The sequence below is a fragment of the Rutidosis leptorrhynchoides genome, chromosome 2 (assembly GCF_046630445.1).
Source record: "Rutidosis leptorrhynchoides isolate AG116_Rl617_1_P2 chromosome 2, CSIRO_AGI_Rlap_v1, whole genome shotgun sequence".
Lineage (NCBI taxonomy): Eukaryota > Viridiplantae > Streptophyta > Magnoliopsida > Asterales > Asteraceae > Rutidosis > Rutidosis leptorrhynchoides.
Genome location: NC_092334.1, coordinates 617,243,610 through 617,315,698, shown reverse-complemented (window position 1 = coordinate 617,315,698; position 72,089 = coordinate 617,243,610).

The following is a 72,089-nucleotide window of genomic DNA, read 5'->3' as shown; positions in this document are numbered from 1 at the left end:
AGGTTAAGCAGCCCGGCGTAACGGACATGTTAAATAACTGGTACGCTATGATGGGAGACAACGTTAAACGGACGTTTGAGGTTTCGGCAACGTCAGAGAAGTTTACTCGGGAGATAGCCACCCATCCGTTGCCTGCGGTCCTCACTACTCCCCTCACGCTAGGGATGTATGACGGCAGCACGGATCCGGAAGATTTCCTGCAACAATTTGAACATGCTGTCAAGACGCAGCACTGGGATAACCCACAGCGTGCCACATGTTCCCGGGACAGCTCCAAGCAGTCGCGAGGGAATGGTTCGCCAAGTTACCTGCTTTGAGCATAACCAGCTTCACGGACCTCAGAACTAAGTTTGTGCAGCGTTTTCAGAACTTTAAGCGCAAAGAACTGACCCACTTGGATGCACATAGCATCAAGATGAGGCCGCGTGAATCCCTGATGAATTTTACGTCCCGCTTCACAGCGGAGTGCCAAAAGATCCCTGATTTGCCCGAATCGCAACAAATATCCGCGTACATCATGGGAATCTGTCAAACTCGTCATTTGTCACTGGTTAAAGCGATGCGGCGTAAGCTGCCGAAAACGTACGTCGAAGCGGTAAAAATGGTAAAGGACTACGTACGTTCCGAGGAGTTCACTGACGCTGCCGTTGGGGATCACGGCACAACGGATAAGAACGATAAAGAAGACAAGGGTAACAGCAAAGGTCATACAGGTAATAAGTATAAAGGAAGCGGCAGCAAAGAGGTTGTCACCATCGTAACAGCTGCCGTGTAACAACCCAACCCGTTATCCAACCGACAGCGCTTAATTATTTTTTTTTTATCAAATCTGGCCAGTTCAGCATTCGGCGCGGCGCGCCCCACTCTGGAGCGGCGCTCCAAAGTGGTCTGTCCACTATTTCTTTTATTGACAAAAAGATCGTCCACTTCCGGGCACTTTTAGACGAAACGGTTTTCACAACACGATGAAGTAAGTAAAACTAACACGTTTTCATAATAAAACAAGTTTTACAACACCGGGCCCGCATCGACCCAATTTACAACAAGTGACCATTTCGACCCATTTTAGTTTAATACAAAACTTAGACCGAGCATGGCGATTGGGGATACGCTACCCAATCCTAATCAATCCAAAGCACGTCCGCTAAAGCAACCTACACAATCCAATAGTTTTCACGCTTACCCGAGCCATCACCTCCACGCAAATCTATAAAAATGTAAACAACGAGAGGGTAAGCTAACGCTTAGTGAATGCAATAATTATACACATACATATATAATATACCTACTTGCAAACACTTACTCACATACCGCATACATGCTAGCAACACAAATAGCTTATCATCACAAATACAAAGCTATAAACCTCCAATACCACAAGCTAGCACAATAATAGCATATATATAACCCGAACAATATAATATGCTACACTACAACACAATAACCATGGTTAACCAATGACACAAGGGAATGGTACTTCGAATTTCCCATCGGTGTTCGTAACAACCGTTAGTGTACAACGAAATATATCACTAACCCCTAGGCGACACGGACAACGAAATATCAGTTCAAGCAATCGTTAGTGTACAACGAAATATATGACTAACTCTTGGGCAATTTGGACAACGAAATATCCAACGTTAGTGTACAACGAAATATATCACTAACTCTTGGGCAATTTGGACAACGAAATATCCATCGTTAGTGTACAATGAAATATATCACTAACTCTCGGTGGTATAGACACGTATACCCGGCCCCATCCCCCGCCCTACAAATAGATACATTATATACACACATGTATAATCATTCCACCCACCTCGTGAACTCGAGCATTACAAACCATGCGCGAAATCCCCACCACACGCGACCGAGCAAGATTTTACCTATAATACGCATATAGGTATGCACATAATCAACATACAACCTCATTTGGACTCTCGACCCGCCCGAATGAACAATAAGTGCAAAATATACCCTTTTGCACTTTTAACGCTACCCGAAGGTCCAAAACTAACGAGACTAGTTCCCGCGTTCTCGAAATATCCAAATATGTCAACTTTAACCTTTAAACGCATTCTAGCTCGTATTTTACACAAAACCCATTCCATGGTTGACCAAGTTTGACTTTATTGCTAAAACACCAAATTTTAACCTAAAATCACTTCTCACGAGTAATTACATTAAAAGCATCATTTAACACTTAACAAAAGCGTTTAACATCCGATTAATCCAAATTAGTGTCATCCTCAATTTTGAACCAATTCAAATTGCTCATTTTGACCAAAGTCATAAAACGCCCCAAAATCACTAATGACTAGTGATTATATTTCCAAGACAACCACTAACACTTAAATCAAGTATTTACCTACTTGATTTACCAAAACTTGACTTAAAACTTAATTTGACACCGAATCAAGCTTACTTGTTCCGAAATACCCATTTGACCCGTTTTGACCTAAATTAGGGTTTACACCCAAAACTAAGTCAACACAAGTGTTCTAACGTTTAACCAACACACGCAAGACCCAAACTCATAATTTCATCACTCGAAACCCTAAGTCACCCATTTAGGCTTACCTACTTGAATCTTACCCAAAACCCTCAAATTTCACAATAAAATGGGTTTATAACACTAACTAACACAAACCCTAACTCAAACAATAATCTTAACAATGAAATTCGGATTAGGGTTTACCTCAAGCACCAAAACGAGCTCTAGTAGCTAGAAACACCAAGGAGAACCAAAACCCGCTTCCAATTTGGGCGAAAATCACCATCTTCATCATCCATTCAAGCTTCCTCTCTCTAGAACTCACTCTCACTCTCTAAGATAAGATGGGAGTGTTGTGTGGATGTCAAAATGATCCAAAAGTGGATCTAAAACTGATATTAAAGCTACAAATCTGTCCATAAGTGAAAGGACCAAAGTACCCCTCATTTACCCTTTAAAAAAGGCTGAAAATCGCATCAGACGGGATCAGAGCGCCGCGCCAAAGAGTGGAGCGCCGCTCCAACCTTCAGGTCAGTTTTCAGTAACTTGTTTTGGCCATAACTTTTTGACCGTAGCTCCGTTTTCGATGAATCAAATATTGTTGGAAACGTAATAAGATTTTCTTTCCAATGGTAAGACTTTGAAACATCAACTCAAACTTTATTTGGGGTCGAAAAGGTACGTACACACCTTGTGACTCAAACAACGTCCAGTTTTCTTCGACGTTCGAGCAAGCAACACGTACATGTCTCGTACACTTCATACACGCATCGTACACCATAAATACATTATGTACAATAAATATTTGGGTCTTACAACTCTCTCCCACTTAAACTCGATCACGTCCTCGTGATCTTCGTCACTTAACCCATCCGGACCTATATCCTATGGTCCTTCGACGTACTTTCGAAGTAAATATATAACTATTTCGTAAAATTGTATCGTATTTAATAGTATTCCGAAGTAAATATATAACTATTTCGTACCCCTCTGCTTTAACATCAAGTATTTTTGGCGCCGCTGCCGGGGACCCGAAAGCGAAACGCTATATAAAAAAAAGATTTTTATTAAGTCGTAATCTATTTCTGTAAAAATATACGTTTTAAATATTAAAAATACAAGAAAAAGAAAAATATATCTATATTTTTAAGTTTAGTTAAATTAAAAATTTTATATTTTTTATTTATTGTGAAAAAGTTATAAAAAAGTAATAAGTTATATTTATATTTTATATATATTAAAAACAGAAAAATTAAAAAGTAAAAAAAAAAAACAACTGAACCTGCACAAATTCGACCTGCACCTCAGCTGAGTCTGTATCCTCCGCACTCGAGGAGCTTTTAGCCAGCTGGGATCCGCACTCGCGGAGATCTCTGACAGGTCAAACATTGGACAGCATTAATTACGAAATTAGGGTTAAAATTAATTATTATTAATTAAAATTAGGGTTTTAATTTAATATAATTAGTATAAGATTAGTTTTAATTAATTTTAAGCTTTAATTAGTTTTATTAATATATAAAATTAATACTTTTATAAAATACTTAATATAAAAATAATATTTTTATAAAAATTGTATTTTTACAACTTTAAGTTTTATTTTTAAAATTTCGTACCTTTTTAATCGTTTATTCGTAATTGTATAGTTATCGTTCGTAATTAGTTTTAAGACTTAATATTTTGCTGTAGTTATTTTTATTTCTAGATTTTTAGAATTTTCCGTAAAATCCCTTAAGTGCTTTTTCTTTAGACTAAGATTTAGGTGCTTTAGAATTTTACGACGTTGTTTATCGCTTTAGTTTTTAATATATTTTAGTACCTTTTTAAGTTATTGCCGTTTTGGATATAGAATTTCTCTAAGCTTTAATACCTTTAGACGCAACTTTTAATTTTTAATTTTTAGAATTTTAAGTTTCGACGCGCTACTTTTATTTTTTTATTTTTCAGCCTTTTATTTTTCGACGTTTTTCGACGTGCTTCTTTTTCTTTCTTATTTCTCGCCGATCTAGTTTTTAGGACATAGAATTTTCTTTATTTTCTTTAAATTTCAAAACGAAAAATTATTTTAAGTGGTTAAATTGATAGACATCCAAAATTTTCTGGTTCGTAGTAATAGTTATATTTGTTAGTGGCGAGTTGTGGGCTTCCGATTTAAAGGGTCCTGGCTACCTGCTGCATCTATTGGCTATTCGAAACGTGGGCAAAATCAGAAAAGTCTATTAATTTGATAACTTATATAATTTTTATCTTTTATAACTAATAGGATATTCAGTGAATGCACCGAGCAAAACGTTCACCACCTTTCATACGTTCACCACCTGTAACTCGATCAAGACATCTAGCCAATATTGTCGCCGTTGATTTTTCTTTAGAATCGTCATCTAGTCGACCAAGTACTCCAATTCAAATTTCCGATAATCCATTTTTTGAACCCGACCTCACAATTGAGAATCTGGAGGATATTCAGGGACAATTCAGAGATCCTGAACCACTAATCATTCCTTCTGAACCACAAATCACTCATCCAGAGATTGTCGAGGAAGAAACCATTAAGTCAGAATCCTCTAGCGATTCAGATTCAACAAATTCAATCATGGAAAATCTGGAACCTCTAAGTATGGAAGACCGAATGAGAGCTAAACGCACTGGCCAAGGTCACGCAATTACTCAACCAGACATTAATGCGCCAGATTATGAAATCAAAGGACAAATCCTACACATGGTAACTAATCAATGCCAATTTAGTGGTGCACCAAAGGAAGATCCAAACGAACATCTTCGTACCTTTAATAGGATTTGTACTCTATTTAAAATCAGAGAAGTAGAAGATGAACAGATCTATCTCATGTTATTTTCCTGGACTTTAAAGGGAGAAGCCATAGATTGGTTAGAATCGTTACCTGAAGGGGCGATTGATACATGGGATGTTTTAGTTGAAAATTTTCTTAAACAATTCTTTCCGGCATCTAAAGCCGTAAGACTTCAAGGAGAAATTGTTACGTTCATGCAAAAGCCAAATGAAACTCTATATGAAGCGTGGACAAGATTTGGAAAGTTGTTGAGAGGATGTCCGCAACATGGTTTAGACACTTATCACATAGTACAAATATTCTATCAAGGATGCGACATCACTACACGAAAAGACATCGATATAGCAGCTGGTGGTTCTATTATGAAGAAAACCGCAACTGAAGCTTACAAAATTATTGATAACACTGCTTCCCACTCTCATGAGTGGCACCAAGAGAAAGATATCGTTAGATCATCTAAAGCAGCTAGAGCCGATTCTAGCCATGACTTTGATTCCATTTCCACAAAGATAGATGCTGTCGAGAGACGAATGGAAAAGATGATTAAAGATATTCACTCAATAAGAATTAGTTGTGAGCAGTGTGGAGGACCACATTTGACAAAAGATTGTCTCAGTATTGAACAAACAATGGAACAAAGAGAGAATGTTTCATATATAAACCAAAGGCCTGGAAATAATTATCAAAATAATTATCAACCGCCAAGACCAATCTACAATCAAAATCAGAATTATAACCGAAATGTTCCATAAACAACCAACAAGGTCCTAGCAATCAACAAGCATCCAACAATACTTACAATCAGCAAAGACCTATTTTTCAAAATAAACCACCACAAACCAATGATAAAAATCCAAATTTAGAAGATATGATGTCAAAGCTAGTTGAAGCTCAAACTCAGTTTTTCACATCTCAGAAACAAACCAATGAACAAAATGCTCAAGCATTTAGAAATCAACAAGCTTCTATTCAAAATTTGGAACAAGAAGTAAGCAACCTAGCAAGGTTGATAGGTGAAAGAAAACCGGGAAGTCTACCTAGCGATAGAAATGCTAACCCCCGGAATGAAACAGCTAAAGCCATTACCACAAGAAGTGGTATTACACTTAAACCACCTGAAATACCTGTAATTTCTGATGACTCTATTCCTACTACACAGGCACCACAACCTGAGCAAGATAAGGAAACAGAACCGGTAGTTGAAAAGGTTAATGAAGATAACACAGTTAAGGCTAAACCTTATGTTAAACCATACCAACCACCACTTCCTTACCCGAGTAAAATGAGAAAAGAAAAACTTGAAGCCGAGCAATCCAAATTTTTGGATATGTTTAAACAAATAAATGTAAATCTTCCTTTCATTGATGTAATTTCAGGAATGCCAAGATATGCTAAATTTCTGAAAGATCTAATCACAAATAGAAAGAAAATGAAAGAACTTTCGACTGTTACAATGAATGCTAATTGTTATGCAGTGCTGTTGAATAAGATACCAGAAAAATTATCAGATCCAGGAAGTTTCACAATTCCATGTTTTCCGGGTAGTCTAAGTTCAATAGAAGCATTGGCAGACTTAGGTGCTAGTATAAATTTAATGCCGTATTCACTATACACTAAACTAGACCTTGGAGAATTGAAACCAACAAGAATAAGCATACAACTAGCCGATCGATCAGTAAAATATCCTAGAGGGATAATGGAGAACATGCTAGTTAAAGTTAGTACTTTAGTATTTCCAGTAGATTTTGTTATTCTGGACATGGAAGAAGATTCTCGAGTTCCTCTCATATTAGGAAGACCATTCTTAAACATGACTAAAGCAATAATAGACGTGTTTGGTAAGAAACTGACCCTAAATATAGAGGACGAGAGTGTTACCTTTTCTGTGGATAGAGCCATGCAACAACCGCAATCTGCAGATGATACATGTTATTATATTCAAACTATAGATTCACATGCAGAATTGTTAGAAGAATTTCCAGAATTACAAGGAACAGGAGAATGTTCTTTAGGAGAAGGAACTGAACCAATTGATGAAGCTGAAATATTAGCTGCACTTATAGCTAATGGATATGAACCAACAACAGAAGAAATTCAAATGCTAAAAGAAGTAGACTGTGATGACCCGAAAATTTCTGACCAAATTTAAACTTAATCTTTGTATGATTAACGTTTCTGACACGATAAGCAAAGTCTGTAATGTTGAGTCATGAAAGTTTTGGAACTATATTCATATAATCAATTATTCTTTGACTGTTCTCGATGATTCACGAACAATATATATATATATATATATATATATATATATATATATATATATATATATATATATATATATATATATATATATATATATATATATATATATATATATATATATATGATTACAAGTTATTTAGTAAACGATAGTAACATTCGTTTGTTAATTCGATTGATATTTAGATAAGTGAACTAAAACGTTTAAGATGAACAAATAAAACACTAATTTGCTACATTATTTTCGAAAATCACTATTTGCTACAGTAAAATGCTATTTCAAAATGAAAATGTATATATATTTTACAAGGTGATAAAATAAAATATTAACTTAATCTTAAAAACGATTTGATATTAAATATATATTAACAAATAGCGAGACGATGATTTAAAGAAGTAAATGACCAAAACACTCAAATGTATAAATTATATTTCGAGTGATATAATTTAGGGATAATTTAAGGCTATATTTTGACAAAGGTACGTGTCTCAAAATGTAAATTACAAGTTTTCACAGCATACGAAGGGACACTCGAAAAACCAAAACCGGGACATAAGTCGCGTGATGACGTACGACTTATCGGAACAAAAATTACAAATCAACTATGCACGTGAATTTAATATAATATATAACTAATTATATAAATTAAATATATTATATTATATATATATATATATATATATATATATATATATATATATATATATATATATATTATGAAAACATGTCGACAAGCAAAATGTTAAAACAATGTGAGCTGGATCCCTTAGCCATGCGATCGCATGGCCAAAAAGGCTAAACCCCATGCCATCGCATGGGGTACTATTTCAGGCCATGTCTATAAATTTCGAAGTTTTCAGTTCGTTTATGGCACACTCTTTTCTCTGATATATATTACTCCGTAAGTATTTATTTATTTTATATTATTATTATTATTATTATTATTATTATTAAGATTAATATTATTATTAATCTTATTAATATTAGGATTATTAATTAGTATTATACATAAAATACTACGACGAGGTTATGAGCGTGTAACCTTCAAAATGGGTTTTTGAGCGGGATAGAGCTAAGGAAATTATGGGTTATAACTATGGAGGTTATGGGTAATATTCGTGGGTATTATTTGCAAGTCAAACCTAGTGTTATCATCTCTGTTGTGTCTACATACTTTCCTACAATATTGGATTACAATATTGATACGTAAGTATTTATATCTTATCTATTATATATTAATAGTGTATCCCTGTCTAGTGCTCAAGTATATATATTTATATATGTTTGTATGCTAAATTTCATCGCTAAACAGTTTATAACGAATCAAGAATTAAATATATATATTACTGGTAAAAGGTATATGATAGACATGTTTTTGGAAAGCTGGCGAAAAATCAATAACTTTTCATTTAGATATCGAATGGTTTCGATGAACGGATTAAAAGATATGATTAACTGAATTATGATTAACGTTAATTAAAATTGCTTTTGAATCTGTAATTAATATTAAAACAACCTGTTTACGAGATTGATAAATTGGGTTTTTGAATATTGCCAACCGAGTAAATGAATCCTTATATAAGGTATGTCTCGTTTTGTTAAACTATTGTCAAAATTGACTTTTTGAAACGACTTTGGATAAGTTTTGTATGTCGATCTCGAGCATTAGGATTGTGATATACTATGACCTGACCTAGCTTGATAGACATTTATTGACCAACATATGTTCTCTAGGTTGAGATCTACGGTTATTTGGTAATCCGAGTTTTGGTCACATTTTGGTGAACGACTTTATATGCTACTAAGGTGAGTTTCATTTGCTCCCTTTTTTATTGCTTTTCCAATCTATATTTTTGGGCTGAGAATACATGCATTTTATTTTAAACACAATGGATACAAGTAGATACTAAATTCTACACTGAGTTTGAACCAAAAATCCCTTAGCTTTGGTAACTAGTAACTGCCAGTTATAAGAACTGGTGGGCGCGAGTAGTAGTATATGGATCCATAGGGCTTGATATCCCCGTCCGAGCTAGAGCACTAGCCTTTTAACGGACGTATGTTATTTGAGAAGCATACACGTTGGTTTGCGTGTATTATTAAGATGATTATACAAAGGGTATAAATTATATATACGTTAAGTTTAGTTACCAGGGTGCTCAATTTCGTAGAATATTTTGATAAACGTTTCGGATGAAACAACTGAAATCTTGTGATCCACCTTTATATACAGATTATGCGCAACATTAAAACTATGATCTCACCAACCTTTGTATTGACACTTTTAAGCATGTTTATTCTCAGGTTTCTAGAAGTCTTCCGCTGTTTGCTTATATGTGATACAAGCTATGTGCATGGAGTCATACATGCTTTATTCAAGAAAACTTTGCATTCACAAAATCATCACCGTGTATCTTATTTTGACTTCATTGTCAACGGATGTATTATTGTAAACTATTATTTATGGTGATTGTCTATATGTAGAAATCATCAAACGTTGAAAACCTTAGAAATTGATATTCATTTATTGTGTACGTTTTGAAAAGAATACAATGTTTACAAAACGTATCATATAGAGGTCAAATACCTCGCAATGAAATCAATGAATGACGTGTTCGTCCAGATGGATTTGGACGGGTCGTCACAGTTGGTATCAGAGCGTTGGTCCTATCGAACCAGGTCTTGCATGAGTGTGTCTAACTGATAGTTGTTAGGATGTATTAGTAAGTCTGGACTTCAACTGTGTCTGCATGCCAAAAGTTTGCTTATTATTTTTGTCAGAAATTACCTGTCTATTATCTTAAGCCTAAACACGTTTTCCTGCATTTATTGCATAAATAGTGTATAGACAAAAATTCATATCTTAGCGTATCTGTTACTGTAAACTTTTCCTGACATCTTCCGAAAATTTCTTCGTAATTTATGGGATTTTGGTATTATATATACTTATGTAAATTATGTATTGAAGAATATCAATCTAAGTTCTATAATCTAATTCATATCAAAAATCAATTCCCTAATTATACAAGATGGATCCCGCATCTAGTTTAAATTCCTTAAACTCCGACAGCTATTCCGATATGGATATTCACCTTAATTCCGAAGACAGTGTAACCGGAATGGATCAACCAATCAGCCATCACCTATTCTGGATGAATTGGGGATGGGTTCGTAGCTTACTTAATCATTGGAGACAAGAAGAAGGCGATCCCTTCCATCCACCACATTCACCTCTTGGCGAAGAACCTGAAGCACTTACCGGCGAACCTGTTTGAAATACCATTTTCTCTCTCATTTTCAGAGTATCTCGTCATGATTATATACTATCCCATATTCTAAATCTTATTTATCCGATCGTCCGAACCACCGATCATCCCAGTATAATAGAAGAAGTCAACAAGCTTCGTGCTCGGGTACTGGCTTTGGAGAATATGGTGCAAGGGTTACGAACACCAGCAGCAGCACCAGCAGCATAACCAGTACCACCATCATTAACAACAACAGTACCATTACCATTACCAACAACATCCCCATCACACGCCTCAACATCATAATCTGTACCTCGGATATCAACATCATACGCACCATAGGTACCAAGGAATACCAACAACAACAAACGATGAAGTATTGATTCATAACTTCATCGAAGAAATATTTTGCAGAGAATATGTAGTTTCTAAAAGTTTTAGAGATTATATATTCTAGTCCTAGTCAAAAACCAGATGAGATTAATATTATGTTAACTCATTAAATCCATGATTACATCTAAAGAAAATATATATGTAGGTATATTCTCATAAAGATTGTAACTAAGAAAATTCTATTGTACAAACTGTTAATGGTGAGAATATTTTAACGGGTAGGTAATACCCGAGAGATATATAAATTCACAAATAATATGTTACATTCTTCGATTCTGATTCAACAAATCATCAACTATACTCACTACTTTCACATCAAGATATACTCTTTCATAGAAATCAAAACAACCATACTCATCAAATTCAATTACATATTCTGATTTTAACATATCAGAATCCAAGTCAAGATATAACTGATATCATCACTCTTAGATTCCTACACCTTTTAAATCTATACTTTGACTTCAAAACTGTAATAGAACATCATATGTATATATATAACATTCATCTCTTAGAATTATGAACTTTCATTCTGAAAATCTGAAAAACAACCAGTCTACGAATCAATACTCTGAATCTTGAAAAATCCTGATGAAGCAGCAAAAACTGTAAACGACCTTAACAGTTAAAAGTTTGATGATAAAGAGTAGTGTGTTGGAAAAGCACAGAAAAAGAGAAAGTTTGGTACTGAAAAACGGATTGAGCAAAGTATGAAGGAGGCTGTGGACAAATCACAAAGAATAAACCTGCCTTCAAAGAATCCAAATGATTCAGTATCTGCTGAAGCTATTAACGAATACCTTGCTTTCGAATCTAAACCCTTGCGAACAATATTCTTCATCATCATCTGATATTAGAAATTCTAAGATATCATCGTATCTTTCATTATAAATATCCTCCATATTTCTGGAGATAATTCCATAATCATTCTTATCGGAAATCAATTTTCTCCTTGCGATATCCGTGTAACATCATAAAAGAAACTATTTTAGTTTCTAAATTCTGAAACCTTCGAGTTTAAAATATGAATATTTTTGAAGTGGTGTTGGGAGCTGAAGCATGAGTTAGTATAATATAATGACACTTGATGAACGTGATTATATTACAGTAAGTCATGCTGAGTTTCTAATGAAACATGATGATTCACAGTCCATACCGTCATCATGTGCCATGTTACATGACTCTTACATTCTACCCAATCTTCAAACATATTAAGAACATATCTTCTTGATAGTTCTATCTTTCCAGATATTCTGGTAATTTGACAAATCAAGATCGTGCCATTATGATTACCTTCTCAGAACATTAACTATGTTCATCCAAAACTCCATACCTATGAATTCTGGACCATTATTCACTTGACTTGAAGTCGGGAAGGAAAAACTGTGATGACCCGAAAATTTCTGACCAAATTTAAACTTAATCTTTGTATGATTAACATTTCTGACACGATAAGCAAAGTCTGTAAAACTGAATCTCAAAATTTTTGAACTATTCAAATACCTTTCGGTTGTTCTCGACGATTCGCTAACAATTATATGTATATAGATACATATATATATATACTATAACTTGAAAACATAACAATGCATTAATTGTTTAATACCGTACATTAAACTTATTGGTTTAAATATTTATTTGAATATATATGATAAGTTGGAATATTAATTGTATGAATAACTTGCGACGTATATTTAAAACGTGTTTATGAATGTTGAAAATATATATTAACTTGGTCATAAAATGATTTGTTATTATATATATATCAACAAATAGCGAGACAATGATTTATAGAAGTAAATGACCAAAACACTCGAAAGTTTAAGATACACTTTGAATGATATAGTTTATTGATAATTTAAGACTATATTTTGACAAAAGTACGAGTCACAAAACGTAAATTGCGAGTTTTCTAAGCGTACGAAAATGCGTTCGAGAAACCGGAACTGGGACATAAGTCGAGTGACAACGTACGAGTCATCGGAATGAAAATTACAAGTCAACTATGCACATGAATTTAATATAATATATAATTAATTATTTAAATTATATATATTATATATATATTATATTTAATTATGTCGACAAACAAGAAAACAAAAAATATGTGAGCTGGATCTGACGGCCATGCGATCGCATGAGAAATAGGCATAAAACCCATACGATCGCATGGGCATCAGAATCAGGAATTATGGCTATAAATACCAGGTTTCTTGCGCATGTTTTTTTACACATATTACTCCTAAGTATTTATTTATTATTATTATTATTATTATTATTATTATTATTATTATTATTATTATTATTATTATTATTATTATTATTATTATTATTATTATTATTATTATATTATTAAGATTATTATTATTATTAATCTTAATATTTTTAGTAATATTATACATAAAATATTACGACGAGGTCATGAGCGTGTCACTTTCAAAACAAGCTTCAAACAGGATAGAACTAAGGAAATTATGGGTTATAGCTATGGAGGTTATGGGTAATGTTCATGGGTATTGTTCGCAAGTCAAACCTAGTATTTATCATCTCTGTTGCATCTACGTACTTTCCTGCAATATTGAATCTCAATATTGATACGTGAGCATTCATATCTTATCTTTTATATATTAATAGTGTATACATGTCTAGTGCTCGAGTATATATTTATACATGCCTGTATGCTAATTTTCATCGTTAAACAGTTTATAATGAATCACGAATTAAATACATAGATTACTGGTAAAAGGTATATGATATACATGTTTTCGGAAAGCTGGCGAAAAATCAATAACTTTTCATTTAGAAATCGCGTAATTTCGATGAACGAATCAAAAGATATGGTCAACTGAATTATAATTAACGTTAATTGGAATTGCTTTTGAATCTGTAATTAATATTTAAACAACCTGTTTATGAGATTGATAAAATATTACTAGCCAAGTAAATGAATCCTTATATAAGGCACGTCTCGTTTTGTTGAACAATTGTCAAAATTGACTTTTTGAAATGACTTTTGATAACTTTTGTATGTCGGTCTCGAGCATTAGGATTGTGATACACTATAACCCAACCTAGTTTATTAGACATGTATTGACCAACGTATGTTCTCTAGGTTGAGATCTACGGTTAATCTTGCATTCCGAGTTACGGTCACTTTTTGATGAATGACCTTATGTGCTGCTAAGATGAGTTTCATTTGCTCCCTTTTTAATTGCTTTTGAAATCTATATTTTTGGGCTGAGAATACATGCAATTTATTTTAAACGCAATGGATACAAGTACATACTAAATTCTACACTGAGTTTAAACCGAAAATCCCTTAGCTTTGGTAACTAGTAACTGCCCGTTATAAGAACTGGTGGGCGCGAGTAGTAGTATATGGATCCATAGGGCTTGATATCCCCGTTCGAGCTAGAGCAATAGCCTTTTAACGGACGTATGCTATTTGAGAAGCGTACACGTTGGTTTGCGTGTATTATTAAGATGATTATACAAAGGGTATAAAATATATATACGTTAAGTTTAGTTACCAGGGTGCTCAATTTCGTAGAATATTTTGATAAACGTTTCTGGTTGAAACAACTGAAAACTTGTGATTCACCTTTATATACATATTATGCGCAACATTAAAACTATGAACTCACCAACCTTTGTGTTGACACTTGTTAGCATGTTTATTCTCAGGTTTCTAGAAGTCTTCCGCTGTTTGCTTATATGTGATACAATCTATGTGCATGGAGTCATACATGCTTTATTCAAGAAAACTTTGCATTCACAAAATCATCACCGTGTATCTTATTTTGACTTCATTGTCAACGGATGTATTATGGTAAACTATTATTTATGGTGATTGTCTATATGTAGAAATCATCAAACGTTGAAAACGTTAGAAATTGATATTCATTTATTGTGTACCTTTTGAAAAGAATGCAATGTTTACAAAACGTATCATATAGAGGTCAAATACCTCGCAATGAAATCAATAAATGACGTGTTCGTCCATATGGATTTGGAACGATCGTCACAAAAACAAAAGAATGGAGCTCCTAAATATAAGGGAAAAATATAAAGCCTGACAACAACACATATATTACAAACCGTGTATATCAATGCGTATAGCAATATAAAGACACGGGAGAATGAAAAATACTATAACCTCAAGGTAGTGGTAGAAGAAAATAACATCCTCTGGTGGTAGATGAAAAAGAAGAATGACAGATATGAAAGTTAGGAGTATATCAAGAATCAAAACTGGATAAACCATTTTCACAATCTTTTGAAAGTATGAAATAAGGAAGAAGTTTATAGGAGTGGTGAAAACAAATGAAACGGAAGAGGTCAATTTATAGCGAAATAACAGACAAAGCAATTGAGGCAGATGACCGTATATAATTAAAGAAGATCTTAATCTCCTTAATTCCCAAAGAATCAAATCTTATTTAGATTACGAAGATTTTCTATTCCTTAAATTCCGGAAATCAATCGTTACTACGTCAAAAGTTAAGACGAATCTTTATTCTTCATTTCACTCTATTACGATAACTTCTCTCATACGCTTCGAATAATCAGATTGTTTTATCCATATTATCCAACGGTGATAAAACTCTATTTATCAACTCATATACGTCATGAAAACATTTTTATTGTTAGTCATGACGACCTCACTCAAATTTCGGGACGAAATTTCTTTAACGGGTAGGTACTATGATGACCCGAAAATTTCTGACCAAATTTAAACTTAATCTTTGTATGATTAACGTTTCCGTCACGATAAGCAAAGTCTGTAATGTTGAGTCACGAAAGTTTTGGAACTATATTCATATAATCAATTATTCTTTGACTGTTCTCGACGATTCACGAACAATATATATATATATAACTTAATGTGCATAAATATATAAATTAATGTGCATATATATATATATATATATATATATATATATATATATATATATATATATATATATATATATATATATATATATATATATATATATATATATATATATATATATATATATATATATATATATGATTGCAAGTTATTTAGTAAACGATAGTAACATTCGTTTGTTAATTCGATTGATATTTAGATAAGTGAACTAAAACGTTTAAGATGAAAAAATAAAACACTAATTTGCTACAGTATTTTCGAAAATCACTATTTGCCACAGTGAAACGCTATTTCAAAATGAAAATGTATATATATTTTACAAGGTGATAAAATAAAATATTAACTTAATCTTAAAAATGATTTGATATTAAATATATATTAACAAATAGGGAGACGATGATTTAAAGAAGTAAATGACCAAAACACTCAAATGTATAAATTATATTTCGAGTGATATAATTTAAGGATAATTTAAGGCTATATTTTTGACAAAGGAACGTGTCCCAAAATGTAAATTACAAGTTTTCACAACATACGAAGGGACACTCGAAAAACCGAAACCGGGACATAAGTCGCGTGATGACGTACGACTTATCGGAACAAAAATTACAAATCAACTATGCACGTGAATTTAATATAATATATAATTAATTATATAAATTAAATATATTATATTTATATATATATTATAAAAACATGTCGACAAGCAAAATGTTAAAACAATGTGAGCTGGATCCCTTAGCCATGCGATCGCATGGCCAAGAAGGCTAAACCCCATGCAATAGCATGGGGTACTATTTCAGGCCAGGTCTATAAATTTCGAAGTTTTCAGTTCGTTTATGGCACACTCTTTTCTCTGATATATATTACTCCGTAAGTATTTATTTATATTATTTATATTATTATTATTATTATTATTATTATTATTATTATTATTATTATTATTATTATTAAGATTAATATTATTATTAATCTTATTATTATTAGTATTATTAATTAGTATTATACATAAAATACTACGACGAGGTTATGAGCGTGTAACCTTCAAAATGGGTTTTTGAGCGGGATAGAGCTAAGGAAATTATGGGTTATAACTATGGAGGTTATGAGTAATATTCGTGGATATTATTTGCAAGTCAAACCTAGTGTTATCATCTCTGTTGCGTCTACGTACTTTCCTACAATATTGAATCACAATATTGATACGTAAGCATTTATATCTTATCTATTATATATTAATAGTGTAACCCTGTCTAGTGCTCGAGTATATATATTTATATATGCTTGTATGCTAAATTTCGTCGTTAAACAGTTTATAATGAATCACGAATTAAATACATATATTACTGGTAAAAGGTATATGATATACATGTTTTTGGAAAGCTGGCGAAAAATCAATAACTTTTCATTTAGATATCGAATAGTTTCGATGAACGGATTAAAAGATATGATCAACTGAATTTTGATTAACGTTAATTAAAATTGCTTTTGAATCTGCAATTAATATTAAAACAACCTATTTACGAGATTGATAAATTGGGTTTTTGAATATTACCAACCGAGTAAATGAATCCTTATATAATGTACGTCTCGTTTTGTTAAACTATTGTCAAAATTGACTTTTTGAAACGACTTTGGATAAGTTTTGTATGTCGATCTCGAGCATTAGGACTGTGATACACTATGACCTGACCTAGCTTGATAGACATTTATTGACCAACATATGTTCTCTAGGTTAAGATCTACGGTTATTTGGTAATCCGAGTTTTGGTCACATTTTGGTGAACGACTTTATATGCTGCTAAGGTGAGTTTCATTTGCTCCCTTTTTAATTGCTTTTGAAATCTATATTTTTGGGCTGAGAATACATGCATTTTATTTTAAACACAATGGATACAAGTACATACTAAATTCTACACTGAGTTTGAACCAAAAATCCCTTAGCTTTGGTAACTAGTAACTGCCAGTTATAAGAGCTGGTGGGCGCGAGTAGTAGTATATGGATCCATAGGGCTTGATATCCCCATCCGAGCTAGAGCACTAGCCTTTTAACGGACGTATGCTATTTGAGAAGCATACAAGTTGGTTTGCGTATATTATTAAGATGATTATACAAAGGGTATAAATTATATATACGTTAAGTTTAGTTACCAGGGTGCTCAATTTCGTAGAATATTTTGATAAACGTTTCGGATGAAACAACTGAAATCTTGTGATCCACCTTTATATACAGATTATGCGCAACATTAAAACTATGAACTCACCAACCTTTGTGTTGACACTTTTAAGCATGTTTATTCTCAGGTTTCTAGAAGTCTTCCGCTGTTTGCTTATATGTGATACAAGCTATGTGCATGGAGTCATACATGCTTTATTCAAGAAAACTTTGCATTCACAAAATCATCACCGTGTATCTTATTTTGACTTCATTGTCAACGGATGTATTATTGTAAACTTTTATTTATGGTGATTGTCTATATGTAGAAATCATCAAACATTGAAAACCTTAGAAATTAATATTTATTTATTGTGTACCTTTTGAAAAGAATGCAATGTTTACAAAACGTATCATATAGAGGTCAAATACCTCGTAATGAAATCAATGAATGACGTGTTCGCCCAGATGGATTTGGACGGGTCGTCACAAAGACAGATATCGATATAAAATCATCGATAGAAGAACCACCGACATTAGAGTTAAAGCCACTTCTAAACCATTTGGAATACGCTTATTTACATGGTGAATCTGAATTACCTGTAATAATATCGTCTTCTCTTACGGAAAATGAAAAATCTCAACTCATTTATGTGCTAAAAGCTCATAAACAGCTATTGCATAGAAGATTTATGACATTAAAGGCATAAGTCATTCGTATTGCACACATAAAATCCTTATAGAAGAAGGTCATAAAACCTATGTGCAACGCCAACGAAGACTAAATCCTAATATGCAAGATGTTGTTAAGAAATAAATTATTAAACTGCTAGATTCAGGTTTAATATATCCAATTTCTGATAGTCCATGGATAAGCCCAGTTCAATGCGTACCTAAGAAGGGTGGCATGACTGTCATCATAAATGAAAAAAATGAGCTTATTCCTACTAGGACTGTAACAGGATGGCGTGTTTGTATTGATTATAGAAAATTAAATGACGCCACCAGAAAAGATCACTTTCCCTTACCTTTTATTGATCAAATGTTGGAAAGATTAGCCGGAAATAGTTACTATTGTTTTCTTGACGTTTTTTCCGGATATTTTCAAATTCCAATAGCACCCGATGACCAATAGAAAACCACGTTCACGTGCCCTTATGGTACTTTTGCTTACATACGCATGCCATTTGGACTTTGCAACGCCCCTGCAACCTTTCAAAGGTGCATGAAGATGATTTTTCATGACATGATAGAAGAATGCATGAAAGTTTTCATGGATGACTTTTCAGTCTTCGATGATACTTTTGAAACATGTCTAGTTAATCTTGAACGAATGCTTATTAGATGCGAACAATCAAATCTAGTCCTTAATTGGGAGAAATGCCATTTCATGGTTAAAGAAGGCATCGTTCTTGGTCATAAAATTTCAAAGGAAGGAATTGAAGTGGATAGAGCTAAAGTAGATGTAATTGCTAAACTTTCATATCCCACCAATGTTAGAGGAGTTAGGAGTTTTCTAGGGTATGCCGGTTTTTACCGACGTTTCATAAAATATTGGTCTAAAATTGCCACTCCTATGAATAAACTCCTAAAAAAGGATGCTCCATTCATCTTTTCAGATGAATGCATCAAATCTTTTAATATTCTTAAAGAAAAACTCACTAATGCGCCGATCATGATAACTCCAAATTGGAATCTACCATTTGAACTTATGTGCGATGCAAGTGATTTTGCAATGGGAGCCGTTTTAGGACAAAGGATTGAAAAACGATTTCAACCTATTTATTACGCTAGTAAGACATTACAAGGAGCACAAACGAACTACACAACCACTGAAAAGGAACTCCTTGCTATAGTCTTTGCTTTTGATAAATTCCGATCATATCTTGTTCTAGCTAAAACGATGTTCTATATCGACCATTCTGTTCTTAAATACCTATTTTAGAAACAAGATGCCAAACCAAGATTAATCTGTTGGATCTTACTCTTACAAGAGTTCGATATTGAAATCCGAGATAAAAAGGGAGCAGAAAATCTCGTCGCTGATCATCTTTCTCGTCTTGAAAATCCTGAATTAGAAGTTCTAAATAAATCGGCCATACGAGATAACTTTCTTGATGAATATCTATTGAGAATCGATTATAATGAAATTCCATGGTTTGCAGGCTATGCAAACTACTTAGTATGTGGATTCCTTGAAAAAGGGTTGTCGTACCAAAAACGAAAGAAATTCTTTAGTGATATAAAACACTATTTCTGGGAAGATCCACATTTGTTTAAAAGTTGTCCCGATGGAATAATACGCCGATGAATATTCGGGGATGAAGCCAGTCAAATCTTAAACCATTGTCACACAGGACCAACAGGAGGGCATTATGGGCCTCAACTCACAGCAAGAAAAGTCTATGACGCTGGATTCTATTGGCCTACAATTTTCAAAGACGCACACCTTCTTTGTAAATCCTGCAATGTTTGTCAAAGGGCCAGAAAAATAAGTCAACGTGATGAAATGCCACAAAATGTCATTCAAGTATGTGAAGTATTTGACGTTTGGGGTATTGACTTTATGGGTCTATTTCCAAAATCTCAAAATAATCTCTACATTCTCGTTGCCATTGATTATGTATCTAAATGGGCGGAAGCACAAGCTCTCCTAACTAACGATGCACGAGTTGTAGTCAACTTCTTAAAACGTCTTTTTACAAGGTTTGGAACACCGAAAGCTTTAATAAGTGATCGGGGTACTCATTTTTGTAATAATCAACTTGAGAAAGTTCTCAAAAGATATGGAGTAACTCATAAAATCTCAACCGTTTATCATCCACAAACAAGTGGACAAGTTGAAAATACCAACCGAGCATTAAAACGTATTCTAGAGAAAACCGTAGGATCAAATTCGAAGGAATGGTCCATGAAATTGGAGGATGCACTCTGGGATTTTAGAACAGCCTACAAAACTCCAATTGGTACCACACCTTTTAGACTCATTTACGGAAAAGCATGTCACCTTCCAGTAGAAATTGAGCACAAAGCATTTTGGGCTTTGAAGACATGTAATCTTAATTTACATGAAGCCGGACGTCTACGGTTAAGTCAATTAAACGAATTAGAAGAATTAAGACATGAAGCATACGAAAATTCGTTAATCTATAAAGAAAGAACGAAGAAATGGCATGATAAAAGAATCAGAAGTTCAAAAGAATTTAAGGAAGGAGACAGAGTCCTTCTTTTCAATTCACGATTCAAGCTATTTCCTGGAAAATTGAAATCAAGATGGTCTGGACCATTCATAGTCAAAAGAGTTTTTCCATACGGAACAGTAGAGTTAATAAATTCAAATGGGATTGAATTTAAGGTTAATGGTCACAGAGTTAAACATTACATAGATAATCCAATTGAAGTTGAAGATGAAGTTAATCACAATTTCAACACCACAGTTAACTAAGTGTGGGGATAATCGAATCTTTTTAGGGTAATATGTATTTCTGTTAGAGTTAGATATTCTGTTTTAGACAGTTGTTTCAGAGAATGGAATCCGAATGGTCTTTCCCTAGCAGACCCTAAAGAACTAGTCTTCTCCCTCCATTCTGAATTTTTATTTTTTTTAGGTTTTACAAGATGAAGAATTCATTTGATCAGAACCATGGTCTACTTCTACACGCTATGATTACTAAACGTAATAATAACATCTTCCCGAGTGAACTGGTATCATTCATAAGAGGCAAAATGGATGAAGTAAGGAGAGAACTCAAGAAAGATCATTATAAGATACATTTTGGTAAAGAAAAATCAAAATCCGCAATAAAAAGAAGAGCACGACACCTTGAAAGATTTTATAAATGCGGAAAATGGTCACACGAAGGTAAATGTTCGAACAATCAAACATATTCAAATACTAAATTTGTTACTCTATGCAGAGAAGGACCGTTTATATGTTTAGAAGAAAAGATATTGAAGAATCGAGGTTACGCCTACGTAGCTAAGGAAAACCAAATCACACGACTCTCTTATGAGTCGGCTAAAGCGGGTCTCTGAGAATTCTATCTCATAGGTAAGTATGTACAGTTTTTATTTTTGTTTTTATTTATTGCTTTTAACCTTTTGATAATAAACGCTGAATCGTTCGCTATAAAGTATTAAATTGATATTCAATAAAATTAGGTATGCGTAACTGAAATTATTGATATCATACAAAAATTTATTACATCACTGCGAAATTTACCGTTTATTCTTAAGGTATAAATATCTTAAATCAATCAATCCTAAAATATTTCAAAAATTCGTCAGGAGTAAAACTAGGTTATGGAACCAAAATTACTTTACCGAAAAGAGGGGCGTATATTTTTGATAATATTTGATTGATTAAAGTGGGATAAAAAGACCAAAAAAAGATTATTTTTTTACCTTGTTTTTAAAATTAATATATAAATATTAAATTACTAATGTAAATTTTTAAAATCAATATATTTGAGTTTTTAAATATTTTTTTTAAAAATTAATATTTTTAATATAAGTTTGTAAAATTAATGTATAAAAATATTAATGATATTTATATAAATTTTTAATGCATTTTAAATTTAAGTTTGGTGTGAATTTAAAAACAAAAATTTACTTTATTTCATTAAGTTAAAATTTTGATATTTAAAATTCGTCGTGAGTTGAAGACTAGGTCGTTGAACCGAAATTGCTTTACCCAAGGGAGGGACGAGAAATTTTATTATCATTATTTTTAATCTTATTGAATTAAAGTATGCCAAAAAAAAATTAAAAAACCTAAAAATCTTTGCTTTTAAAACAATCGCTTTAACGACAAATTTTAAATTTTGTCGAGGGACGGACTAGGTAAACATACCGAAACTACCTAAAGTAAAAAGAAACAAAATTTTAAAAAATTATTCATTTAAATTGTTTTAATAAATAAAGATTTTATTAAAATAATAATAATATAATAAAAATATTATGTATGTTTGTAGTTTATCTAATGTACAAAACAGGGTAAAATAGCGCATTTTCAAAGACTGGCATTAAGTTCAGCAAAAGCAACTAATTTTGACGACAAGATGCAAAATATATGTGAAATAACAACTGCAGGAATGAACAAATGATGTGCACCATTTATCATTCAACACAAACGCCAATATGTTTGGAAACTTTGGTAAAATTTAATCATTTTTTTACGCTAATCACCCTCAATAATTTAAATTGTACTGATTTCTTGCAAATGAGGGCATTGCAAAATCTTAAGTGTGGGAAGGGGTTAAATTCTTTCGGATTTTTAAAATTTTGACTTATACACTTGGTTACCATTAAAAATACTAGTAACGCAGTAGTTGTATTAGAATCTAGTGCTCTCTGATAATAAAGAACAGCCCTAGTCTTAGATACTGACTACCCAATTCTAGTAAAAATTTTAAAAATTTTCAATTAAATGAACTCAAAATCATGTTTATACAAATTTATGAACGATAAAACTAGGTGTTAACACCGAAATTATTGTTACCTCGTAAAGGACATAAATTGAGAAACAACCCAAAATGTTAGAATTCATTTAAAATGGAATAGAGAAAAATAAAAAGGCAAAGAAAGGAAAATAAAAGCCAAGTGTGAGAAAAATTTACCAAGTTATTTAGAACATATGTCACATATTTTTGTACAAATAATTAAAGATACTTTTGTTTTGGACGATTTTAATCAAGTTTTACCCAGTTTATTGTAATAGAATTTAAAAAGGAAGTAAAGTCTTCCAAAAAAAAGACCCGCGCTTCTTGATTTAGGTCAGGAAGTTGTCTAGACCAGTTGTAGAGTCTAAGAAAAACCTTGAAAAGTTTTCTCGAAAATCAGCTAGAAATCCACGGACCTCAGCATCAAGCAGGGTCACCAAGTGGTCAGACTTATCCTAACCATGAGAGGATATGTCTCGTACAAGGGGGGGCACCGTGCAAATTAGCTTATAAGACTAATGAATCAGATCTCTAGAAAGGATAATCTCCTTAAAAATCAAAAATCAGCTTTTAAGACTGATATTACTCAATCCTTGAGATTAACCTTAAAGATTGAGAATTCAAACTCATGGAATTCGATGATATCTAAACTCGAGCTTGAACGAGAAAATATTTTGATCAAAATTACAAACCGATTTGTCTTCTGAAAACCCATTTTCAATGCGTTCATTACCATTGAACGTAAAATCCTAGAAATTCACCTAGAATTCATTAAGTCACCTGAACCAAATCGGGTGTTGACCGTAAGAACGGTGGTTGCATAGCATGGTCGAAGACATGACCTTGTGCCAGATCGAAAAAACTATAGGGTGATCTTTACTATTGCTCCTACAAAGGATAGTAATTGCACCTGACATGTTATAGACCATAATTATCAGCATGTCACGGGACATTGCCTCAACAGTTACTTGTTCAACGCTTTCCTTTACAACCGGACGGTAGTTTACCGAAAGGTAATATACGGAGCAAGTAAACTGGACGTGTTGCTTTCCCAATACAAGGTTAGCAAGTGGGTGACACAAAACCGCAAGTTTTGAGCTAAAATTTTCAAATCTGAAACCCACAAAAACATTTTACAAACACCGGTGAAGGATTATTCCAGAAAACTTATCTAGGGTAAAAGCTAGATTGAATTTTCAAAAAGATCAAATGTTTTCATAAAGATCCAATTTCCTTAAAGGATCTAAATTTTCATAGTCATGTGGGACTGTAAACCACAATGTTACTACCATTGTTCATACCGCCGTATCAAAATCACTGATGTACAAAGTGTGAAGAATAAAGAAGTAATTCTAATATTTTTATTTCAAGACTATATTGCTTGAGGACAAGCAACGTTCAAGTGTGAGAATATTTGATAATGCTAAAAACGAACATATATTTCATAGCATTATCCCTCAAGAAAGACAAGCTTTTAGTTGCAATTGTTCTATTTACAAGTGATATTCGTTTAAATAATAAAAGGTGAAGACAAAAGACAGATTCGACGAATTGAAGACGCAAATGACCTAAAAGCTAAAAAGTACAAAGTACAATCAAAGTGGTTCAAATTATTGATGAGAAACGTCTAGAAATTACAAGAGTACGAACAGCAAAACGCAAAGTACAAGATATTAAATAGTACGCAAGGACGTTCGGAAATCCGGAACCGAGACATGAATCAACTTTCAGCGCGCGACGCAACGGACCAAAAATTACAATTCAACTATGCACAAGAATATAATATCATATATAATTAATTATATATATTATTATATATTATAATTATACGCATCCCACGTTTTGGATTTAATCTATGAGCTGGATTCCAGACCTCCGCACTCGCGGAGCTTTAAAGAAGAAGACCTCCGCACTCGCGGAGCTCAACAGTGAAACGTGGGCCTATAAAAGGCCGCGCATTCTGATCGATTTCAACATCCTTTTTCTATCTATCTCTCACGATATATATATATATATATATATATATATATATATATATATATATATATATATATATATATATATATATATATATATATATTTATAATTATAATTTTAATTTAATTTTAATAATAATAAGGTTATAGTGGCGAATGTTGTAAGTTTGTAAGTCGAAACTCTGTCCGTGTAACGCTACGCTATTATTAATCATTGTAAGTTATGTTCAAACTTTTTAAATTAATGTCTCGTAGCTAAATTATTATTATGCTTATTTAAATTGAAGTAATCGTGATGTTGGGCTAAAATATTAAAGACGGGGTTATTGGGCTTTGTACCATAATTGGGGTTTGGACAATAAACCGACACTTGTGGAAATTAGACTATGGACTCTTAATGGGCTTTATATTTGTTTAATTGAATGATAGTTCGTAAATTTAATATAAAGATTTATAATTGGACGTACCTATAAATAACCATATACACTCGATCGGACACGATGGGCGGGATATTTATAAGTATTAATAATCGTTCATTTGACCGGACACGGGAATGAATTAATAGTCAATAGACTCATTAAAACAGGGGTAAATTATGTACAAAGACACTTGGCGTAATTGTTAACAAAGTATTAAAACCTTGTGTTACACGCAGTCGATATCCTGGTGTAATTATTAAACAAAGTATTAAGACCTTGTTACTGTAGTGACCCAAACTTTTCCATGTTTATATATATATTAAATGAAATTATTATTTACATGATTACGTATTTCCAACATGTTAAGCAATCAAACTTGTTAAGACTTGATTAATTGAAATAGGTTTCATATAGACAATTGACCACCCAAGTTGACCGGTGATTCACGAATGTTAAAACTTGTAAAAACTATACGATGACATATATATGGTTATATATATAGTTAACATAATTTTATTATAAGTATGTATCTCATTAGGTATTTTAACAATGAGTTATATACATAAAAATGAGACTATTAATTTAAGAAACTCGAAAACAATATATATAACGATTATCGTTATAACAACGTCTTACTAGGTACATATGAATCATATTAAGATATTGATACACTTGGTTAATTATGTTAAATGATAAGTAAATATATTATTAAGTGTATTAACAATGAAATACATATGTAAAAATAAGACTACTAACTTAATGATTTCGAAACGAGACATATATGTAACGATTATCGTTGTAACGTCATTTAACTGTATATATATCATACTAAGATATATTATATATCATAATATCATGATAATATAACAATTTAACATCTCATTTGTTATAATAAACAATGGGTTAACAACATTCAACAAGATCGTTAACCTAAAGGTTTCAAAACAACATTTACATGTAACGACTAACGATGACTTAACGACTCAGTTAAAATGTATATACATGTAGTGTTTTAATATGTATTCATACACTTTTGAAAGACTTCAAGACACTTATCAAAATACTTCTACTTAACAAAATGGCTTACAATTACATCCTCGTTCAGTTTCATCAACAATTCTACTCGTATGCACCCGTATTTGTACTCGTACAATACACAGCTTTTAGATGTATGTACTATTGGTATATACACTCCAATGATCAGCTCTTAGCAGCCCATGTGAGTCACTTAACACATGTGGGAACCATAATTTGGCAACTAGCATGAAATATCTCATAAAATTACAAAAATATGAGTAATCATTCATGACTTATTTACATGAAAACAAAATTACATATCCTTTATATCTAATCCATACACCAAAGACCAAAAACACCTACAAACACTTTCATTCTTCAATTTTCTTCATCTAATTAATCTCTCTCAAGTTCTATCTTCAAGTTCTAAGTGTTCTTCATAAATTCCAAAAGTTCTAGTTTCATAAAATCAAGAATACTTCCAAGATTGCAAGTTTACTTCCAAGTTTTCTAAATCCATTCCAAGTAATCATCCAAGATCAAGAAACCTTTGTTACTTACAGTAGGTTATCTTTCTAATACAAGGTAATAATCATATTCAAACTTTAATTCAATTTCTATAACTATAACAATCTTATTTCGAGTGGAAATCTTACTTGAAATTGTTTTCGTGTCATGATTCTGCTTCAAGAACTTTCAAGCCATCCAAAGATCCTTTGAAGCTAGATCTATTTTTCTCATTTCCAGTAGGTTTATCCAAGGAACTTGAGGTAGTAATGATGTTCATAACATCATTCGATTCATACATATAAAGCTATCTTATTCGAAGGTTTAAACTTGTAATCACTAGAACATAGTTTAGTTAATTCTAAACTTGTTCGCAAATAAAAGTTAATCCTTCTAACTTGACTTTTAAAATCAACTAAACACATGTTCTACATCTATATGATATGCTAACTTAATGATTTAAAACCTGGAAACACGAAAAACACCGTAAAACCGGATTTACGCCGTCGTAGTAACACCGCGGGCTGTTTTGGGTTAGTTAATTAAAAACTATGATAAACTTTGATTTAAAAGTTGTTATTCTGGGAAAATGGTTTTTATTATGAACAAGAAACTATATCCAAAAATTATGGTTAAACTCAAAGTGGAAGTATGTTTTCTAAAATGGTCATCTAGACGTCGTTCTTTCGACTGAAATGACTACCTTTACAAAAACGACTTGTAACTTATTTTTCTGACTATAAACCTATAATTTTTCTGTTTATATTCATAAAATAGAGTTCAATATGAAACCATAGCAATTTTATTCAGTCAAAACGGATTTAAAATGAAGAAGTTATGGGTAAAACAAGATTGGATAATTTTTCTCATTTTAGCTACGTGAAAATTGGTAACAAATCTATTCCAACCATAACTTAATCAACTTGTATTGTATATTATGTAATCTTGAGATACCATAGACACGTATACAATGTTTCGACCTATCATGTCGACACATCTATATATATTTCGGAACAACCATAGACACTCTATATGTGAATGTTGGAGTTAGCTATACAGGGTTGAGGTTGATTCCAAAATATATATAGTTTGAGTTGTGATCAATACTGAGATACGTATACACTGGGTCGTGGATTGATTCAAGATAATATTTATCGATTTATTTCTGTACATCTAACTGTGGACAACTAGTTGTAGGTTACTAACGAGGACAGCTGGCTTAATAAACTTAAAACATCAAAATATATTAAAAGTGTTGTAAATATATTTTGAACATACTTTGATATATATGTATATATTGTTATAGGTTCGCGAATCAACCAGTGGCCAAGTCTTACTTCCCGACGAAGTAAAAATCTGTGAAAGTGAGTTATAGTCCCACTTTTAAAATCTAATATTTTTGGGATGAGAATACATGCAGGTTTTATAAATGATTTACAAAATAGAAACAAGTACGTGAAACTACATTCTATGGTTGAATTATCGAAATCGAATATGCCCCTTTTTATTAAGTTTGGTAATCTAAGAATTAGGGAACAGACACCCTAATTGACGCGAATCCTAAAGATAGATCTATTGGGCCTAACAAACCCCATCCGAAGTACCGGATGCTTTAGTACTTCGAAATTATATCATATCCGAAGGGTGTCCCGGAATGATGGGGATATTCTTATATATGCATCTTGTTAATGTCGGTTACCAGGTGTTCACCATATGAATGATTTTTATCTCTATGTATGGGATGTGTATTGAAATATGAAATCTTGTGGTATATTGATACGATTTGATATATATAGGTTAAACATATAACTCACCAACATTTTTGTTGACGTTTAAAGCATGTTTATTTTCAGGTGAATACTAAGAGTTTCCGCTGTTGCATACTAAAATAAGGACAAGATTTGGAGTCCATGTTTGTATGATATTGTGTAAAAACTGCATTCAAGAAACTGATTTCGATGTAACATATTTGTATTGTAAACTATTATGTAATGGTCGTGTGTAAACAGGATATTTTAGATTATCATTATTTGATAATCTACGTAAAGCTTTTTAAACCTTTATTTATGAAATAAAGGTTATGGTTTGTTTTAAAAATGAATGCAGTCTTTGAAAAACGTCTCATATAGAGGTCAAAACCTCGCAACGAAATCAATTAATATGGAACGTTTTTAATCAATAAGAACGGGACATTTCAGTTGGTATCCGAGCATTGGTCTTAGAGAACCAGAAAATTTGCATTAGTGTGTCTTATCGAGTTTGTTAGGATGCATTAGTGAGTCTGGACTTCGACCGTGTTTTCTTTAAAAATAATTGCTTAACATTTTTGTTGGAAACTATATATTATTAACATGTATATATTATGTCATATATTAATCTCTTAACATGTTTGATATTGTGTGATAGATGTCTACCTCTAGCACAAATCCCATTGACTCACCTAATAATAACGAAGAGTCGAATATATATTGGACTGATTCACAAGTTCCAGAAGAAGAACCGGAAGAAGAATCAGAACCGGAAGAAAAATCAGAACCGGAAGAGGAGGAACCGGAGGAGGAAATAGAACCGGTGGGGGAAATAATAAAACGGTTAAGTAAAAGAAAATCCTCAACCAACCGACCAAGGTTAATTATGGTCAATGGTGTTTCCGCCAAGGAAGCAAAATATTGGGAGGATTACCAATTCTCCGATGAATCGGATTCCGACGAGAATTCCGATGATGTTATAGAAATTACCCCAACTGAATTTAAAAAGGCAAAAGAAAATAATAAGGGAAAGGGTATAAAAATAGAGAAATCTAATTCCAACCCCGATGAACTTTATATGTATCGTCAACCCCCGAAGCCCTTAAGTTGTAACAATGACCCGGGAACCTCTAAACCACCAGGTTTTTCTAAACCGTTGTGGAAAACGACAGCTCGTATTAGGGGAACATCATATATCCCTAGAAACTTTGCAAAATGAACCAAAACCGAAGAAGAAGAAGAAACGAGCAAGTCAGAATAAGATAGTTGTATTCGTGTGGTGTAATATATGTAATATAGTGTGCTTATGCTTTATGATATATGTAAAAATTGCTTGTATTAATAAGTATTTTTTTTTATGAATCTAACTCTTGTCTATTTTACAGTATAAAAACACAAAATGGATAGACAACCCAATATTTTAAGAGACCTACCCGGAGACATGATTGATGAAATCTTGTCTAGAGTCGGTCAGAATTCTTCGGCACAACTATTTACGGCGAAATCAGTGTGTAAGACATTCGAAGAACGTTCCAAGAATGTCTTGGTTTATAAGAGACTTTCGTTTGAAAGATGGGGGATATCACATTGGGAAACCCATAAGTTACGATGTGTTTACTTTGACGCATATATTGCGGGGAACCCAAATGCAATTTTACGCAACGGGTTAAGAAATTATTTTGACTCAATGTATCCGAATATAGGACTTCATGATTTAGAAAAAGCGGCTAACATGCAACATAAAGAAGCATGCTATGCTTACGGGTTAGTAATGTTCGCTTCTCACCAAAGTGAGAAAAAGAACATCGGGCTACAACTATTAAACAAAACGTTCCCACAAGTGACGGAGTCGGTAATTGGGGTAAGAAATGAGGTTTTTAGGTTATTACGAGACTGTTGGTCATTACGTAACCCTCGTCCCTTTGACGACGTTACAACACGCTGTCTTATCAACGGCCATAACGGTTATGTTCCACAAGACCAAGGATGGGAAGTAGTCCTAGTAAAACCAGAATGCATGACTTGTTTCTGGATGTATGAATTACGTGTCTTTATTGCCTTTGCTGAACGACTTGTGTACTAGCTAGAATTATCTTGTATCAAAGTTATTGTGTGCTATATTTCATGCTTTATGTAAAATAAGCGGTATTGTAAGTTTGTAAAATATTGTATAAAAGTTTGAACGCGAAATATTATTATAATCAGTTTTTCATATAGAATTGTAGTAGTTGAATTGTATATTAGCTACTAAGTATGAACTTAACGGGTAGGTACTACCCGAATTTAAACTTATAAAACGCTAATATGAAGAAAAAGCTTTTATAAATGAGTTCATATTATGCTACGAAATACTATTAACTACTCTTAATATTCTGTATGATTAACTTGTTCCATTTGACTATTTTGAAGGAAATGGCACCGACTACTCGACACACCGTGAATATGAATGAAGAGGAATTACGTACTTTTCTAGCTTCAAACATAGCCGCAGTACAGGCTGCGCTACATACTAACAATAACCTTGGATCTAGCAGTACAGGAAATCGTGTAGGATGCACCTACAAAGGATTCACTGCCTGCAAACCTTTGAAATTTGATGGAACCGAAGGACCGATCGGATTGAAACGGTGGACCGAGAAGGTCGAATCGGTGTTTGCCATAAGTATGTGTACTGAAGAGGACAAAGTGAAGTACGCTACGCATACCTTCACAGGTTCTGCATTAACATAGTGGAATACCTATCTAGAGCAAGTGGGACAAGATGATGCTTACGCACTACCGTGGACAGCATTCAAGCACTTGATGAACGAGAAGTACTGTCCCAGAACCGAGGTCAATAAGCTCAAGACAGAACTTAGAGGGTTACGAACCCAAGGATTTGATATTACCACGTAAGAAAGACGATTCACATAATTGTGCCTATTGTATCCGGGAGCGTTCGAAGATGAGGAAGAGAAGATCGACGCATTTGTGAAAGGATTACCAGAAAGAATCCAAGAAGATATAAGTTCACACGAGCCCGCCTCCATACAACAGGCATGTAGAATGGCTCACAAACTAGTGAACCAGATTGAGGAAAGAATTAAAGAACAGACGGCTGAAGAGGCCAATGTGAAGCAAGTCAAAAGAAAGTGGGAGGAAAACAGTGATAAGAATCACCAATACAACAACAACAGCAATTACAATAATAATCGCAACAATCATCTCAACAACAATAACAACCGCAACAACAACAACAATCAGAAGCAGCTATGCCAAAGGTGTGAAAAGTATCACTCGGGGTACTGCACCAAATTTTGCAACAAGTGTAAAAGAAATGGTCATAGCGCGGCGAAGCGTGAGGTCTACGGACCAGGGGTTAACAGAACAAAAGGAACAAATGGTGTCAGAACGAGTAATGGCGGAGCAAGTAGTGTCGGAGCAAGTTATGCCAATGTAGTTTGTTATAAATGTGGAAAACCGAGCCACATTATTAGAAATTGCCCGAACCAGGAGAACACGAATGGACAAGGCCGCGGAAGAGTTTTCAATATTAATGCGGTAGAGGCACAGGAAGACCCGGAGCTTGTTACGGGTACGTTTCTTATTGACAATAAATCTGCTTGCGTTTTATTTGATTCGGGTGCGGATAGAAGCTATATGAGTAGAGATTTTTGTACTAAATTAAGTTGTCCATTGACGCCGTTGGATAGTAAATTTTTACTCGAATTAGCAAACGGTAAATTAATTTCAGCAGATAATATATGCCGGAATCGAGAAATTAAACTGGGTAGCGAAATATTTAAGATTGATTTGATACCAGTAGAGTTAGGGAGTTTTGATATAATAGTTGGCATGGACTGGCTGAAGAAGGTGAAAGCAGAGATCGTATGTTATAAAAATGCAATTCACATTGTACGAGAAGAAGGAGAACCCTTAATGGTGTATGGAGAAAAGGGCAACATGAAGCTACATCTTATTAGTAATTTGAAGGCACAAAAACTAATAAGAAAAGGTTGCTATGCCGTTCTAGCACACGTCGAGAAAGTACAAACTGAAGAAAAGAGCATCAATGATGTTCCCGTCGCAAAAGAATTTCCCGATGTATTTCCGAAAGAATTACCGGGACTACCTCCACATCGATCTGTTGAATTTCAAATAGATCTTGTACCAGGAGCTGCACCAATAGCTCGTGCTCCTTATAGACTCGCACCCAGCGAGATGAAAGAACTGCAAAGCTAACTGCAAGAACTATTAGAATGTGGTTTCATTCGACCAAGCACATCACCATGGGGAGCTCCTGTTTTGTTTGTCAAGAAGAAGGATGGTACATTTAGGTTGTGTATTGACTACAGAGAGTTGAACAAACTTACCACCAAAAACCGTTATCCACTGCCGAGAATTGACGACTTATTTAATCAACTACGAGGCTCGTCGGTTTATTCGAAGATCGATTTACGTTCTGGATATCATCAAATGCGAGTAAAGGATGATGATATTCCAAAGACTGCTTTTAGGACGCGTTATGGTCATTACGAGTTTATGGTTATGCCGTTTGGATTAACTAACGCACCAGCTGTGTTCATGGACCTTATGAACCGAGTGTGTGGGCCATATCTTGGCAAGTTTGTCATTGTTTTCATCGATGACATACTTATTTACTCAAAGAATGATCAAGAGCACGAAGAACATTTGAGAAAAGTGCTAGAAGTATTGAGGAAAGAAAAACTGTACGCTAAGTTTTCAAAGTGTGCATTTTGGTTGGAAGAAGTTCAATTCATCAGTCACATAGTGAACAAAGAAGGTATCCAGGTGGACCCGGCAAAGATCGAAACCGTTGAAAAGTGGGAAACCCCAAAAACTCCGAAGCATATACATCAATTTTTAGGATTGGCTGGTTACTACAGAAGATTCATCCAAGATTTCTCCAAAATAGCAAAACCCTTGACTGCATTAACGCATAAAGGGAAGAAATTTGAATGGAAGGATGAACAAGAGAAGGCGTTTCAATTATTGAAGAAAAAGCTAACTACGGCACCTATATTGTCATTGCCTGAAGGGAATGATGATTTTGTGATTTATTGTGACGCATCAAAGCAAGGTCTCGGTTGTGTATTAATGCAACGGACGAAGGTGATTGCTTATGCATCTAGACAATTGAAGATTCACGAGCAAAATTATACGACGCATGATTTGGAATTAGGCGCGATTGTTTTTGCATTAAAGACTTGGAGGCACTACTTATATGGGGTCAAAAGTATTATATATACCGACCACAAAAGTCTTCAACACATATTTAATCAGAAACAACTGAATATGAGGCAGCGTAGGTGGATTGAATTGTTGAATGATTACGACTTTGAGATTCGTTACCACCCGGGGAAGGCAAATGTGGTAGCCGACGCCTTGAGCAAGAAGGACAGAGAACCCATTCGAGTAAAATCTATGAATATAATGATTCACAATAACATTACTACTCAAATAAAGGAGGCGCAACAAGGAGTTTTAAAAGAGGGAAATTTAAAGGATGAAATACCCAAAGGATCGGAGAAGCATCTTAATATTCGGGAAGATGGAACCCGGTATAGGGCTGAAAGAATTTGGGTACCATAATTTGGAGATATGAGAGAAATGGTACTTAGAGAAGCTCATAAAACCAGATACTCAATACATCCTGGAACGGGGAAGATGTACAAGGATCTTAAGAAACATTTTTGGTGGCCAGGTATGAAATCCGATATTGCTAAATATGTAGGAGAATGTTTGACGTGTTTTAAGGTCAAAGCTGAACATCAGAAACCATCAGGTCTACTACAACAACCTGAAATCCCGGAATGGAAATGGGAAAACATTACCATGGATTTCATTACTAAATTGCCAAGGACTGCAAGTGGTTATGATACTATTTGGGTAATAGTTGATCGTCTCACCAAGTCAGCACACTTCCTGCCAATAAGAGAAGATGACAAGATGGAGAAGTTAGCACGACTGTATTTGAAGGAAGTAGTCTCCAGACATGGAATACCAATCTCTATTATCTCTGATAGGGATGGCAGATTTATTTCAAGATTCTGGCAGACATTACAGCAAGCATTGGGAACTCGTCTAGACATGAGTACTGCCTATCATCCACAAACTGATGGGCAGAGCGAAAGGACGATACAAATACTTGAAGACATGCTACGTGCTTGTGTTATTGATTTCGGAAACAGTTGGGATCGACATCTACCGTTAGCAGAATTTTCCTACAACAACAGCTACCATTCAAGCATTGAGATGGCGCCGTTTGAAGCACTTTATGGTAGAAAGTGCAGGTCTCCGATTTGTTGGAGTGAAGTGGGAGATAGACAGATTACGGGTCCGGAGATAATACAAGAAACTACCGAGAAAATCATCCAAATTCAACAACGGTTGAAAACCGCCCAAAGTCGACAAAAGAGCTACGCCGACATTAAAAGAAAAGATATATAATTTGAAATTGGAGAGATGGTCATGCTTAAGGTTTCACCTTGGAAAGGCGTTGTTCGATTTGGTAAACGGGGGAAACTAAATCCAAGGTACATTGGACCATTCAAGATTATAGATCGTGTCGGACCAGTATCTTACCAACTGGAGCTACCTCAACAACTCGCGGTTGTACATAACACTTTCCACGTCTCGAATTTGAAGAAATGTTTTGCTAAAGAAGATCTCACTATTCCGTTAGACGAAATTCAAATCAACGAAAAAACTTCAATTCATCGAAGAACCCGTTGAAATAATGGATCGTGAGGTTAAAAGACTTAAACAAAACAAGATACCAATTGTTAAGGTTCGATGGAATGCTCATAGAGGACCCGAGTTCACCTGGGAACGAGAAGATCAGATGAAGAAGAAATACCCGCACTTATTTCCAGAAGATACGTCAACACCTCCAACTACTTAAAATTTCGGGACGAAATTTATTTAACGGGTAGGTACAGTAGTGACCCGAACTTTTCCATGTTTATATATATATATTAAATGAAATTATTATTTACATGATTAAGTGTTTCCAACATGTTAAGCAATCAAACTTGTTAAGACTTGATTAATTGAAATAGGTTTCATATAGACAATTGACCACCCAAGTTGACCGGTGATTCACGAACGTTAAAACTTGTAAAAACTATACGATGAAATATATATGGTTATATATATAGTTAACATGATTTTATTATAAGTATGTATCTCATTAGGTATTTTAACAATGAGTTATATACATGAAAATGAGACTATTAATTTAAGAAACTCGAAAACAATATATATAACGATTATCGATATAACAACGTCTTACTAGGTACATATGAATCATATTAAGATATTGATACACTTGGTTAATTATGTTAAATGATAATTAAATATATTATTAAGTGTATTAACAATGAAATACATATGTAAAAATAAGACTACTAACTTAATGATTTCGAAACGAGACATATATGTAACGATTATCGTTGTAACGACATTTAACTGTATATATATCATACTAAGATATATTATATATCATAATATCATGATAATATAACAATTTAACATCTCATTTGTTATAATAAACAATGGGTTAACAACATTCAACAAGATCGTTAACCTAAAGGTTTCAAAACAACATTTACATGTAACGACTAACGATGACTTAACGACTCAGTTAAAATGTATATACATGTAGTGTTTTAATATGTATTCATACACTTTTGAAAGACTTCAAGACACTTATCAAAATACTTCTACTTAACAAAAATGCTTACAATTACATCCTCGTTCAGTTTCATCAACAATTCTACTCGTATGCACCCGTATTTGTACTCGTACAATACACAGCTTTTAGATGTATGTACTATTGGTATATACACTCCAATGATCAGCTCTTAGCAGCCCATGTGAGTCACTTAACACATGTGGGAACCATCATTTGCCAACTAGCATGAAATATCTCATAAAATTACAAAAATATGAGTAATCATTCATGACTTATTTACATGAAAACAAAATTACATATCCTTTATATCTAATCCATACACCAATGACCAAAAACTCCTACAAACACTTTCATTCTTCAATTTTCTTCATCTAATTGATCTCTCCCAAGTTCTATCTTCAAGTTCTAAGTTTTCTTCATAAATTCCAAAAGTTCTAGTTTCATAAAATCAAGAATACTTCCAAGATTGCAAGTTTACTTCCAAGTTTTCTAAATCCATTCCAAGTAATCATCCAAGATCAAGAAACCTTTGTTACTTACAGTAGTTTATCTTTCTAATACAAGGTAATAATCATATTCAAACTTTAATTCAATTTCTATAACTATAACAATCTTATTTCGAGTGGAAATCTTACTTGAAATTGTTTTCGTGTCATGATTCTGCTTCAAGAACTTTCAAGCCATTCAAGGATCCTTTGAAGCTAGATCTATTTTTCTCATTTCCAGTAGGTTTATCCAAGGAACTTGAGGTAGTAATGATTTTCATAACATCATTCGATTCATACATATAAAGCTATCTTATTCGAAGGTTTAAACTTGTAATCACTAGAACATAGTTTAGTTAATTCTAAACTTGTTCACAAATAAAAGTTAATCCTTCTAAATTGACTTTTAAAATCAACTAAACACATGTTCTATATCTATATGATATGCTAACTTAATGATTTAAAACCTGGAAACACGAAAAACACCGTAAAATCGGATTTACGCCGTCGTAGTAACACCGCGGGCTGTTTTGGGTTAGTTAATTAAAAACTATGATAAACTTTGATTTAAAAGTTGTTATTCTGGGAAAATGATTTTTATTATGAACATGAAACTATATCCAAAAATTATGGTTAAACTCAAAGGGAAGTATGTTTTCTAAAATGGTCATCAACACGTCGTTCTTTCGACTGAAAAGACTACCTTTACAAAAATGACTTGTAACTTATTTTTCCGACTATAAACCTATACTTTTTCTGTTTAAATTCATAAAATAGAGTTCAATATGAAACCATAGCAATTTGATTCACTCAAAACGGATTTAAAATGAAGAAGTTATGGGTAAAACAAGATTGGATAATTTTTCTCATTTTAGCTACGTGAAAATTGGTAACAAATCTATTCCAACCATAACTTAATCAACTTGTATTGTATATTATGTAATCTTGAGATACCATAGACACGTATACAATGTTTCGACCTATCATGTCGACACATCTATATATATTTCGGAACAACCATAGACACTCTATATGTGAATGTTGGAGTTAGCTATACAGGGTTGAGGTTGATTCCAAAATATATATAGTTTGAGTTGTGATCAATACTGAGATACGTATACACTGGGTCGTGGATTGATTCAAGATAATATTTATCGATTTATTTCTGTACATCTAACTGTGGACAACTAGTTGTAGGTTACTAACGAGGACAGCTGACTTAATAAACTTAAAACATCAAAATATATTAAAAGTATTGTAAATATATTTTGAACATACTTTGATATATATGTATATATTGTTATAGGTTCGTGAATCAACCAGTGGCCAAGTCTTACTTCCCGGCGAAGTAAAAATCTGTGAAAGTGAGTTATAGTCCCACTTTTAAAATCTAATATTTTTGGGATGAGAATACATGCAGATTTTATAAATGATTTACAAAATAGACACAAGTACGTGAAACTACATTCTATGGTTGAATTATCGAAATCGAATATGCCCCTTTTTATTAAGTCTGGTAATCTAAGAATTAGGGAACAGACACCCTAATTGACGCGAATCCTAAAGATAGATCTATTGGGCCTAACAAACCCCATCCAAAGTACCGGATGCTTTAGTACTTCGAAATTTATATCATATCCGAAGGGTGTCCCGGAATGATGGGGATATTCTTATATATGCATCTTGTTAATGTCGGTTACCAGGTGTTCACCATATGAATGATTTTTATCTCTATGTATGGGATGTGTATTGAAATATGAAATCTTGTGGTCTATTGATACGATTTGATATATATAGGTTAAACCTATAACTCACCAACATTTTTGTTGACGTTTAAAGCATGTTTATTCTCAGGTGAATACTAAGAGCTTCCGCTGTTGCATACTAAAATAAGGACAAGATTTGGAGTCCATGTTTGTATGATATTGTGTAAAAACTGCATTCAAGAAACTGATTTCGATGTAACATATTTGTATTGTAAACCATTATGTAATGGTCGTGTATAAACAGGATATTTTAGATTATCATTATTTGATAATCTACATAAAGCTTTTTAAACCTTTATTTATGAAATAAAGGTTATGGTTTGTTTTAAAAATGAATGCAGTCTTTGAAAAACGTCTCATATAGAGGTCAAAACCTCGCAACGAAATCAATTAATATGGAACGTTTTTAATCAATAAGAACGGGACATTTCAGTTACAGTTTAAATCCCCAATTAGTTGGAATATTTGACTTCGGGTATAAGAATAATTTGACGAGGACACTCGCACTTTATATTTATGACTGATGGACTGTTATGGACAAAAACCGTATGAACATATCGAATAATCCAGGACAAAGGACAATTAACTCATGGTAATAAATTAAAATCAACACGTCGAACATCATGATTACGGAAGTTTAAATAAGCATAATTCCTTTATTTCATATTTCATTGCACTTTTATTTACTGTCATTTTATTTATTGCATTTTTAATTATCGTACTTTTTAATTATCGCAATTTTATTTATCGTCATTTTATTTATCGCACTTTAAATTATTGCACTTTAATTACCGTTATTTACTTTACGCTCTAAATTAAGTTATATTTATTTTTAATATTTTACATTAGGTTTTAACTGCGACTTATGACATAAAATCGACAAATCGGTCATTAAATGGTAAAAACCCCCTTTTATAATAATAATACTACTTATATATATACATATATATATATATACATATATATATATACATATATATATATATATATACATATATATATATATACATATATATATACATATATATATATATATATACATATATATATATATACATATATATATATACATATATATATATATATATATATATATATACAAATATAGTTTTAAAAATATAGCGTTAAACTTGGCTAATTCCCTGTGGACGAACCGGACTTACTAAAAACTACACTACAGTACGATTAGGTATACTGCCTATAAGTGTTGTAGCAAGGTTTAGGTATATCCACTCTATAAATAAATAAATAAATTGTGTTAAATTGTATCGTATTTAATAGTATTCCAAAGTAAATATATAACTATTTCGTACCCCTCTGCTTTAACATCAGCACATCCACATGGTACAAATGTGGCACACGGGTCACGTTCGTAAGGCGGAAGTTTTGGAGGAATGGGAATGTGCCCCTATCACGTTTCCTGCTTTTTGGAGAGTTTGCCCTACTGACTTTCCCGTGACGATAACCGCAACGGTAGGACGGTGCAAGGTCTCCAGAATTTATGTAGATACGGGAAGTGCCATTAACATCTTACACGAACATTGCTTCTTACTGCTACCACAAGATGTGTAGGATAAATTAAAACCACCACTTCATACCGTCGCCGGATTCATAGGTGAAACAACTTGGCCTCTGGGTCGAGTAAGTATTGACGTTACGTTAGAGGAAAAGTCGAAACGATGAACGGTAGCTTTAAATTTCGTGGTTGTCAGAAGCCAGTCGAAGTATAACATTATCATGGGACGGGAAGCGTTGTGTAAATTCGGCGCGATAGTATCAACTGTGCATGGCATGATGAAATTCCGAACCCCGTTAGGCGTTGCAACTTTTCTCTCTGATCGGGTCCCGATTGTGGGTCAGGTCGAACAGCCGCTACATCAGACGGCACCGATTGAGCAAGGGGGAAGCGTTATCATCAACCATTCCTTCCCCGAGAAGGCAATACAGACTGGGCAAACACTATCCAACGCGACGAAAAGTGCGTTATGTGAACTCTTAGCAAACAACAATGACGTGTTTGCATGGCAAGAGTCAGATATGACGGGAGTACCTCGTACCGTCGCAGAACATCATTTAAACGCCAACCCGAGTATGACTCCAGTAAGACAAAAGAAACGGGGCATGGCTCCGGAACGTAGCACCTTCCTAAGGAATGAAGTGGAAAAGTTAGTACAAGCAGACATACTATGAGAGGTTAAGTACCAAACATGGGTTGCTAATCCGGTACTGGTCAAAAAAGCGAATGGCTCGTGGCGAATGTGTGTTGATTTCAAAGACATCAATAAGGCTTGTCCCAAAGACAATTATCCGTTACCAGAGATAGACTGAAAGGTAGAGTCGTTGGCGGGCTTTTGTTTCAAATGTTTCCTTGATGCTTACAAAGGCTATCACCAGATCCATATGGCGGAACGCGACAAAGACAAAACCGCGTTCCACACAGATCAGGACATTTTATGTTACAAAAAGATGCCCTTTGGTTTGAAAAACGCCGGCGCAACGTACCAACGGGTCATCGACGCTGCGTTCAAAGAACAGATCGGTCGAAACGTGGAAGCATACGTCGATGACATAGTAATCAAAAGTCATGCCGAAACGGACCTTTTGAAGGACATTCAGGAAACGTTCGACTCTCTACGAAAAATCAACATGAAGCTGAATCCGGAGAAGTGTAGTTTTGGATTCGAGGAGGGAAAGTTCTTGGGGCACGTCGTCACAACGCGTGGTATACGGGCAAATCCTAAGAAAATTCAAGCTATTGATGAAATGGCAGCACCGCGAACGAGAAAGGAGGTGCAAAGTCTGAACAGAAAGTTGGCAGCGTTGTCCAGATTCCTGTCAAAGGCGGCAGAACGGTCACTTCCATTTTTCAAAGTGTTGAAAGACAACGTGAGACGGAGACTTCTTGGTGGTAAAATTACACTTTTTTCTCAAAAGTGTACCACCACTTTCCGGAAGCAGTGAGTTTGAACGTCGCTCGGAAAACGTTCAGGCTCGCGGGTCTATTTTGTGCCCTAAAAAACATCTCGAAAATAGTAACATGCTGCCATGCGTGAGGATGTAATTGCGAGACACTTATATGATAATGGTCTAGTACAACCGTCATGAATGGGCTCAACGGAAAGTGCAGGTTGCCCAACGCCACCGCCTTCCAATATAAGGTAAAATATCCTTGTGGCGGCTCGTCGGCACGCTGCCCGGGTATCGCTACCATTGTTGGTACGTCTCGGAGTACCGGATATTCCTCTAAGAATTTCTCCATCTGTTCTGTCGTAATGTTCGTATTTTCGGTGGCAACGTTAGCCTTAGACATTTCTAGTTTTACCTTAGAATGAAAACGGCACGCGTATCGAGAAAGCAGATAAGCGATTATTTAAAAATTAGGAAGCGGAGAGAAAGGTGTAAAAATGAGGAGTTAAAAATGCCGTATTTATAGAACAAGCTTACCGTGGGCCCGACTAATGGGCCTTGATCCTGATCAAACACGCGTCCTGGAAGGTCGAACCACAACCGTTGGATTCGCGGCGTTTCATTTTTACAGCTGTAAAAAGTAATAATTGCTGACATCATCCCCTAGTTAAACCTAGGGGGACATGATTTGACGATTATGGCGTGTCAGTAATGGTGGCTTTTTATAGTATTTTATTTAATTTAGTTTGGTTACAATCAAAGTTAATTCGATTCCAACCAAACTGGGGGGACTTAATGACGTACGTCCCACCATGACCGTCACGTGCGACGCATGGCATATCTCTTAGCTGGACACGTGACTTCAGCTCCTGGCTAGATTACTGCTAAGTCAACTTTTAATCTCAAGCCACGATTGTCTCTGCGCTACGCCACCCGTAGCGTACCGGTAATCATTTGACTTAGTCTGATCGGCTGCTTGCCCGTCCGACAAATTAGGAGAACGTGGAGTAGGTAGTGGGCATGAATAGAGGATTCCAGGAGTGGTAATCGTGGGTTAGTGGGTTAATGGTAGTTATCCTTGGTAACCGTCATTATATGCCTATAAATACTACTCATAATCACACAGTTAAAGGACGATCAACAATTGCACTTACCACTGCTGATCACTCTTCTAAGCTCACCTTGGAGGCTCAACAAAAGTCAACCACCACAACACCCCTCATACTCATCACGTTAACCGGAGGAAACCTTTCCGAAGGTTAGTCATTTCAATTAATTGCACTCAGGTCAATTTTAGCTTGATCAGCACCATCATAACATTATATTATTAGATCAAAGTACTCGTAACATGTAAGATAAAAACTCCAATAATTTGGGTATTTATTTCATAATAGTTTGTGAAGTCACACTAATATATATTTTTCAGCGCTTCTTGAAAAGTGTTTTAGATTTTATTATCCTTTTCTTAAAACATTTTGTTTGATTATAAAGTCATGAATCATTTATTCTAAGCAAACCTTTTATTTTCTAAGAATTTTTACGTTTATATGAAAAACATAAAACTCTCAAAAGCTTCTAAAATCCATTTACCAAGTTGATTGGGTGAGTGATTGCAAAACTCACTACACGTCTTGTAATTCTCTTTGTAATTTCGGTTTGTAATTTTTTTTTTTTTTTTTTGAAAAGCAGCAAAAACTTGTATTAATCTGAGCAAAGTTACACTGCGAGAACATACACAAATACATATAAGCGACCTATCTCTATGTATATTTGGACAGTTAGAACGAAGAAAAGAAACAAAGCAAAAATTTAATTACAGACTCTCGAGTAACAATCGGTTTGATTTTAACCTATACCCGTTCGATGAGGAGAGGAGCAACATGAAATAGGGCTTGTCAACCAAATGTGCCAATCCAAATTGCTTCTTTTTGACCTCGTATAAATCCATTCATAACTCTTGCATGGTATTTCATTGAAGATCATTGAGCTAGAATCATATTTCTTTCCGAATATATGTCGATTGTGATTCTTCCATATCAAATAACCGCTTATCCATTTAACCGATTGCCATATGATGCCACTACTGTTTGAGTCCGGGAGAGGGCATGTATCCTTGAAGATTTTGTCAACAGAAAAGATGGAAACCACGTTTAAATTCCACCAATCGAACACTTTCAACCAAACTTCCGATGCAACTTTACAAAATACTAAAGCATGATCTACCGTTTCGAGATCATCATCACATATTGGACACCTTACCGAATCAAGGTCGATAGAATTTTTATCTAACTCAACTTGGGTTGGGATCCTCTTGCAAATTGACCTCCATGTATCTCGATTTTCTTCGGAACATACTTGTTACGGACAGTTTCCTGATTTTGAAATGAGTTGCACATAATTTTTTCGTCAATTCGAGATGCCATTTCTCTGCTTTTGATGTAGTGACCCGAACTTTTCCATGTTTATATATATTAAATGAAATTGTTATTTACATGATTAAGTGTTTCCAACATGTTAAGCAATCAAACTTGTTAAGACTTGATTAATTGAAATAGGTTTCATATAGACATTTGACCATCCAAGTTGACCGGTGATTCACGAACGTTAAAACTTGTAAAAACTATATGATGACATATATATGGATATATATATATAGTTAACATGATATTATGATAAGTAAACATATCATTAAGTATATTAACAATGAACTACATATGTAAAAACAAGACTACTAACTTAATGATTTTGAAACGAGACATATATGTAACGATTATCGTTGTAATGACATTTAATGTATATATATCATATTAAGATATATTAATACATCATGATAGCATGATAATGTAATAATTTAACATCTCATTTGATTTAATAAACAATGGGTTAACAACATTTAACAAGATCGTTAACTTAAAGGTTTCAAATCAACATTTACATGTAACGACTAACGATGACTTAACGACTCAGTTAAAATGTATATACATGCAGTGTTTTAATATGTATTCATACACTTTTGAAAGACTTCAATACACTTATCAAAATACTTCTACTTAACAAAAATGCTTACAATTACATCCTCGTTCAGTTTCATCAACAATTCTACTCGTATACACCCGTATTCGTACTCGTACAATACACAGCTTTTAGATGTATGTACTATTGGTATATACACTCCAATGATCAGCTCTTAGCAGCCCATGTGAGTCACCTAACACATGTGGAAACTATCATTTGGCAACTAGCATGAAATATCTCATAAAATTACAAAAATATGAGTAATCATTCATGACTTATTTACATGTAAACAAAATTACACATCCTTTATATCTAATCCATATACCAACGACCAAAAACACCTACAAACACTTTCATTCTTCAATTTTCTTCATCTAATTGATCTCTCTCAAGTTCTATCTTCAAGCTCTAAGTGTTCTTCATAAATTCTACAAGTTCTAGTTTCATAAAATCAAGAATACTTCCAAGTTTGCTAGCTTACTTCCAATCTTGTAGAGTGATCATCCAACCTCAAGAAATCTTTCTTATTTACGGTAAAATATCTTTCTAATACAAGGTAATACTCATATTCAAACTTTGATTCAATTTCTATAACTATAACAATCTTATTTCGAGTGGAAATCTTACTTGAACTTGTTTTCGTGTCATGATTCTAGTTCAAAAACTTTCAAGCCATCCAAGATCCTTTGAAGCTAGATCATTTCTTGTCACTTCCAGTAGGTTTACCTACTAAACTTGTGGTAGTAATGATGTTCATAACATCATTCGATTCATACATATAAAACTATCTTATTCGAAGATTTGAACATGTAATCACTAGAACATAGTTTAGTTAATTCTAAACTTATTCGTAAACAAAAGTTAATCCTTCTAACTTTACTTTTAAAATCAACTTAACACATGTTCTATATCTATATGATATGCTAACTTAATGATTTAAAACCTGAAAAACACGAAAAACACCGTAAAACCGGATATACGCCGTCGTAGTAACACCGCGGGCTGTTTTGGGTTAGTTAATTAAAAACTATGATAAACTTTGATTTAAAAGTTGTTATTATGGGAAAATCATTTTTCTTATGAACATGAAACTATATCCAAAAATTATGGTTAAACTCAAAGTGGAAGTATGTTTTCTGACGTCGTTCTTTCGACTGAAATGACTACCTTTACAAAAATGACTTGTAACTTATATTTCCGACTATAAACCTAAGAGTTCAATATGAAACCATAGCAATTTGATTCACTCAAAACGGATTTAAAACGAATAAGTTATGGGTAAAACAAGATTGGATATTTTTTCTTGTTGTAGCTACGTGAAAATTGGTAACAAATCTATATTAATCATATCCTAGCTAACTTATATTGTATTATACATGTATTCTAATATATTATGTAATCTTGGGATACCATAGACACGTATGCAAATGTTTTGACATATCATATCGACCCATGTGTATATATTATTTGGAACAACCATAGACACTCTATATGCAGTAATGTGGGAGTTAGCTATACAGGGTTGAGGTTGATTCCAAAAATATATATACTTTGAGTTGTGATCTAGCCTGAGACGTGTATACACTGGGTCGTGGATTGATTCAAGATAATATATATCAATTTTTTTCTGTACATCTAACGTTGGACAACTAGTTGTAGGTTACTAACGAGGACAGCTGACTTAATAAACTTAAAACATCAAAATGTATTAAAAGTGTTGTAAATATATTTTGAACATACTTTGATATATATGTATATATTTGTTATAGGTTCGTGAATCGACCAGTGGCCAAGTCTTACTTCCCGACGAAGTAAAAATCTGTGAAGGTGAGTTATAGTCCCACTTTTAAAATCTAATATTTTGGGATGAGAATACATGCAGTTTTATAAATGTTTTACGAAATAGACACAAGTAATTGAAACTACATTATATGGGTGAATGATCGAAGCCGAATATGCCCCTTTTGCTTGGTAACCTAAGAATTAGTAAACCGATCTACTAATTGACGCGAATCCTAAAGATAGATCTATTGGGCCTAACGAACCCCATCCAAAGTACCGGATGCTTTAGTACTTCGAATTCGTTTTTATCATGTCCGAAGGATTTCCCGGAATGATAGGGGATATTCTTATATGCATCTTGTTAATGTCGGTTACCGGGTGTTCACCATATGAATGAATTTTATCTCTATGTATGGGATGTATATTGAAATATAAAATCTTGTGGTCTATTATTATGATTTGATAATATATAGGTTAAACCTATAACTCACCAACATTTTTGTTGACGTTTTAAGCATGTTTATTCTCAGGTGATTATTAAGAGCTTCCGCTGTTGCATACTAAAATAAGGACAAGATTTGGAGTCTATGCTTGTATGATATTATGTAAAAACTGCATTCAAGAAACTTATTTTTGATGTAATATATTCTTATTGTAAACCATTATGTAATGGTCGTGTGTAAACGGTATATTTTAGATTATCATTATTTGATAATCTACGTAATGCTTTTTAAACCTTTATAGATAAAATAAAGGTTATGGTTGTTTTAAAAATGAATGCAGTCTTTGAAAAACGTCTCATATAGAGGTCAAAACCTCGCGACGAAATCAATTAATATGGAACGTTTATAATCAATATGAACGGGACATTTCATTTGAACTCCCCGCTGCTATCCCATTTCCATTTCCAAGAGTCAGCTTCATTGTTGTTGAAAAGAACCGTCTGGACCAAAGTCTGAAGTTGAATCAGCTCGTCTATGTTTCTTCCAGGGATTGGTCTTGTCCATTGGCAGTTACATTCCACATTTTCAGTGCCTTTGTATAGCTGATCACCAACTCTTGCGTCCTTATAAAGCTCCAATTGAAAAAGTCTCGAAAATTTGTCTTTTAACCTGTGACTACCTAACTAAAATTCCTTCCAAAAAAGTGTCCGAACCGTTACCAATTTCAGGTGTAAATGAATCAGTAAAAGGTAAGCCATAATTTGAGAGGCTAGTTTCCACTCCCCTGATATAGTACTAAATAGAACACGAAGTATTATTAGATGGTTTGTATTTTTCTAACTCCTCACTAGTTTTCTAATAAAATTCATGTTGTTAAAAAAAAAAAAAAAAATACTAAACAAATTGTTATCGAAGCGCATCCTGTGCTTATCTTTAATTTATAGATCTGAGTAATACATCATACTCAAAAGTTATGTTTAATACTTTGAATATGTATAAACTCTAATATAAGCTCTAAGAAAATCGAAATGAGAATGATAGTTAAGATAAGGTGGTTAAAAATGAATAATATTTAAACTTTAAGGGTTATATATGTATGATGCATAGTATGTGAGAGGGTCAAAATAAAAAAACATACAATCGGACCAAAAACCCTAGTGGGTAAATACGTCATCGGGAGTGGACTTGGCATATCACATGACACTCATCGCATTCATATTTGTGCAACATTTCACGTGTGTTGGATTTGGCATATCATAATGACACTCATCGAATTCATATTTATGCGTTCATATTTATATTTATGTTATCGTATGTATAACATAAACATATATATATTTATATATATATAATATATATACGGAGTAATATAGAAGGTATATCAAGAAGCAATTAAATGATTAATTCAAAATTGACCCGTTTATTTATGTTCATTAAATAAAAACGTTACAAATTCTATAATGTCACTAGTCATGTTTTTTTAATTGCGTATATATTATCCATAACTGCTCAATTATGTGAAATATGATGTTAGTTTACTGCATCACCCATAGTTTTACCACCATAGTTTTACCACTAACGAATTGAACCAACCAGTAAAGTCAATAATTTAAAAACGGGATGATTTCAACCATCATTTTAAATGACTTCGACGCTTTCGAAATCGTTTACTTTTGAGCCTAGTGTGGTTCTAAGTCAAAAAATCATGCAAATTCTTATTGTTATGCAGTACATAAAATAAAATGACAAACTAGAAAAACTAATATAATCTATTTTGATTAATTTTTTGTATTGATTATCGTTCTATAATTACTTTATTATAACCTCTCATCATGTTTTACTATTGTTGAAATAAAGTGGTGGCTTGAGGATAGTATAATATATGCCGACCAAGCATTTGTATGGTAGAGCGACAATATTATTACAAACAACGTTGTCTTTATTTATAGGTAGTGCGTATAGAAAGACAAGTTATGTTATTTTTTAAATAAAATAAGCCATTACAATATTTTTTTTTTTTTAGGTAAGCGAAGAAACCCTTCTATGAACGAGTACATTGGCTCCTCTATAAAAGGTAAAACCTCGGGTAATCAAGCCCTCCGAGTGCGAGACCTGGTTCCGGGTGAATTGCGCATTATGTGTACCCTCTTGTCACACTCCTTTTTTGAACAATTTGGCATAGCCAGGAATTAAACCCGGATGGTGTGTTTCATTAGGTAACTCAGTGGCCACTCAGGCAAGCCTGAATGGTTAGCCATTACAATATTATTAATATATAGTCAATCCATACTTAAAAATTGATGTTAAGTACCTCATTCAACCCTTCCATTTCTCTACATCCCTGTCACACAATGTCTTTCCAATCATTAATTTAATCATCAATTATCAATTAGCGATAATTATTTATAGTTAGCACTTCATTTAAATCACTAAAGAGTGAAGGTGTGTCATAAGTCTGTCACACTAATAAATTTAAAACTCAGTTTATTTAATGATTATTTCTATCTATTTTTTTTTTTGAACGGAAAATTCGGCATCTACTCTCATTTGTCACACACACACGCGTCAGAAAGTAACATATCACATCCATCGCGCAAAGCGTACCCGAAATGGTTTAGGTTAACTGTTTGACCCGCACAGAGTGATAAATATCAGAGGCACAACCTTGAATAACCCCCCCCCCCCCCCCCCCCCCCTCCTCTCCTCATGATTCGAACTCGCACATATTCTTTCAAGGATACGAGTCCAGAACCAACTGAGGTTTTTTACCTCTCAACCAAATTCTATGTATTATCTGTTAGTATAATGTATTATAATATTATGTTTGATATTGCAATGAGTAACAAATAGTTAACTTTACGTGTTTGTATTGACGTAGTTAATTTATGAGTAAGAGATACTGTTATGTTTTCTAATGCATTGATGACGCTCAATTTAAATATTCATGTATTTATATGTGTTATCGGTTCTCAATATTATCATTTGGACATTTCTTGATGAAATGACCCGTCCTAATCCTACATTACATTTGGTTACATCGCGAGGTACTTGACCTCTATATGATACATTTTACAAACATTTCATTCGTTTTTAAAAGACAAACTTTCATTACATCGAAAGTTGACAACATGCATACCATTTCATAATATATCCAACTATAATTGACTTAATAATAATCTTGATGAACTCAACGACTCTAATGCAACGTCTTTTGAAATATGTCATGAATGACTCCAAGTAATATCTCTAAAATGAGCAAATGCACAGCGAAAGATTTCTTTCATACCTGAGAATAAACATGCTTTAAAGTGTCAACCAAAAGGTTGGTGAGTTCATTAGTTTATCATAAACATTCATTTTCATCATTTTAATAAACCACAAGATTTTCATTTTTCATAAACATCCATCTCATATCAGGCATTTCGCAAACTGCATAGAGATAAAAATCATTCAACCGACATTAACAAGATGCATATAGAATATCCCCATCATTCCGGGACACCCATCGGACATGATAAACTCGAAGTACTAAAGCATTCCAAATTCTAGAATGGGGGTTGTTAGTTCCCGTAGATCTACCTTTAGGATTCGCGTCAATTAGGGGCCAGTTCCCTAATTCTTAGACTACCAAGCTAAAAGGGGCATATTCGATTTCGATAATCCAACCATAGAATGTAGTTTCGATTACTTGTGTCTATTTCGTAAAACATTTATAAATCAGCGCATGTATTCTCAGTCCCAAAAATATATATTGCAAAAGCATTTAAAAAGGGTGTAATGAAACCCACAATACTGTATTTTGTAGTAAAAATATATATGACGACATTGAACAAGTGTAGGGTTGGCCTCGAATTCACGAACCTATATCAGTTATATATGTTAAAACATGTAATGAAAATCAAATAATTCTATCTATTAATTATATAGTATTTATATATTTAATGTTGTATTTTATATATAATTTTTACCAAATCCCAATATATATTTTATTTATATCTTAAATTATATGTTATATATATTTATTTATATATAATGAAAATTATTATTTAATCATATAGTTATATTAATATATGTATTTAAGTAATCAATAATTTTTTATATGTAATATTTATATAGTTAATGTTAATATGTTTATTTCAAGATTTTTATGTAATACTAATATATATGTATCAAATATGTTTTTATGTATTTAATATTTATTTGATAAAATAATGTTAATGATAAAAATAATAATAACACTAATAATGATAAATAAAATAATAATTTTTAATAAAAATGATAATTTTAACAATAATAATGATTTTAATAACTATAATACTAATAATCTTGTTACTAATGATAATAATATTACTAATAATGATATTCATAATAATAATGATATTTATAATAATAATAATAATTCTAATACTTTATAATAATAATAATAATAATAATAATAATAATAATAATAATAATAATAATAATAATAATTTTAGTACTTAACAATAATATTAATATTAGTAATTAGAAATGACTTTAGTCATATTAATCATCTCATTTAACATGTTGGGCTTAATTATAGCCCAATTTTAATGAGGGCAGCCCAAAAATCATAGTAGGTTAAACCTGAAATGTCCCGTTCATATTGATTATAAACGTTCCATATTAATTGATTTCGTCGCGAGGTTTTGACCTCTATATGAGACGTTTTTCAAAGACTGCATTCATTTTTAAAACAACCATAACCTTTATTTTATCTATAAAGGTTTAAAAAAACATTACGTAGATTATCAAATAATGATAATCTAAAATATATCGTTTACACACGACCATTACATAATGGTTTACAATAAGAATATATTACATCAAAAATAAGTTTCTTGAATGCAGTTTTTACATAATATCATACAAGCATGGACTCCAAATCTTGTCCTTATTTTAGTATGCAACAGCGAAAGCTCTTAATAATCACCTGAGAATAAACATGCTTAAAACGTCAACAAAAATGTTGGTGAGTTATAGGTTTAACCTATATATTATCAAATCATAATAATAGACCACAAGATTTTATATTTCAATATACATCCCATACATAGAGTTAATAATCATTCTTATGGTGAACACCTGGTAACCGACATTAACAAGATGCATATAAGAATATCCCCTATCATTCCGGAAAATCCTTCGGACATGATAAAAATGAATTCGAAGTACTAAAGCATCCGGTACTTTGGATGGGGTTCGTTAGGCCCAATATATCTATCCTTAGGATTCGTGTCAATTAGTAGATCGGTTTACTAATTCTTAGGCTACCAAGCAAAAGGGGCATATTCGGCTTCTATCATTCACCCATATAATGTAGTTTCATTTACTTGTGTCTATTTCGTAAAACATTTATAAAACTGCATGTATTCTCATCCCAAAATATTAGATTTTAAAAGTGGGACTATAACTCACTTTCACAGATTTTTACTTCGTCGGGAGTAACACTTGGTCACTGGTCGATTCACGAACCTATAACAAATATATACATATATATATCAAAGTATGTTAAAAATATATTTAAAACTTCTTTAATACATTTTGATGTTTTAAGTTTATTAAGTCAACTGTCCTCGTTAGTAACCTACAACTAGTTGTCTATAGTTAGATGTACAGAAATAAATTGATATATATTATCTTGAATCAATCCACGACCCAATGTATACACATCTCAGGCTAGATCACAACTCAAAGTATATATATTTTTGGAATCAACCTCAACCCTGTATAGCTAACTCAAGTATATATATCTTTGGAATATCATCTTCTTTCACCCGCATTTGATGATACCCGGAACGTAAGTCAATCTTTGAATAAACAGACGAGCCTTGTAGTTGATCAAATAAGTCGTCGATTCTCGGTAGTGGGTAGCGGTTCTTGATGGTAAGTTTGTTCAACTCTCGGTAGTCGATACACAACCTGAATGTACCATCTTTCTTCTTGACAAACAAAACAGGAGCTCCCCACGGTGATGTGCTTGGTCGAATGAAACCACGCTCTAAAAGTTCTTGTAATTGGCTTTGCAATTCTTTCATCTCACTGGGTGCTTGTCTGTAAGGAGCACGAGCTATTGGTGCAGCTCCTGGTACAAGATCTATTTGAAATTCAACGGATCGATGTGGGGGTAATCCCGGTAATTCTTTCGGAAATACATCGGGAAATTCTTTTGCGATGGGAACATCATTGATGCTCTTTTCTTCAGTTTGTACTTTCTCGACGTGTGCTAGAACAGCATAGCAACCTTTTCTTATTAGTTTTTGTGCCTTCAAATTACTAATAAGATGTAGCTTCGTGTTGCCCTTTTCTCCGTACACCATTAAGGGTTTTCCTTTTTCTCGTATAATGCGAATTGCATTTTTGTAACAAACGATCTCTGCTTTCACTTCTTTCAACCAGTCCATACCGATTATCACATCAAAACTCCCTAACTCTACTGGTATCAAATCAATCTTAAATGTTTCGCTAACCAGTTTAATTTCTCGATTCCGACATATATTATCTGCTGAAATTAATTTACCATTTGCTAATTCGAGTAAAAATTTACTATCCAAAGGCGTCAATGGACAACTTAATTTAGCACAAAAATCTCTACTCATATAGCTTCTATCCGCACCCGAATCAAATAAAACGTAAGCAGATTTATTGTCAATAAGAAACGTACCCGTAACAAGCTCCGGGTCTTCCTGTGCCTCTGCCACATTAATATTGAAAACTCTTCCGCGGCCTTGTCCATTCGTGTTCTCCTGGTTCGGGCAATTTCTAATAATGTGGCCCGGTTTTCCACATTTATAACAAACTACATTGGCATAACTTGCTCCGACACTACTTGCTCCGCCATTACTCGTTCCGACACCATTTGTTCCTTTCGTTCTGTTAACCCCTGGTCCGTAGACATCACACTTCGCCGCGCTATGACCATTTCTTTTACACTTGTTGCAAAATTTGGTGCAGAACCCCGAGTGATACTTTTCACACCTTTGGCATAGCGGCTTCTGATTGTTGTTGTTGTTGCGGTTATTATTGTTGTTAAGATGATTGTTGTGGTTGCTGTTGTTGTTGTTGTTGTTGTTGGGCCGTTTGTTGTAGTTGCGATTGATGTTGCGATTGTTAGGATAGTTGTTGCGATTATTGTTATAATTGCTGTTGTTGTTGTATTGGTGATTCTTATCACCGTTTTCCTCCCACTTTCTTTTAACTTGCTTCACATTGGCCTCTTCAGCAGTCTGTTCTTTAATTCTTTCTTCAATCTGGTTCACTAGTTTGTGAGCCATTCTACATGCCTGTTGTATGGAGGCGGGCTCGTGTGAACTTATATCTTCTTGGATTCTTTTCGGTAATCCTTTCACAAACGCGTCGATCTTCTCTTCCTCATCTTCGAATGCTCCTGGACACAATAGGCACAATTCTGTGAATCGTCTTTCGTACGTGGTAATATCAAATCCTTGGGTTCGTAACCCTCTAAGTTCTGTCTTGAGCTTATTGACCTCGGTTCTGGGACGGTACTTCTCGTTCATCAAGTGCTTGAATGCTGACCACGGTAGTGCGTACGCATCGTCTTGTCCCACTTGCTCTAGATAGGTATTCCACCATGTTAACGCAGAACCTGTGAAGGTATGCGTAGCGTACTTCACTTTGTCCTCTTCAGTACACTTACTTATGGCAAACACCGATTCGACCTTCTCGGTCCACCGTTTCAATCCGATCGGTCCTTCGGTTCCATCAAATTCCAAAGGTTTGCAGGCAGTGAATTCTTTGTAGGTGCATCCTACACGATTTCCTGTACTGCCAGATCCAAGGTTATTGTTGGTATGTAGCGCAGCCTGTACTGCGGCTATGTTTGAAGCTAGAAAAGTACGGAATTCCTCTTCATTCATATTCACGGTGTGTCGAGTAGTCGGTGCCATTTCCTTCAAAATAGTCAAATGGAACAAGTTAATCATACAGAATATTAAGAGTAGTTAATAGTATTTCGTAGCATAATATGAACTCATTTATAAAAGCTTTTTCTTCATATTAGCGTTTTATAAGTTTAAATTCGGGTAGTACCTACCCATTAAGTTCATACTTAGTAGCTAATATACAATTCAACTACTACAATTCTATATGAAAAACTGATTATAATAATATTTCGCGTTCAAACTTTTATACAATATTTTACAAACTTACAATACCGCTTATTTTACATAAAGCATGAAATATAGCACACAATAACTTTGATACAAGATAGTTGTGAAGATAATTCTAGCTAGTACACAAGTCGTTCAGCAAAGGCAATAAAGACACGTAATTCATACGTCCAGAAACAAGTCATGCATTCTGGTTTTACTAGGACTACTTCCCATCCTTGGTCTTGTGCAACATAACCGTTATGGCCGTTGATAAGACAGCGTGTTGTAACATCGTCAAAGGGACGAGGGTTACGTAATGTCCAACAGTCCCGTAACAATCTAAAAACCTCATTTCTTACCCCAATTACCGACTCCGTCACTTGTGGGAACGTTTTGTTTAATAGCTGTAGCCCGATGTTCTTTTTCTCACTTTGGTGAGAAGCGAACATTACTAACCCATAAGCATAGCATGCTTCTTTATGTTGCATGTTAGCCGCTTTTTCTAAATCATGAAGTCCTATATTCGGATACATTGAGTCAAAATAATTTCTTAACCCGTTGCGTAAAATAGCATTTGGGTTCCCCGCAATATATGCGTCAAAGTAAACACATCGTAACTTATGGGTTTCCCAATGTGATATCCCCCATCTTTCAAACGAAAGTCTCTTATAAACCAAGACATTCTTGGAACGTTCTTCGAATGTCTTACAAACTGATCTCGCCTTAAATAGTTGTGCCGAGGAATTCTGACCGACTCTAGACAAGATTTCATCAATCATGTCTCCGGGTAGGTCTCTTAAAATATTGGGTTGTCTATCCATTTTGCGTTTTTATACTGTAAAATAGACAAGAGTTAGATTCATAAAAAAAAATACTTATTAATACAAGCAATTTTTACATATATCATAAAGCACAAGCACACTATATTACATATATTACACCACATGAATACAACTATCTTATTCCGACTCGCTTGTTTCTTCTTCTTCGGTTTTGGTTCGTTTTGCCAAGTTTCTAGGGATATATGATTTTCCCCTAATACGAGCCGTTGTTATCCACATTGGTTTAGAAAAACCTGGTGGTTTAGAGGTTCCCGGGTCATTGTTACAACTTAAGGACTTCGGGGGTTGACGATACATATAAAGTTCATCGGGGTTGGAATTAGATTTCTCTATTTTTATGCCCTTTCCCTTATTATTTTCTTTTGCCTTTTTAAATTCAGTTGGGGTAATTTCTATAACATCATCGGAATTCTCGTCGGAATCCGATTCATCGGAGAATTGGTAATCCTCCCAATATTTTGCTTCCTTGGCGGAAACACCATTGACCATAATTAACCTTGGTCGGTTGGTTGAGGATTTTCTTTTACTTAACCGTTTTATTATTTCCCCCACCGGTTCTATTTCTTCATCCGGTTCCTCCTCTTCCGGTTCTGATTCTTCTTCCGGTTCCGACTCTTCTTCCGGTTCCTCTTCGGGAACTTGTGAATCAGTCCACGAATCATTCCAATTTACATTTGACTCTTCATTATTATTAGGTGAGTCAATGGGACTTGTTCTAGAGGTAGACATCTATCACATAATATCAAACACGTTAAGAGATTAATATATCACATAATATTCACATGTTAAAAATATATAGTTTCCAACAAAATTTGTTAAGCAATCATTTTTCAAGTAAACACGGTCGAAGTCCAGACTCACTAATGCATCCTAAAAAAACTCGATAAGACACACTAATGCAAAATTCTGGTTCTCTAAGACCAACGCTCGGATACCAACTGAAATGTCCCGTTCTTATTGATTAAAAACGTTCCATATTAATTGATTTCGTTGCGAGGTTTTGACCTCTATATGAGACGTTTTTCAAAGACTGCATTCATTTTAAAACAAACCATAACCTTTATTTCATCAATAAATGTTTAAAAAGCTTTACGTAGATTATCAAATAATGATAATCTAAAATATCCTGTTTACACACGACCATTACATAATGGTTTACAATACAAATATGTTACAACAAAATAAGTTTCTTGAATGCAGTTTTTACACAATATCATACAAGCATGGACTCCAAATCTCGTCCTTATTTAAGTATGCGACAGCGGAAGCTCTTAATAATCACCTGAGAATAAACATGCTTAAAACGTCAACAAAAATGTTGGTGAGTTATAGGTTTAACCTATATATATCAAATCATAATAATAGACCACAAGATTTCATATTTCAATATACATCCCATACATAGAGATAAAAATCATTCATATGGTGAACACCTGGTAACCGACATTAATAAGATGCATATATAAGAATATCCCCATCATTCCGGGACACCCTTCGGATATGATATAAATTTCGAAGTACTAAAGCATCCGGTACTTTGGATGGGGTTTGTTAGGCCCAATAGATCTATCTTTAGGATTCGCGTCAATTAGGGTGTCTGTTCCCTAATTCTTAGATTACCAAACTTAATAAAAAGGGGCATATTCGATTTCGATAATTCAACCATAGAATGTAGTTTCACGTACTTGTGTCTATTTTGTAAATCATTTATAAAACCTGCATGTATTCTCATCCCAAAAATATTAGATTTTAAAAGTGGGACTATAACTCACTTTCACAGATTTTTACTTCGTCGAGAAGTAAGACTTGGCCACTGGTTGATTCACGAACCTATAACAATATATACATATATATCAAAGTATGTTCAAAATATATTTACAACACTTTTAATATATTTTGATGTTTTAAGTTTATTAAGTCAGCTGTCCTCGTTAGTAACCTACAACTAGTTGTCCACAGTTAGATGTACAGAAATAAATCGATAAATATTATCTTGAATCAATCCACTACCCAGTGTATACGTATCTCAGTATTGATCACAACTCAAACTATATATATTTTGGAATCAACCTCGACCCTGTATAGCTAACTCCAACATTCACATATAGAGTGTCTATGGTTGTTCCGAAATATACATAGATGTGTCGACATGATAGGTCGAAACATTGTATACGTGTCTATGGTATCTCAAGATTACATAATATACAATACAAGTTGATTAAGTTATGGTTGGAATAGATTTGTTACCAATTTTCACGTAGCTAAAATGAGAAAAATTATCCAATCTTGTTTTACCCATAACTTCTTCATTTTAAATCCGTTTTGAGTGAATAAAATTGCTATGGTTTCATATTGAACTCTATTTTATGAATCTAAACAGAAAAAGTATAGGTTTATAGTCGGAAAAATAAGTTACAAGTCGTTTTTGTAAAGGTAGTCATTTCAGTCGAAAGAACGACGTCTAGATGACCATTTTAGAAAACATACTTCCACTTTGAGTTTAACCATAATTTTTGGATATAGTTTCATGTTCATAATAAAAATCATTTTCTCAGAATAACAACTTTTAAATCAAAGTTTATCATAGTTTTTAATTAACTAACCCAAAACAGCCCGCGGTGTTACTACGACGGCGTAAATCTGGTTTTACGGTGTTTTTCGTGTTTCCAGGTTTTAAATCATTAAGTTAGCATATCATATAGATATAGAACATGTGTTTAGTTGATTTTAAAAGTCAAGTTAGAAGGATTAACTTTTGTTTGCGAACAAGTTTAGAATTAACTAAACTATGTTCTAGTGATTACAAGTTTAAACCTTCGAATAAGATAGCTTTATATGTATGAATCGAATGATGTTATGAACATCATTACTACCTTAAGTTCCTTGGATAAACCTACTGGAAAAGAGAAAAATGGATCTAGCTTCAATGGATCCTTGGATGGCTCGAAGTTCTTGAAGCAGAATCATGACACGAAAACAAGTTCAAGTAAGATCATCACTTGAAATAAGATTGTTATAGTTATAGAAATTGAACCAAAGTTTGAATATGATTATTACCTTGTATTAGAATGATAACATACTGTAAGAAACAAAGATTTCTTGAGGTTGGATGATCACCTTACAAGATTGGAAGTGAGCTAGCAAACTTGAAAGTATTCTTGATTTTATGTAACTAGAACTTGTAGAACACTTAGAACTTGAAGATAGAACTTGAGAGAGATCAATTAGATGAAGAAAATTGAAGAATTAAAGTGTTTGTAGGTGTTTTTGGTCGTTGGTGTATGGATTAGATATAAAGGATATGTAATTTTGTTTTCATGTAAATAAGTCATGAATGATTACTCATATTTTTGTAATTTTATGAGATATTTCTTGCTAGTTGCCAAATGATGGTTCCCACATGTGTTAGGTGACTCACATGGGCTGCTAAGAGCTGATCATTAGAGTGTATATACCAATAGTACATACATCTAAAAGCTGTGTATTGTACGAGTACGAATACGGGTGCATACGAGTAGAATTGTTGATGAAACTGAACGAGGATGTAATTGTAAGCATTTTTGTTAAGTAGAAGTATTTTGATAAGTGTATTGAAGTCTTCCAAAAGTGTATAAATACATATTAAAACACTACATGTATATACATTTTAACTGATTCGTTAAGTCATCGTTAGTCGTTACATGTAAGTGTTGTTTTGAAACCTTTAGGTTAACGATCTTGTTAAATGTTGTTAACCCAATGTTTATAATATCAAATGAGATTTTAAATTATTATATTATCATGATATTATCATGTATGAATATCTCTTAATATGATATATATACATTAAACGTCTTTACAACGATAATCGTTACATATATGTCTCGTTTAAAAATCATTAAGTTAGTAGTCTTGTTTTTACATATGTAGTTCATTGTTAATATACTTAATGATATGTTTACTTATCATAGTATCATGTTAACTATATATATATCCATATATATGTCATCATATAGTTTTTACAAGTTTTAACGTTCGTGAATCACCGGTCAACTTGGGTGGTCAATTGTCTATATGAAACATATTTCAATTAATCAAGTCTTAACAAGTTTGATTGCTTAACATGTTGGAAACATTTAATCATGTAAATATCAATCTCAATTAATATATATAAACATGGAAAAGTTCGGGTCACTACAGTACCTACCCGTTAAATAAATTTCGTCCCGAAATTTTAAGCTGTTGAAGGTGTTGACGAATCTTCTGGAAATAGATGCGGGTATTTCTTCTTCATCTGATCTTCATGCTCCCAGGTGAACTCGGGTCCTCTACGAGCATTCCATCGAACCTTAACAATTGGTATCTTGTTTTGCTTAAGTCTTTTAACCTCACGATCCATTATTTCGACGGGTTCTTCGATGAATTGAAGTTTTTCGTTGATTTGGATTTCATCTAACGGAATAGTGAGATCTTCTTTAGCAAAACATTTCTTCAAATTCGAGACGTGGAAAGTGTTATGTACAGCCGCGAGTTGTTGAGGTAACTCTAGTCGGTAAGCTACTGGTCCGACACGATCAATAATCTTGAATGGTCCAATATACCTTGGATTTAATTTCCCTCGTTTACCAAATCGAACAACGCCTTTCCAAGGTGCAACTTTAAGCATGACCATCTCTCCAATTTCAAATTCTATATCTTTTCTTTTAATGTCAGCGTAGCTCTTTTGTCGACTTTGGGCGGTTTTCAACCGTTGTTGAATTTGGATGATCTTCTCGGTAGTTTCTTGTATAATCTCCGGACCCGTAATCTGTCTATCCCCCACTTCACTCCAACAACTCGGAGACCTGCACTTTCTACCATAAAGTGCTTCAAACGGCGCCATCTCAATGCTTGAATGGTAGCTGTTGTTGTAGGAAAATTCTGCTAATGGTAGATGTCGATCCCAACTGTTTCTGAAATCAATAACACATGCTCGTAGCATGTCTTCAAGCGTTTGTATCGTCCTTTCGCTCTGCCCATCAGTTTGTGGATGATAGGCAGTACTCATGTCTAGACGAGTTCCTAATGCTTGCTGTAATGTCTGCCAGAATCTTGAAATAAATCTGCCATCCCTATCAGAGATAATAGAGATTGGTATTCCATGTCTGGAGACGACTTCCTTCAAATACAGTCGTGCTAACTTCTCCATCTTGTCATCTTCTCTTATTGGCAGGAAGTGTGCTGATTTGGTGAGACGATCAACTATTACCCAAATAGTATCAAAACCACTTGCAGTCCTTGGCAATTTAGTGATAAAATCCATGGTAATGTTTTCCCATTTCCATTCTGGGATTTCGGGTTGTTGAAGTAGACCTGATGGTTTTTGATGCTCAGCTTTGACCTTAGAACACGTCAAACATTCTCCTACGTATTTAGCAACATCGGCTTTCATACCCGGCCACCAAAAATGTTTCTTGAGATCCTTGTACATCTTCCCCGTTCCAGGATGTATTGAGTATCTGGTTTTATGAGCTTCTCTAAGTACCATTTCTCTCATATCTCCAAATTTTGGTACCCAAATCCTTTCAGCCCTATACCGGGTTCCATCTTCCTGAATATTAAGATGCTTCTCCTATCCTTTGGGTATTTCATCCTTTAAATTTCCCTCTTTTAAAACTCCTTGTTGCGCCTCCTTTATTTGAGTAGTAAGGTTATTATGAATCATTATATTCATAGAAATTACTCGAATGGGTTCTCTGTCCTTCCTGCTCAAGGCATCGGCTACCACATTTGCCTTCCCCGGGTGGTAACGAATCTCAAAGTCGTAATCATTCAATAATTCAATCCACCTACACTGCCTCATATTCAGTTGTTTCTGATTAAATATGTGTTGAAGACTTTTGTGGTCGGTATATATAATACTTTTGACCCCATATAAGTAGTGCCTCCAAGTCTTTAATGCAAAAACAACCGCGCCTAATTCCAAATCATGCGTCGTATAATTTTGTTCGTGAATCTTCAATTGTCTAGACGCATAAGCAATCACCTTCGTTCGTTGCATTAATACACAACCGAGACCTTGCTTTGATGCGTCACAATAAATCACAAAATCATCATTCCCTTCAGGCAATGACAATATAGGTGCCGTAGTTAGCTTTTTCTTCAATAACTGAAACGCTTTCTCTTGTTCATCATTCCATTCAAATTTCTTCCCTTTATGCGTTAATGCAGTCAAGGGTTTTGCTATTCTGGAAAAGTCTTGGATGAACCTTCTATAGTAACCAGCTAGTCCTAAAAACTGGCGTATGTGTTTCGGAGTTTTCGGGATTTCCCACTTTTCAACAGTTTCTATCTTTGCCGGATCCACCTTAATACCTTCTTTGTTCACTATGTGACCGAGGAATTGAACTTCTTCCAACCAAAATGCACACTTTGAAAACTTAGCGTACAATTCTTCCTTCCTCAATACTTCTAACACCTTTCTCAAATGTTCACCGTGTTCTTGGTCATTCTTTGAGTAAATAAGTATGTCATCAATGAAAACGATGACAAACTTGTCAAGGTATGGTCCACACACTCGGTTCATAAGGTCCATGAACACAGCTGGTGCATTAGTTAAACCAAACGGCATGACCATAAACTCGTAATGACCGTAACGTGTTCTAAAAGCAGTCTTTGGAATATCATCTTCTTTCACCCGCATTTGATGATACCCGGAACGTAAGTCAATCTTTGAATAAACAGATGAGCCTTGTAGTTGATCAAATAAGTCGTCGATTCTCGGTAGTGGGTAGCGGTTCTTGATGGTAAGTTTGTTCAACTCTCGGTAGTCGATACACAACCTGAATGTACCATCTTTCTTCTTGACAAACAAAACAGGAGCTCCCCACGGTGATGTGCTTGGTCGAATGAAACCACGCTCTAAAAGTTCTTGTAATTGGCTTTGCAATTCTTTCATCTCGCTGGGTGCTAGTCTGTAAGGAGCACGAGCTATTGGTGCAGCTCCTGGTACAAGATCTATTTGAAATTCAACGGATCGATGTGGGGGTAATCCCGGTAATTCTTTCGGAAATACATCGGGAAATTCTTTTGCGATGGGAACATCATTGATGCTCTTTTCTTCAGTTTGTACTTTCTCGACGTGTGCTAGAACAGCATAGCAACCTTTTCTTATTAGTTTTTGTGCCTTCAAATTACTAATAAGATGTAGCTTCGTGTTGCCCTTTTCTCCGTACACCATTAAGGGTTTTCCTTTTTCTCGTATAATGCGAATTGCATTTTTGTAACAAACGATCTCTGCTTTCACTTCTTTCAACCAGTCCATACCGATTATCACATCAAAACTCCCTAACTCTACTGGTATCAAATCAATCTTAAATGTTTCGCTAACCAGTTTAATTTCTCGATTCCGACATATATTATCTGCTGAAATTAATTTACCATTTGCTAATTCGAGTAAAAATTTACTATCCAAAGGCGTCAATGGACAACTTAATTTAGCACAAAATCTCTACTCATATAGCTTCTATCCGCACCCGAATCAAATAAAACGTAAGCAGATTTATTGTCAATAAGAAACGTACCCGTAACAAGCTCCGGGTCTTCCTGTGCCTCTGCCACATTAATATTGAAAACTCTTCCGCGGCCTTGTCCATTCGTGTTCTCCTGGTTCGGGCAATTTCTAATAATGTGGCCCGGTTTTCCACATTTATAACAAACTACATTGGCATAACTTGCTCCGACACTACTTGCTCCGCCATTACTCGTTCCGACACCATTTGTTCCTTTCGTTCTGTTAACCCCTGGTCCGTAGACATCACACTTCGCCGCGCTATGACCATTTCTTTTACACTTGTTGCAAAATTTGGTGCAGAACCCCGAGTGATACTTTTCACACCTTTGGCATAGCGGTTTCTGATTGTTGTTGTTGTTGTGGTTATTATTGTTGTTAAGATGATTGTTGTGGTTGCTGTTGTTGTTGTTGTTGTTGTTGTTGGGCCGTTTGTTGTAGTTGCGATTGATGTTGCGATTGTTAGGATAGTTGTTGCGATTATTGTTATAATTGCTGTTGTTGTTGTATTGGTGATTCTTATCACCGTTTTCCTCCCACTTTCTTTTAACTTGCTTCACATTGGCCTCTTCAGCAGTCTGTTCTTTAATTCTTTCTTCAATCTGGTTCACTAGTTTGTGAGCCATTCTACATGCCTGTTGTATGGAGGCGGGCTCGTGTGAACTTATATCTTCTTGGATTCTTTCCGGTAATCCTTTCACAAACGCGTCGATCTTCTCTTCCTCATCTTCGAATGCTCCCGGACACAATAGGCACAATTCTGTGAATCGTCTTTCGTACGTGGTAATATCAAATCCTTGGGTTCGTAACCCTCTAAGTTCTGTCTTGAGCTTATTGACCTCGGTTCTGGGACGGTACTTCTCGTTCATCAAGTGCTTGAATGCTGACCACGGTAGTGCGTACGCATCGTCTTGTCCCACTTGCTCTAGATAGGTATTCCACCATGTTAACGCAGAACCTGTGAAGGTATGCGTAGCGTACTTCACTTTGTCCTCTTCAGTACACTTACTTATGGCAAACACCGATTCGACCTTCTCGGTCCACCGTTTCAATCCGATCGGTCCTTCGGTTCCATCAAATTCCAAAGGTTTGCAGGCAGTGAATTCTTTGTAGGTGCATCCTACACGATTTCCTGTACTGCCAGATCCAAGGTTATTGTTGGTATGTAGCGCAGCCTGTACTGCGGCTATGTTTGAAGCTAGAAAAGTACGGAATTCCTCTTCATTCATATTCACGGTGTGTCGAGTAGTCGGTGCCATTTCCTTCAAAATAGTCAAATGGAACAAGTTAATCATACAGAATATTAAGAGTAGTTAATAGTATTTCGTAGCATAATATGAACTCATTTATAAAAGCTTTTTCTTCATATTAGCATTTTATAAGTTTAAATTCGGGTAGTACCTACCCGTTAAGTTCATACTTAGTAGCTAATATACAATTCAACTACTAAAATTCTATATGAAAAACTGATTATAATAATATTTCGCGTTCAAACTTTTATACAATATTTTACAAACTTACAATACCGCTTATTTTACATAAAGCATGAAATATAGCACACAATAACTTTGATACAAGATAGTTGTGAAGATAATTCTAGCTAGTACACAAGTCGTTCAGCAAAGGCAATAAAGACACGTAATTCATACGTCCAGAAACAAGTCATGCATTCTGGTTTTACTAGGACTACTTCCCATCCTTGGTCTTGTGCAACATAACCGTTATGGCCGTTGATAAGACAGCGTGTTGTAACGTCGTCAAAGGGACGAGGGTTACGTAATGTCCAATAGTCCCGTAACAATCTAAAAACCTCATTTCTTACCCCAATTACCGACTCCGTCACTTGTGGGAACGTTTTGTTTAATAGCTGTAGCCCGATGTTCTTTTTCTCACTTTGGTGAGAAGCGAACATTACTAACCCATAAGCATAGCATGCTTCTTTATGTTGCATGTTAGCCGCTTTTTCTAAATCATGAAGTCCTATATTCGGATACATTGAGTCAAAATAATTTCTTAACCCGTTGCGTAAAATATCATTTGGGTTCCCCGCAATATATGCGTCAAAGTAAACACATCGTAACTTATGGGTTTCCCAATGTGATATCCCCCATCTTTCAAACGAAAGTCTCTTATAAACCAAGACATTCTTGGAACGTTCTTCGAATGTCTTACAAACTGATCTCGCCTTAAATAGTTGTGTCGAGGAATTCTGACCGACTCTAGACAAGATTTCATCAATCATGTCTCCGGGTAGGTCTCTTAAAATATTGGGTTGTCTATCCATTTTGCGTTTTTATACTGTAAAATAGACAAGAGTTAGATTCATAAAAAAAAATACTTATTAATACAAGCAATTTTTACATATATCATAAAGCATAAGCACACTATATTACATATATTACACCACATGAATACAACTATCTTATTCCGACTCGCTTGTTTCTTCTTCTTTGGTTTTGGTTCGTTTTGCCAAGTTTCTAGGGATATATGATTTTCCCCTAATACGAGCCGTTGTTATCCACATTGGTTTAGAAAAACCTGGTGGTTTAGAGGTTCCCGGGTCATTGTTACAACTTAAGGACTTCGGGGGTTGACGATACATATAAAGTTCATCGGGGTTGGAATTAGATTTCTCTATTTTTATGCCCTTTCCCTTATTATTTTCTTTTGCCTTTTTAAATTCAGTTGGGGTAATTTCTATAACATCATCGGAATTCTCGTCGGAATCCGATTCATCGGAGAATTGGTAATCCTCCCAATATTTTGCTTCCTTGGCGGAAACACCATTGACCATAATTAACCTTGGTCGGTTGGTTGAGGATTTTCTTTTACTTAACCGTTTTATTATTTCCCCCACCGGTTCTATTTCTTCATCCGGTTCCTCCTCTTCCGGTTCTGATTCTTCTTCCGGTTCCGACTCTTCTTCCGGTTCCTCTTCGGGAACTTGTGAATCAGTCCACGAATCATTCCAATTTACATTTGACTCTTCATTATTATTAGGTGAGTCAATGGGACTTGTTCTAGAGGTAGACATCTATCACATAATATCAAACACGTTAAGAGATTAATATATCACATAATATTCACATGTTAAAAATATATAGTTTCCAACAAAATTTGTTAAGCAATCATTTTTCAAGTAAACACGGTCGAAGTCCAGACTCACTAATGCATCCTAAAAAAACTCGATAAGACACACTAATGCAAAATTCTGGTTCTCTAAGACCAACGCTCGGATACCAACTGAAATGTCCCGTTCTTATTGATTAAAAACGTTCCATATTAATTGATTTCGTTGCGAGGTTTTGACCTCTATATGAGACGTTTTTCAAAGACTGCATTCATTTTAAAACAAACCATAACCTTTATTTCATCAATAAAGGTTTAAAAAGCTTTACGTAGATTATCAAATAATGATAATCTAAAATATCCTGTTTACACACGACCATTACATAATGGTTTACAATACAAATATGTTACAACAAAATAAGTTTCTTGAATGCAGTTTTTACACAATATCATACAAGCATGGACTCCAAATCTCGTCCTTATTTAAGTATGCGACAGCGGAAGCTCTTAATAATCACCTGAGAATAAACATGCTTAAAACGTCAACAAAAATGTTGGTGAGTTATAGGTTTAACCTATATATATCAAATCATAATAATAGACCACAAGATTTCATATTTCAATATACATCCCATACATAGAGATAAAAATCATTCATATGGTGAACACCTGGTAACCGACATTAACAAGATGCATATATAAGAATATCCCCATCATTCCGGGACACCCTTCGGATATGATATAAATTTCGAAGTACTAAAGCATCCGGTACTTTGGATGGGGTTTGTTAGGCCCAATAGATCTATCTTTAGGATTCGCGTCAATTAGGGTGTCTGTTCCCTAATTCTTAGATTACCAGACTTAATAAAAAGGGGCATATTCGATTTCGATAATTCAACCATAGAATGTAGTTTCACGTACTTGTGTCTATTTTGTAAATCATTTATAAAACCTGCATGTATTCTCATCCCAAAAATATTAGATTTTAAAAGTGGGACTATAACTCACTTTCACAGATTTTTACTTCGTCGGGAAGTAAGACTTGGCCACTGGTTGATTCACGAACCTATAACAATATATACATATATATCAAAGTATGTTCAAAATATATTTACAACACTTTTAATATATTTTGATGTTTTAAGTTTATTAAGTCAGCTGTCCTCGTTAGTAACCTACAACTAGTTGTCCACAGTTAGATGTACAGAAATAAATCGATAAATATTATCTTGAATCAATCCACGACCCAGTGTATACGTATCTCAGTATTGATCACAACTCAAACTATATATATTTTAGAATCAACCTCAACCCTGTATAGCTAACTCCAACATTCACATATAGAGTGTCTATGGTTGTTCCGAAATATATATAGATGTGTCGACATGATAGGTCGAAACATTGTATACGTGTCTATGGTATCTCAAGATTACATAATATACAATACAAGTTGATTAAGTTATGGTTGGAATAGATTTGTTACCAATTTTCACGTAGCTAAAATGAGAAAAATTATCCAATCTTGTTTTACCCATAACTTCTTCATTTTAAATCCGTTTTGAGTGAATAAAATTGCTATGGTTTCATATTGAACTCTATTTTATGAATCTAAACAGAAAAAGTATAGGTTTATAGTCAGAAAAATAAGTTACAAGTCGTTTTTGTAAAGGTAGTCATTTCAGTCGAAAGAACGACGTCTAGATGACCATTTTAGAAAACATACTTCCACTTTGAGTTTAACCATAATTTTTGGATATAGTTTCATGTTCATAATAACAATCATTTTCTCAGAATAACAACTTTTAAATCAAAGTTTATCATAGTTTTTAATTAACTAACCCAAAACAGCCCGCGGTGTTACTACGACGGCGTAAATCCGGTTTTACGGTGTTTTTCGTGTTTCCAGGTTTTAAATCATTAAGTTAGCATATCATATAGATATAGAACATGTGTTTAGTTGATTTTAAAAGTCAAGTTAGAAGGATTAACTTTTGTTTGCGAACAAGTTTAGAATTAACTAAACTATGTTCTAGTGATTACAAGTTTAAACCTTCGAATAAGATAGCTTTATATGTATGAATCGAATGATGTTATGAACATCATTACTACCTTAAGTTCCTTGGATAAACCTACTGGAAAAGAGAAAAATGGATCTAGCTTCAATGGATCCTTGGATGGCTCGAAGTTCTTGAAGCAGAATCATGACACGAAAACAAGTTCAAGTAAGATCATCACTTGAAATAAGATTGTTATAGTTATAGAAATTGAACCAAAGTTTGAATATGATTATTACCTTGTATTAGAATTATAACATACTGTAAGAAACAAAGATTTCTTGAGGTTGGATGATCACCTTACAAGATTGGAAGTGAGCTAGCAAACTTGAAAGTATTCTTGATTTTATGTAACTAGAACTTGTAGAACACTTAGAACTTGAAGATAGAACTTGAGAGAGATCAATTAGATGAAGAAAATTGAAGAATTAAAGTGTTTGTAGGTGTTTTTGGTCGTTGGTGTATGGATTAGATATAAAGGATATGTAATTTTGTTTTCATGTAAATAAGTCATGAATGATTACTCATATTTTTGTAATTTTATGAGATATTTCTTGCTAGTTGCCAAATGATGGTTCCCACATGTGTTAGATGACTCACATGGGCTGCTAAGAGCTGATCATTAGAGTGTATATACCAATAGTACATACATCTAAAAGCTGTGTATTGTACGAGTACGAATACGGGTGCATACGAGTAGAATTGTTGATGAAACTGAACGAGGATGTAATTGTAAGCATTTTTGTTAAGTAGAAGTATTTTGATAAGTGTATTGAAGTCTTCCAAAAGTGTATAAATACATATTAAAACACTACATGTATATACATTTTAACTGATTCGTTAAGTCATCGTTAGTCGTTACATGTAAGTGTTGTTTTGAAACCTTTAGGTTAACGATCTTGTTAAATGTTGTTAACCCAATGTTTATAATATCAAATGAGATTTTAAATTATTATATTATCATGATATTATCATGTATGAATATCTCTTAATATGATATATATACATTAAACGTCTTTACAACGATAATCGTTACATATATGTCTCGTTTAAAAATCATTAAGTTAGTAGTCTTGTTTTTACATATGTAGTTCATTGTTAATATACTTAATGATATGTTTACTTATCATAGTATCATGTTAACTATATATATATATCCATATATATGTCATCATATAGTTTTTACAAGTTTTAACGTTCGTGAATCACCGGTCAACTTGGGTGGTCAATTGTCTATATGAAACATATTTCAATTAATCAAGTCTTAACAAGTTTGATTGCTTAACATGTTGGAAACATTTAATCATGTAAATATCAATCTCAATTAATATATATAAACATGGAAAAGTTCGGGTCACTACAATTTGCACCCGTAGCAAGGGTAGCTAGTCATTGCTACACGAGCACGTCGCATTAACTTGCTAGTACAACGTCTGTCTCGCTCAATGATTCCATCTACAACACAAATCAATTAGTGCATGGTTAGTTCATATAAACCTACGCACTACAATTCCCGATTCGACCCGAAGTCGTACAAGTCCCGCCTAAAAGCGCATACACATAAAAGTCTAAGTCTAGGCACCTATCTCAAGTCGCCTAAATCCCTTAGACCATGCTCTGATACCACTTGAAACAACCCAACCCGTACTCCGTACGATAATTTTTTTTTTTTATAATACACATTTACGCGCCAATTAAATATGTAGACCAAATCACAAGTTCCATTAAACCATACAACCGTTACCAATGTTTACAAAAGGGCACAAAGGCCATTAGTTAAGTAAATATAAGTTTGACCGAATACAATGATAGTTTATAAACCAAACGACCCAACGAGCATGGTTTGGGACTAAACTACCCAAAAGGTGGTCAACTTCCAAAAGCTCCTACAAGCACATCATCAAGGACATCTAGTGTCCGACAATCCCCTTCCCTTTATCCTCGCCTGCAACTAAAAAGATAAACAACGAGAGGGGTAAGCTAACGCTTAGTGAATGCAATAATTATACATGATCATATATAACCTACTTACTTGCATACACTTACACAATACCACATACGCGCTAGCAATTCAACAAACATGCAATCCATCATGCATAAACTACTATCCACGTTCCACATTACGCTAGCAACAATAATAGCATATAGTTCACAATATAATATGCTAAGTACAATTCGCACAACCATGGTTAACCAAGTATACAAGAGAACGGTACATGTAAGTCCGTTGGAGTTCATAACATCCACTAGTGTTACTTATACACCGCGTAATCACTAGTCCCCCGGGTGATGTCTTAAACACCGCGACTAACTCACCCTTACAACAATGTGGCGTCTTAAACACCGCGACGAATCCACACTTCATTCAATACAATGAGTGGTGTCTTGAACACCGAGACACTTCCACTCTCACGACATTGTGGTGTCTTAAACACCGCGACAATCCCACAAGTCAATTACACAAGGAGTAGTGTCTTAAGCACCGCGACAATACTACTCGTTACCTAGAATGTGGTGTCTTGAACACCGCGACACTTCCACATTCATACAACACAAATAAATACATTATATACGTTCACGCATAATTATTCCACTCACCTTGACACAAGGATGATGAATATTCGCTTCCAAACTCAAAGCCAAGTACCTAATACATTAAGTACCAATTCAATACATAAACTAGTGGAATTAACCACATTACAATTACTTGGGCATTTAATGACTCAATTCGCATTAAATGACCCAACTACATCACAACCGCCCTCTTAATGGCCAAGACTCGACTTTAGTTACCAACATTAGTGCATTAAAGTCTACTAGCCTCAATTGACATCCACCTAGGGTAATTTACACCCATTTTACCCAAACTAGGTCAACTAGTACACTCTTGACCCATTTTGACACTTTCACATCCAAACTAGTCAAACATAACCCAAATGACATCTCTTTTAATTTTAACAAATGTTTAATGCTTTTAATATCATTAACACTTTCAACTCACAATTACAAGGCCA